Genomic DNA, 72,089 nt, shown 5'->3' on the forward strand with positions numbered 1-72,089 from the left:
GGTATTGTTTACTCAATTATTTTATTTATTAATTAATTAGCATCATGTTACTAAGATACCCTTTGACCTTTCCGGATTGACTTTGACTTTTGGTCAATGGGCTTTCTGCTGGACTTCCTGTCTTCCTTGGAGGGCCCATGGGCTTTTTACCTTCAGAATACTTGACTTCCCTGTCATCTATCTTCTTTGGCCATCCTCCTTTTAAGGAGAATAACTGCCCACCACCTTCCACTCTTCAATCATGCTTGGCTCTCCTTGTTTCAAGGTGAATAACTGTCCATTCTTCCCATGACCAGTCCACCTCCCATTACTCCCACTACTCCCATGATCTTCCACCTTTCCTCTCTGAAGTAACTTCCTCCTTCAACATTATAAATAGGGACAACCATCAGAGAGGAGAGGACATCTAAAAAATAACCCTCTTAAGCATCCTTGCTCATACTCCACTTCATTAGCATACCAACACTCCAATAATATCACCCACTGCATCTTTTTGTATTCATTCTGTAATCACTTACTCCATATTCTCATATCCACATTCTAACTTGAGCGTCGGAGGGGTTTTCCGGGAGATCACCCCCCGGACAAGGCTAACGTGTTGTGTTGCAGGAATTCAGGTCGCTTCCTCTCATAAGTCGCTTCTCTTGATCACACTTCTACTTATCTCTAGGTATTTCAAGTGTATCCCACTTCCTCGTTTCATTACTGAAACATATATATATATATGATATTAAAGCATAGGTAGCTGGTTAGGTTTTTAAAAGTTGGGCCTTTAGTTTGGCCTGTTTAGCTTTTTTTTTAATATCAAATAATATGGGTCGACCTGACCTGATTGACTCTGTAACAGGAGCGGCAATCTCAATACATAATTAACATTAAATAATAATGTTTAATACAAAAAATATTGCGGAAGTCTCAAAATGCCGAACTGTTAAAAACTTTAAATCATAAAAACTGAAACTGTTTAAAACAAAAGTAAAATATTACATCTGATAAGAAATATTGTTTGCTCAAAAAGAAAAAAAATACATCATCAAGTCATCAATAAAGATACAAAAAGCAACTAAGTTCTCGATAAATAGTAATTGTTGCGGTCTGGATCGGAACCTGAACTAAATCCTGCAAAATGTTGTCATCCATGATACGGATGACAGCCGATTGAATCGATCAGCGCTTAACGCCGAGCATAACTTCCTATCCAGCTCAAAATACGGAAATATAAGCTACATTTACAAAATAATAATTTAAGTATGAACTTATACTTAATTGACACCACCGTATACTTTTACCATATTTTTTTCTGTTACATACTTTTAAGTCATTAAAATACCATTCTCAATCCTGACAGAAGTATGTTACTGCCATTTATACAATTCGTTAATCGTAAAACTTAAGTAAGTTCATTTGGTTAATACTCATAACCGTACCATGCATCATAGCATCAACACTAATCAAGTTTATCACTAATCAACAAGCATATCAATATGATACTTGATATATATGTAAGGGTCTGGTTAGGTGAGGACCGTAGTCCTAAACCCTAATTGTGGTGGGAGTCGTCACCCCTCCAATATAATATTTATGCTCGAGCTCTACAGGATAGGTAGCGAACCCCCTGTCTTACACTGCATTTTACGTGCCGGCCAACACGAAAGCCGGAATTTTACACGCCGGTCCATGGTTCGACATTACCTTATTATCAAGGTCTTTCAATCAATACTCATTCACACAAGTACATCACATTTTTATTACTACAAGTTGACTTTGAATTTGACTTTGACCAACCTAGGTGGTAACTTCATTTATTTAATATAATTTTTAATCATAACGTTTAATTTACTTTTACGTCTTTATATGTTCATTACTGAAAAACACATTAAATTTTATTTATAACTTTATTTTAATAGCTCACTAAATTCACACTAATAACTTAATATTCTATTAATAGTCTCTAAATTAGTATTTTTTACAAGTAGCTACTAAAATCTATTTCTCTTGAAATAAGTTCCCAAAATCAAAATTTTCAACTTTAAAATAAATAAAACTTTATTCTCTTTACAAAATCAAACATTCTAATTAAAATTCAAGTTAAAAAGTTTCCAAAAATCAACAAGTTCACCAAAAATAATTAATTCAAGTTTGGAAAAACAAGTAAACTTATTAGATTCGCTCAACATTCTAGTTATAAAACAAATAAAACTTATAATTTTACAAAAATCAATATTTCACACATAGTTTAAGAGCAAGTTTACTAAAAATACTTTTACATCTTTTTATATAAATTTTGGTCAAATAGTTAGCAAATAAAATATTTTGTACTAAATAGTAATTAAATGTCACAAAAGTTATTTTTTTAATTATGAAATCTCATATATTCAAGAAAATCACTTCAATATTTAATAACTTATAAAACTTTCTCAAAAATAACTTTTAAGATTGTATTTTAATATTATCACAAAATAGCTTATAATAATATAAAAAAGTAAATCAAACTCTTTTTCTTTTTAATATGATAATGGTCGAATGACTTATGAGTATTTTAGGGCCTTTTTCACTAAAAAAAACTTCATTTAATTTATTATAGTAAATCCTAAATTTAATAATTAACATAGCCACTAAAAAAAATACAAAACTTTACGCAATAACTTAGAAATTTATTATAACTTTAAGGATAAACTTAAATCTCAGAAGAAAGTATAATAACAACATTCTTAATATAATCATACTTAGTAAAATACGTTCATAAAATAACTTACTACCTTATAAACTAGTTTGAAGGCTAACATAAACATATTAATAAAAATTCTAACATAAAAAAAATTCTTAAATATAATAACATTTCTAATGTTAACACATAACTCATAAACATACTAGCACTAGTTTATAACATAAATCATACTTAATATCACTAGAATATAATTTTGCATCCAACTTCCTAAACTTGTTCAAAGATTATTAAATTAACATACTAAAAATACTTTTAGCATACACATACTTAATATAATCTAGATCATAATTTCATTAAACTAACTTCCACTAAAACATATCAACATATTTCATACTTTGCATATTATAAAGTAAATATAATGTAAAATTCCACAAAAAGAGTAGGGTAAGAAGTTATACCATACTAACACTAAGGATTAGTACTAAGTACTAATTAGGAAAATAATAAGAAATAAGACCCTCCAAGATAGATAATAATGCTCCAAAAATAATTAATCCAAACTTCCAAAATAATGATGATGATTTAAGCTAAATAAAGAGTGTTATAAGCTCCATGTTCTTGAATTTCTTCAATTAATAATAAAGGTATTAATATAGTAAGATTTTAATGAAGTGAAAATATAAGAAAGAATGTTAGAATGATTTGATGATGGTGGTGTAAGTGATCTCATGGCTAAGGGGTATTTATGATGAGTTTGGGCAACTTTGTAGTTCATTAGATTGTATGAAAAAGAGTGTTAGGAGTACATAAGAAGGTTAACTTGTATAAGTGATTTAGAGTGTGTAAGTGAATGTGTAAGAGTTGGAGTGTGTAAGTGAATGTGTAAGAGTTTGGAGTATAGAAGAAGGTTAGCTTGTGTATTGAAATGGTGATAGCTTGTGTAAGTGATGAACATCATGGGTTACTATAAAAAGGATTTTGGTTCATCAAATATTTGTTCTAATATGTACAAGTGAATATACTTTAAAATAATGGGTAAATTTGATCATGAATATATATGTAGTTTATTTAGAAAATTTTGCTTAAACTATACTTAAAGTTAATAATAAAAATACGACTTATTTTATGTATAAAATAATTAAATCAAAATTATAGGGTTAAAATAACAAGTAGTAATGTTAGTTTAAGGAAGAAAGTTAAAACGTAACGTTTTACAAAACCGTGAATATAATAATAAAATTTTACTTTTCGTACTATAAAATAATAAAATAATATTTTAGTGCTTATAAAAAGATTTAAACAAAATACTATTTTAAAGTTTAATATTTGAAAGGAATTACAAAATCGGAAAAGATTTAAGATGGTTTGAAATGGATAATCAAAGGATTAGAGATTTGAATTGAAAATTCGGAATAATTAATCGGAAGATTAAAATTAAGAATTTTGAGTCTGTTACAGACTCATTTAATACATGGGTTAAACAGGTTTTTTTCGAGTTTAAATATTCAACCTGAACCTAACCCATTTAATAAACATATCAGGTCGGGTTGACCCATTTAATTAATTGGGTCAAAAATCTAAACCCAAACCCGCTAATTTGAGGTTGGTTTTATATCAAGTTAGCAGGTCAGGTTAGCTTTTGTCAACCCTACTTTGTGGCCCGTTAGGTCAATTCAACTATTAATATAACAATATTATATAAAAATATAAAAAAGCATTTTTTACAACCAATTTCTATAATTGTTCGGCCCGGCCCAACCCAACCCTTTACACAAAAGCCCGTTAATGACCCGACCTGCTAATAACCTATTAAAATGTGATCTAACCCTTAACTTGTTGAGTCGACCAGCTCCGTTGAACAACTCAAATGCCACTGCCACACAAAAGTAGGGGTTTCAACTTGTTGGTTATATGATCACATAAAGAGGGTAGCAAACGAAAAAACAATTTAAACATATCAACAATGGCAAATTAAGTAAAATTAATGGCAAAGGCACGACACCAGTGGTAATTAAGGAAATAATTACGAGCCAAATGAAAAGTTAGAAGAAACTCAAGATACGACCTTTATTAAAATATCAAAATCTAAAGAGGGAAAACCCAAGTACTTCACAAAACAACTTCAAATTCGACCTCCATCAAAAAAGTAAATTCAGGAAATTCAAAAAGGATAGAAAAAATCCAAAAAAACCTTACAAAAGATAGATTTTTAACTGTAAGACTGCAGACACTATGCATGTCCTATGATCCCAAAGATTTTCTTAACTCCACAAAATCACAAAAAGTTCCATTAAAATGGCTAATGGAGAACATATGGTAGTCGAGGGAGCATATACTATTAAAATTGCTTTACAACTCCACAAACTCTTATAAGCCAACTTACGAAAAAACTAATTTGAACTATCCTAATAAATTATAATGGTTGTATTATTTAGGATGTTTGAACGAGACAATCATTGGTCGTGATACTAAAAAAGATGGATTGTACTTTGTTGACGAGATGCTTCAACAATTTATTGATGTTGCTTGCAATTTAAGTAATTGAAGAACCCATAATCCAACTTGAGGTAGGGTCGGTCCTGGGGTTACGCGAGGAGTGCTGCCACCCAGGACCCCAACATCCGAGGGGCCCAATTTTTAAGTTCACCATGAATTTGCAAACCAGTAAGCTTAACAGTAGCTGGAAGCCCTTTTTGGTTAGAGAAAGAAGATGAAGCTCTCTTTTGAGTTTGGGATTTGAGAATACTTTTAAAATTGAATTTACCAAAATGACCATGTAAATTATTGATGATTGAAGCTAAAAGGTAGGGGTATAAATGGAAAAAGTGGATGGAGTATTATTTGGTGGCTTCTAGACTTATAGTATACTAACTAGAGTCGAACTAAGCCTACATTTTCGTACATTGTTTCTTGTATTCATTTTTTTTATTGGTTTCATACTCTATCTTATTTCAATTGGTAATATTTCTAATTATACACCTTTATTTCTTTATTAATGTTTCATTTTTATTTTGGACAATTTCACTATAAATATCTTATTTTTCTATTTATAAAGTTATTTTTGGCTTATTTAATTGTAGCCCACTAAACTAACCAACTTTAATTTTTTGCTCATAAGCTTATATTTTTCAAATTAGTGCAAAACCAAAGGGGACATTGCCATGAAACGAAAAAAGTAAACATTATCAAATATATTAATAATTAATAACTTTTCTATTTGACAAATCAAATAAGATCACACTTATTTTTTATCTAGTTGATTTGATGATCATGTCATATACTCTGTATGTCTTTGTATTTTAGTTATTTTGACATGAAAAAAAAAAGACAAATTGCATCAAAAATGTTCATTTTATTAGTAAAATATTTATTTTTTAAATAATTGCATATTTTAATCAATTAATTTCGTAAAATATAAATTTTTAGGGGCCCTAATTTAGGATTTTGCCTAGGACTCACTAAAGTTCAGGACCGAGCCTGACTTACGGAGAAGTATTAGAAAAAAATATAAATAAAATTATTAAAATTCCCGATTCTTATTTGTCGCCACCCTTTTTATTTTATCGCCACCCCCCTCCTAATGAAATTACGAATTTGCCCCTGATCTTTAAAAATTTACAAATTTGCCATTGAGTTAATAACTTTTCATTTTCAATTTTTTTTAATTTTTTTTAATTATTTTTATTTATATTATTATTGTTATTATTATTATTATCAAAGTTATTATTATTATTATTATTATTATTATTATTACGGTTATTATTATTATTATAACGGTTATTATTATTACGGTTATTAATAATAATAATAATAATAATAATAATAATAATAATAAAATTAATAATAAAAATAATAATAATAAAAAAAATTTAAAAAAAAAATACCAGTCGCACAAAACGTGCGACTGACAGTCGCACAAAGCAGTCGCACGTTTTGTGCGACTGGTATTTTTTTTTTTTAAATTTTTTTTTATTATTATTATTAATTTTATTATTATTATTATTATTATTATTATTATTATTATTACGGTTATTATTATTACGGTTATTATTATTATTATTACGGTTATTATTATTATTATTATAACGGTTATTATTATTACGGTTAATAATAATAGTAATAATAATAATAATAATAATAATAATAATAATAATAATAATAAATAAAAAAAAAATACTAGTCGCACAAAACGTGCGAGTGATAGTCGCACAAACCAGTCGCACAAAATAGTCGCAAGTTTTGTGCGACTTGCATTTTAAAAAAATTTTTTTTTTTTTATTATTATTAATTTTATTATTATTATTATAATTAATATTGTGGTTGTTATTATTATTATTCTTAAATTATTATTTTTGTATTAATTATTATTGTTATAACTGATGTAAGAAAGAAAGCGTTAAATTTTATTACTAGAGGAAACCCAGAATACAAATATTAGCTAGATTATAGAAATTAGGAGTTTATAAATTACTCCAATACAGAAAACCTTAGCCAAAACAAGTTTTTTTTGGGATGATGCAAAACTAATGCCCAAGACTCCTTTTATAAGGAGAAGAATAACAAGCCTTTGTTATTCTTCCGATGTGGGATAATGAAAAACATTAATCTTCCAATGTGGGATAATGAAAAACATTAATCTTTCAATGTGGAATAATGACAAACATCAATCTTCCAATGTGGGATTCAAGACATAACCTTACATTGGAAGATTGATGTTTGTCATTATCCCACATTGGAAGATTAATGTTTTTCATTATCCCACATTGGAAGATTAATGTTTATCATTATCCCACATCGGAAGAATAACAAAGGCTTGTTATTCTTCTCCTTATAAAAGGAGTCTTGGGCATTAGTTTTGCATCATCTCAGAAAAATATGTTTTGGCTAAGATTTTATGTATTGGAGTAATTTATAAACTCTTTTCTATAATCTAGCCAATATTTGTATTTTGGGTTTCCTCTAGTAATAAAATTTTTCTCTCTTTTGCCTGTGGACTTAGTCGTCACATTATCGGTGAACCATGTAAATTCTGTGTGTTTTGTGTTTGTCAATTTTTTTGCTTTCTTTCTTACATCAGTTATAACAATAATAATTAAAACAAAAATAATAATTTAATAATAATAATAATAATAACAACAATAATAATAATAATAATAATAATAAAATTAATAATAATAACCGTAATAATAATAATAATAATAATAATAAAATTAATAATAATAAAAAAATAAAAAATACCAGTTGCACAAAACGTGCGACTGCTTTGTGCGACTGGTATTTTTTTTTTAATTTTTTTTTATTATTATTTTTATTATTAATTTTATTATTATTATTATTATTATTATTATTATTATTAGTATTATTATTATTATTATTATTATTATTAATAACCGTAATAATAATAACCGTTATAATAATAATAATAACCGTAATAATAATAATAATAATAATAATAATAATAACTATGATAATAATAATAACAATAATAATATAAATAAAAATAATTAAAAAAAATGAAAATGAAAAGTTATTAACTCAATGGCAAATTTGTAAATTTTTAAAGATCAGTGGCAAATTCGTAATTTCATTAGGAGGTGGGTGGCGATAAAATGAAAAGGGTGGCGACAAATAATAATGCCCTTAAAATTAGTTATTCTCCAAAATCGTATACGATATCTTTTTTGATATCTTTTAGTTATTTTAGAATTATATATTTTCTTATTTATTGGAATATCTATCTAAAGTTAATCAAGAATCTCTATTATAAATAGAAGTCATCGAATATATTGATCAAAAAACATAAATAATAAATAAAATCTATTTTTGTCTTCATGGCTTATCAAATGGTAATTTTTTGCAACAAAATTTTTTTAGAGTGTATGACATATTCTAGAGTTTTAAACATCAATTTGAATATTTAATTGAGTTCAATCTTTGATATGGTATCAGAAGCCAACGTGACAAAAGATTACGAGTCACGAGTTCAAATCTCAACTATAGCTTAAATTTTTGGTTCAGTTGGTTCGTAAACAAAAGTCTCTTAAGGTAGTTTTTCATAAAAATTCTTTCAAATGGTAACTTTTACAAGTTTTCTATTTTAAACATCATCATCATTATCATACTTAATATATCGCGCCCATAAAATTTCTATTTTAAACATTGTTTCCTTTTAAATATAAAAATATAAGATGCACAACTCATGATGATGAAGGTTATAGAGGCTGGAGAGCATGATAACTATAAAAGGCAAGACAAGTTCTCTCCTACCCTGTCTTGGTCCCTAAGGCTTCCTCTCTATACTTTATGTTTGTTTAAGATTTTATACTAAAATGAATGTTGGTGACCCTTTACTGTCCAATTCTGAGGCAATCTTCCACATGAAGTACCCCTCTTCCAAGAAAACACAAAGATTTACCATTACTCTTTCTCATGCTTCGCTCAATTTTTTTAGAATACTACAAAAAAAGAATAGGCATGTCAAAAGATACACCGTGAGATTGTCTTATTTGAAAATTTGTAATGAAGATTTGATAAGGACTAAATATTATGTTCATTTTCCAAGGATAATTAGATTTACCATATTTTGAAAATTTATATAAGTAATTATGTAAATAGTACGCCATTTTTTTTTGTTCTTATTTACTTTCGTGCAATTTCAAAGCAAATTTTACGCTTCAATATCTCTAAATACATATCATAAAAAAATATATAAAATATGTGATAATAAAGTTTATATTAAGACGAATCTAATGAGAATCATATGAATATGTTTTATTTTTTATATATATCTCAAAGACCCTTAATTAAAATTTTCGCTTCTTAAAGTGAAATATTTTAAACGGAAAAAATATTAGAAAATAAAAGAGTATATTCGACAAAAAACATTTTCTTGTACCTTTTAACTTAGCTCAGTAACATTTTACATAAATTAGCAATACTATTTTTGCTTTGTAAATTCTTCCAAAATTTTCATTTGAAAATACATTTATTTTATAATTCTAACTGCCCGTTTAGTAGGTGGTATCAACTGGTGATAATGGCCTAATGGTAATGAAAACTAGTGTAATTTTGGTTGAAAAATCTTTTGGCTATCTTGATGACCATGCTTTTCCAACTACAATCATCTCATTTTCTTCATAAAATTCATTCCAATGCCTTATCATTGAGAAATGTGGTATTAGGTGGTAATGAAAATTTGTACACAAAAAAGTTTTTTTATGATCTAAGTTTCATCATGGGAATGACATTGAACTTTTAATGAAATTCTATACTATAAATCATTACCATTATCACCATTTATTATCACTAACTAAACGGATAGTAATAACTAGTTTATGTTAACTCATACAATGATAAAGCTATTATTATCTTACAAACAGGGTTAGCCTTGATCATTTTGGGATCCTGGGCGAAATTTTGATTTGGGGCATTCTAAAAATAATTATATTTCTACAAGTGGATTGCTGATCTTTTCTTTTTGTTTCACAACTCCCAATTTTTCAAATATGAATCGATACAAAGAATTTCCGGCAACAACCTCAAAAATTAAGCTACCATTTAAAATTACACATTTTCATAACTTTTTTTCAATTTTCTTTCACACATCTAAAACTAATGTTTAGAAAAGTCTTTTATATAATTCTCAAGGGGCTCCTTTTCTTACTATAATTATATTTCTAATTTTAAAATCATAAACGGTCACCGTTCTCGCCCATCCGGCCAACCCTACTTAAAAATCCTTGATGTTGCAAAATTCGCAACAATATTTAAATTTAGCTACATAATCAAAATTTGACATAAATGATAAATTATTGTGAAAAATTGTCTTAGAAATATATGTTGTATCATATTTGAAAGACCAGAATATATATGTACACTTTAAACAAGAAAAACAATTGAAACAATTAGAAGATAAAATATATATGAAAAAAAAAATATACTGAAACAAAATTTCTGTTAGAGATAAATGCTGATAAAAAATAATGTGAGGAATTAGCAGTTAGATGAATTTGCCAATTTACCAACTTAAGAAAATAGCATTCTTACCAAAGAAAGGTCCATCCTAATAATATACCATCCATTATTATAACCTAATTCCAAAGCCTAAATTTGAGTAAGATAATGGTTGATAACTTTTAACACATTTATTCATTTCTAAACAATCCAAGGATGATCATCTTTTCTCAAAGAAGAACACAAAAGAAAAGCATTAGGTCCTTCTGTTTACAAACTGCCTGCAGCCTGTAGAAATAAAGTGTATGTATGTAGGACACCCACAATTTCTTACTTTTATCACTTTTTTCTTTTTTTTTTTTAATTTTTTTTACTACTATATATATTTTTATAAGTCCTAAAGGTGGACATATCAGTCATTTTTAGGCCAAGTCACTTGGGTCCACTTTTAAGCATTTAGATATTTTTCAACAATTCAAAGTTAAAAAGATTTTATATTTGAAAAATTCTGGTTATTGAAGTAGACACTTAAAAACTTTACATAAAATGATTAATTTTTATCACTTAAGAAGTAGATAACATGTTTATATTTATATAGATAATTGTAATACTTCATATAGGATCCGTCTTTGTTATTAAGCCAAACACCCGTAAAAGTTTAAAACCGACCTTTTATAGAATAAAGAAGGCTCATTTCTTTCAGTTTGCCTAGGATTCATAAAACACTAGAAACGACACTGATTCAACCCTTATGATTATATAGTTAGTATTGACCTTTTTTAACTTTTATTTTCTGGCTTGGTTCTAAATCCAAATAATATTCTACATTAAACTTTACTCTATGCAATACTTTTAAAAATGAATAAATGTAGTACTTCATATAGTATAGTTTAGTCGATTTCATGACTTGATTTCATTGCCTTAAAAGCCATATTGTGTAACAGGTAAAGAAAGTAGCTGAGCTAATATTCATTAATTGTGGAGCTGTTTTGTTAGTCTGTAAAGATAAAAAAGAGTATATATATATATATATATATATAGACGAGGTAATTAGGTATATTATTAGTAGCATTAATATAATGACAACACCAAAACAAATTTGGGAGCAACAACAAGCTGCACAAGTCATGAAGATGAAGAATTCAGGAGCAATGAGCTTCATTGGAAGCCCAACCATGGACGACAAAGATGAAGAAATGTCTAAGTCTGTCTTATCCGCCTTTCAAGCTAAGGAAGAGGAGATCGAGAAAAAGAAGATGGAGGTTAAACAACGCGTTCAACTTCACCTAGGCCGTGTTGAAGAGGAGACTAAACGCCTTGCTGAAATTCGCGAGGTAAAATATTTATAGTTCTTTAGTTTTAAATTATAATAATAAAGATAATTTACGAACTATAATCTGCGTTTTTGCGAATTACAGCTTTAATGTTTATTTTTTTCAAATTACAGTCACCAAAGTATCAAAATTTGCAGGTACAAGCCAAAATACAAAATTCTGACCATTTTGGTGGTCGAAATTTTAGGTTAAAAGGTTGAAAATCTGTATTTTTGGCCTGAACCTGTAAACATTAATACTTTAGTGGTTGTAATTCGCAAAAAATAAATATTAAGGCTGTACTTTGAAAAAATAATGCTAAACTTTAAGACTGTAATTTGCAAATTATTCTAATAATAATAATAATAATAGTACTCTTACATATTAAAAGTGAATTGATTCGGGTACTTATTTTTGTTGAGATGTAGAAGAAGGTGTTTGTTATCGATAATCAATGTTTTTTTTAGTTTTTATAAGGATTATAAGGTAGTTGTACCTATGTATTACATTACATTATCCTAATTGAGATTTTGGGTTAGATGTACATAATTGTACCCTTGTTAGTGGTGACACTAATAAAGAGGTTATTTTCAATTAAACCTTAGTAGCAATTGGCAAACATCATGTGCAATTTCACATAGATAAGAACAACACATGATTTAATGAGTCATTTTGACATAATTCATTATAATCCAAAACCAAAAAATCATCAATCATTGACTCCAACGAAATAAGGAACATAGTTGTATATATTCAATATATACTGTTGAATTTCGCCTAGATGAGAGCTATTCATTTTACAACCAGTCTTTTGAGAGACCATCTCTCTGAGAGACGTCACTCAAATTCAGCCCATTAAAGCTTAATGTTTACTCTTACTCTATATTTTCTTTATGGACTAACTCAATTAAAGATAATTTCTGAAAGAGACAGTCACAAGAATTTGTGTTCATTTTATGACATATTGTGGTAATAACATATTTGATAATGTTAGGAACTTGAGGCTTTAGAAGACCCAAAGAGGAAGGAAGTAGCATTTGTTCGGAAGAGGATTGATACTATCAACAAAGAGCTCAGGCCACTTGGAATTACATGCCAGAAGAAGGTAAATTCATTCTTCTCATTTACTTTAGATTTAGTGATCACAGATTTGAGTTGTTTTAAGGATTTATTTTTAAGGATTTATTTTCTTAGTGTGAAGAAGTATGATCAAATATCATCTATTATCTATACATGTTTATGCATGGTTAAGTTTTGGTTATAAGAAAATGTAGTTTTGTGGTTAACAACATAAATTTAATTAAAAGCTCGAGAGTTTGGAATTTTAGCCTCCTGTTATTTATTTGAGAATCTAAGTTAGACCAGTAGTTAAAGCTAAGATTTTTCCTATCATCCTTATAATAAGAATTTGATTCTCACTACATATACAAAAAATTATTTTTTTTCCCGTGCAGTAAGGATTCTCTAACTTATTCCCGAATAAAAAAAATGTCTTAGGTTAGTTATCACTAACTTTAATTTTTGGGTGTATAATTGAGGCTCAAATTTGACAAATAAATTGCTATTATATTGAGAATAATAGCCCACTTGTTTGTTTATAAGATAATTTGATGTTTAACAGGAACGCGAGTACAAAGAGGCCCTTGATGCTTTTAATGACAAAAACAAGGAAAAAGCTCAACTTGTAGCCAAATTAATGAAGGTAAACAAACTCTACAACCTAGCATTTCTAAATTCTATGTGGTGACATATATATATATATATATATATATATATATATATATATATATATATATATATATATATATATATATATATATATATATATATAAATAAAAGTATATTTTTTAAATTTATTTTCAATATTTATATTTGTTAGAAATATTAAATATAGTTACTTGTATACAAATGGCAGCTGGTGAGTGAAAGTGAGCAGTTGAGGTTGAAGAGGCTAGAGGAGCTCAGCAAGCACATTGAATCTCTTAAATGATTTATAAACAAAATTCTAATTCAATATCATTAACTAATTGATTGAAGAGAGGGGGAGGGATTTAATTTTTTTTCCTTTTTTTTTTAATGTTTTTCTTGTGTTCCACTAAGACTAATTCTTTAATTTTTATGTACTTTTTGTGGTGTGATTTTTTTTTAACTTAGTATTAATTTGTATTTGCTTGAGGCTTGAGGATTGTGAAGGTTGTAAATTTGTAATTGATATAACATATTACAAAACTATGTTCTAATTACAGGTACGGTGTGTTCAAGTGTGAATAATATGTTACATGTACATTATTGTTCTATGTTGAATTTTCATTTTATAAAGTTACAATATTTTACTACCATAGTTGAAAAAGTTGATAGCTGAGTATATTTATATACTCATATTTTTTTAAGTATAAATCATTAAGTTACAATATATATATATATATATATATATATATATATATATATATATATATATATATATATATATATATATATATATATATATATATATATATATATATATATATATATATATATATATATATATATATATATATATATATATTATATCTTGCATTTTCAAATAAATGTTCTTGGGCTAGAAGCCTAAGAGTAATGCAACTTAAGCCTTTTGTGTAGTTGACTTTCATATTCCATTTGAAATAAGAGGTGTATGTCAGTATGTGTTATGTTGAGCTGGACTTTCAATGTCAGCATATAATCGTGGGACGCACACATTTTATAAGATAAAAAGATACCATCCCAAAATCATATGGCTATGGGAGGAAGGGTTCTACAGATTTATAAAGTGTGCACATCATCTTTATTTGCAAGTGGGAGTAATCAATTAGGATAGAAACACCACTCTTTTTACATCTATCATTTTGGGGGTGTTTAGTTGTTGGCGGTTTTAGTTGGATTGTTTGACTAGTTGGAAATGTTTACTGTTTTTGTTGGTTTTTAATCTAGCTGAAAAGCCAGCTGTTTATAGAGATGTTTGATAAATTTAGGTTTTGGCTTTGGCTGTTTATTAGAGGTCAAGTGGGTCAATAAGCTAAAAGCCAACAAAAAAAGCTAACTGGAGTAGTTTTTTTATTTTGGCTTAAAAGCCATTTACCAAATACTCACTAGTAGAAAAAACTTAAATGTTGCGGTTTTTTGGCCACCATATGCTACGGTTTTGACCCCAAACATTAGTGATAGCAGTAAATGGCTTACTTTAAATGTTGCGGTTTCCGCAGCACAAAAATACATATATGTTGCGGTTCTAGGGGAATCGCAGCATATAGTGTGTTTTTTTTAAAATCAAAAAACACACTATATGCTGTGGTTCCATAATGATTATTTTTTTTTGGTTTTTTTCGTTTTATTAATAATCCAATGCATATTCATTTCTAATGTACACAATTGCAATAAGCAAATAATCACCATAAATTCGTCACTAATATACACTCGATCATTGTAATAAACAAATATAATATATATATATATATATATATATATATATATATATATATATATATATATATATATATATATATATATATATATATATATATATATATATATATATATATATATATATATATATATATATATATATACATATATATATGTATGTATATATATGTATATATATATATATATATGTATATATATATATATATATATATATATATATATATATATATATATATATATATATATATATATATATATATATATATATATATATATATATATATATATATATATATATATATATATATATATATGTATATATAAATTAGAAAGATACACGGCCACCTTGTCTTTTAATTCACGCATTTTCCTTCTGTCAAAGTGCGTGTTTCCTTTGGAGTGTTGTATAAAACCTAAATATTATATGAAATAATTAAAAAAAGTTTATACAATACATATACATTAGATTTTACCAATATTAAATATATAACATTCTTTTTCTTTTCGTCATTGTCAATGTGAAAAAGATTCTACAAAAAAAGAAAAATTATATTTATTAGTGTCAATTATTAATTTTAAAATGAAACTAAATGAATAAAAATAGTAAAGTTGCTTACCACAATATCATCCTATAGAGAGTTCTTCAAACCCTCTGGAACCTCTTTCCATGCATACAATAAGAAAATCTTATGGATACATATGCCGATTTGTTTTCCATATTTCCACAGGGTTGACCCAATGCATTGTATTCCAAGTGCATGGGTTCTGTGACTTTAAGGCTTTTCGTAGGACCTCGTCCTTTTCTCTTCTTAGAACGAACGCTAGTAGTAGTGGAAACATCCGTTGGTACTATTTCTATCTCCGAGGGATATAGTGGGGCTTCTTCAGCCATACTCTCGTGTCTAATATATGGGTCGTCATCCTCTTTGTCACCCCTCTCTTCGGAGCCATGATCATCATCAATTATGTCCTTCTCCATCTGGGGATCATAGTCCTTATCCGATTCACTATGATGCTCATTATCAGAAGTCTTAATCTCGGGTACAATTTTATCTCTGAAAAGGTGTATTGTAGATGAGTACCTGAATGAATACGAATAGAAATATATTAGAACAACATAGGAACTTAATTTCAATTCTAACCATTTCAACACAATAATATATACCAAATAGTGTTGTGTGCAAAGTTTCATGCCAAACAAACCAAGTTTGAACTACTTTATGCGAGAAAGTGCCAAAAAAGTTTTTAAAACCTTAAAAAAACAACTTAGCATGTAATTTCAAGCATATGACTCTTGTTTTCAATTCTAACCATTTCAACACAATAATATATACCAAATAGTGTTGTGCGCAAAGTTTCATGCCAAACAAACCAAGTTTGAACTACTTTATGCGAGAAAGCGCCAAAAAAGTTTTAAAAACCTTAAAAAAGCAACTTAGCACGTGATTTCAAGCATATGACTCTTGTTTTCAATTCTAATCATTTCAACACAATAATATATACCAAATAGTGTTGTGTGCCAAGTTTCATGCAAAATAAACCAAATTTGAACTACTTTATGCGAGAAAGTGCCAAAAAAGCTTAAAAAAAGCTTAAAAACGTAACTTAGCACGTAATTTCAAACATATGACTATTGTTTTCAATTCTAACCATTTCAACACAATAATATATACCAAATAGTGTTGTGTGCCAACTTTCATGCAAAACAAACCAAGTTTGAACTACTTTATGCGAGAAAGTGCCAAAAAAGCTTTAAAAACTTTAAAAACGCAACTTAGCATGTAATTTCAAGCATATGACTATTGTTTTCAATTCTAACAAACTACATACATAAGTAAATTATTGTGATTATTCATACATAAGTAAACTACATACATAATTAAACTACATACATAATTAATCAAACAACATACAAACATAAATACATAATTAATAACAAACTACATATAATATAAGTAAACAAAATACACATATCAAAATAATTAACAAACTAATTATAACAACAATTTGAAAAGAATGTAAAACTTAAAAATTAAACAACTTAAAGAACTTAAATTAAGAACTTGAAGAACTTTAAGAAAATGTAAAACTTAAAAAATAATCAACAAACTAATTATAACATCAACCCATAAAAATATCAAAAACAAAACTTCATAGTTGAATACAAATTTACCTTGGTATTTAGATACGATAATGGTGTGCTCTATAATTGGATATAGTAACCTAAAATGAAAAACAAAAACAAAATTAGTATAATTTGAAGAACTAAGCCTAAAATACTATAAAACTTGAAGAACTTTGTAACGGCCCGGTTAAAGTGACCCGGAAAATCATGTGAAAACATGAATCCGGTTCACTTACGGACACAAATAAACACATCCTTACTCGGATCGTCAACGTTCCAACGGTAAAGGAATATGGTCAACAAAGAAAACAGCGCCAAACAAAACAAAACCAAACAAAACAGCGGAAGTCTTTACATACAACTCGAGAGCCCACCGGCCTCTTAGACTAGCTAAAAGTTGTACGAAATAAAAAGAAAACATCATAAACTTTGTTTACATAAACTGAGATATTTAGACTCATTACAAAGTAAGTCTAGACTTGATAGTTAAGGGTTCTAAGCTGAATCCTCACTCCAGCCCCCTCCTGCAGTTAACCTGCTGCACGTCATATGATAACACGTAGCAGGTTCCAAAGAACAACCAATACACGTCAGAGACTTCATACATATACAAAACAGGTTGAATACAAGCATTGTGTTTACCCTAGCATGCAAAGGCTCTATTATGTAATCTTTATTCATTATTTCCAAACCTTGTAACGTTGCCCGTCCTGTTCGGGTCGTACAAGTCATATTCCAAATTTGTTTTGGTGGAATACACTTGGGAGAGCAAATCCCAAGGCAACCACCTACCTAAGACGTTGCCCGTCCTGTTCGGGTCGCCAAAGGCTAAGTATGCATACCCCCATGGTGACCATAAAGATCCCTGAATGCCATGGGAAAAATAGTTGATAGTTTTCCAATTTATTTGTTAACCCTTTTGGGTAACATATCCATAAATTCTCAATTTCCACATAATCATTTCATATTATTTGAGGTGTCTAATCCTTATGTGATTACAATGCCTTGATTAGGAATAAAACAACATTACTTGCACAACCATATAAACAGTATGGTCTAAGCGTGTACCTTTAAACACTGCAAATCCAAACGACGTTTAAGCACGACAGGAATTTCACCCTCTTATGAATCGAGGTCCTAATTAACAAACACACAGAACGGCCACGTTTAATAACGGTTTACACACACAATCCACTCCATACTACTAAAATATCACAAAAACTTGATAATTTCAAATGTTTTCATCCAACTCATGATTGCTCCAAAATTCCCATTCTGACCAGAAACTTTTATGGCCAAATCGGACAGTTTAGAAAATTCAAATTAAAAATCCGACTTCACCGCTGCGTCCGGAACGCATCAATTACCTTGGGTACCAATTTTCATAATTTCTAGCATCCGATTACTATTTTTAATTATTTTAAGCGTTTTAACGAGTTTTAAAGCGCATCGATTAGATAAAACAACAACGAAACACACCCAACACTCGGATCGGGGCGCCACTACCGAGGCAGCAGCTGCTGTCCGAAACTCCTTCTACTTAAATTATTTTTATTTTATATATATATATTTTTTTCTATTTAAATTATTTAATCCTTTTTAAATCTCCATACCAAAATACACCTAACCAAAAATCGAATTTACATTTTACTAAGATAAAACAAATAAAACCAAATCTCCTATCACACAATCCACTTGATATTTCCACACATCTAACAATACATCGAATCCCATCAACGATCTAAACCATCATCAAAACATAAACTAACAACTTTAGTCATACTCATCCTCAAGATCTTCAAGAACATTTAAAATTTCATAACCATGATAAGTAAATTAAATATTTGATCCTCTTATCAAATTTAAATTTTGTAGAGAATCATAAACCAACATTTTTTTTTTATTTTAAACCGAACATATATATATATAAGGACAATCCTTTAAACAAATCAAATTTTGTTAAAGGATTTGTAAACTCATGGATACTTCCATCACTTAATCCACACACTTAAAATTTCATCTAACAAACTAAGATCTTGTTAGAGAAATATAAATCGTAAAATAAATTCAATTTAACATTTGAATAGACTTTATTCTTATAACAAATTTAAACTTTGTTAAAGAATGTAAATCAAGGAAAATTTTGCATAACAGAACTATGATTTAACCCTTTTAACAAATCAATTTTATCAAAGGATTATTAAAGAAAACTTATATAAAATACTCAATCCTCCTAATAAGTCATATGATATCATCATATTGAAAGAAATATTATATAATCTCATACTAGAATTTCTTATAAATAAAATTTATAAATAACAACTCAACTTACTTACCCTTTGATTTGAAGATTGGATTGAACAAAGTTTTTTTTTTTTTTCTTGAATACCGAAACAAGAGCAAGAAAAGAGGAAATTTTTCTGAATTTTGTTCACTTTGAAAGCTTAGGAAAAGTGAGGAAACTCAAATGATGCTTAAGGATTAATAGGCACTTAAGAGGTGAGCTTAATGTGCCATAATACTCACTTATGAGAGGAGTTACAAACTCCTCCCATTCCTCCTCACCACAACCGGCCACCCCTTCACTCCCCTCTCAATTTTTATTTTTTTTTTAATTTAATTAATTAATTAAGTCATTATTATATTATTGTTAAAATAGAAAGAACCGTTACGCGATAGCCTCGTACGCGATAAAACTCGTTACCGTTAAAATTTAACTCACTTTATTTTCTTAAAATTATCTATGTGGAATAATATAGTTTAATAATACGTATTTATTTTATTTTATTATATTATTTCTTAAACCCGATAAATTACGAGGTGTTACAGACTACCCCCCTTAAAAGAAGTTACGTCCTCGTAACTTATGTGACAACGGAAAACATAGAACACACATGCTATCACAATTAACTCCACATCATAACTCATGAGTAAAACACGACTACCAAAACAAAGATTTAACATTCCTCGCGCGAAATTCCTATCGCCCTCTACCCCCCTTAAAAAGTTACGTCCCCGTAACGCTACTAACCTGAAAAAGGTGTGGGTACTTTTCTCGCATAGCGTCTTCTGTTTCCCAAGTAGCCGCTTCACGCTCGTGATTTGACCACAGGACTTTTACCATAATTATATCCTTCCGTCGAGTGCTACGGACCTTTTTATCCAAGATTCGAACCGGTTGTTCAGGGTACGACAAAGATGCATCCAAATCTAAAGGTTCAGGGTCTAATACATGAGTGGCTGCGGCATGATACCGCTTTAACTGAGACACATGAAATACATCATGTACCTTTTCTAAAGAGTTTGGAAGAGCTAACCGATAAGCCACTTTACCCACACGTTCCAAACCTTCATATGGCCCAATGAACCGAGGGCTCAACTTTCCCCGAGCACCAAAACGTACTACTCCGCGCATGGGTGATACGCGAAGTAATACCTGTTCTCCCACGTTGAACTCCTCTGGCCGTCGTTTCAAATCAGCATACGACTTTTGGCGATCCTGTGCCGCTTTCAAACGATCCCTTATCAATCGTACCTTCTCACTCATCTGAAACAACAATTCAGGTCCTAAGGTCACCGCTTCAGTAAAATCGTCCCAATAAACCGGACTACGACAACGACGCCCATACAAAGCCTCGAATGGAGCCATCTGTATAGAAGCTTGATAACTGTTGTTATAAGAAAACTCAACTAGATCCAAATGTTCATCCCATGACCCTTGCCACTCCATGGCAATAGCACGTAACATATCCTCCAATACCTGATTCGTTCGTTCTGTCTGTCCATCCGTCTGCGGATGAAACGACGTACTATAGAGCAACGTTGTACCCATGGCCTGTTGCAAGGTTTGCCAAAACTGTGACAGATATCGTGTGTCTCTATCTGACACAATAGTACGGGGTACACCGTGGAAACGTACAACATACTTAATGTAGGTTCGTGCCAATTGTTCCATCTCCCAGCGACAATTCATAGGGATGAAACGTGCCGATTTAGTCAAACGATCAACTATAACCCATAGTGCATCGTTACCTGCTTTCGTTCGAGGTAAACCCACAACGAAATCCATAGAGATATCATCCCACTTCCACACTGGTATCTCTAACGGTTGCAATAACCCTCCTGGTCTCTTGTGCTCGCTTTTAACCTTCTGACATGTCAGACAGCGTGAGACATATTCTGCAATATCCCTCTTCATCCCAGACCACCAAAACATTAACTTGAGGTCTTGGTACATCTTGTCACCACCCGGATGGACTGAAAACTTCGTACAATGAGCTTCATCCAGGATACGTTCCTTCAAAGATTCCTCCCCTGTCGGTAAACACCAACGACCCTTGAACCTCAAGCTTCCATCTTCATGGACAAGGAATCCCTCTGATGTTCCTTCCCGTGCTTGGTCCTTTAATTTCAAGAGTTTCGGGTCTTTATCCTGAGAATTCAAAATTTCCTCAAAGAACGAAGGTCGTATAGCCAAGGCATTCAAACATCCCTGTAATTCGCCTTTACGTACTACTTCCAAGTTCAGCCTAGCAAACTCCCGATGCAACTCTTCTACTCCGTCCAAGGCAGACAGCGAGTGACTAGACTTCCTACTTAAAGCATCGGCCACCAAATTCGCCCGCCCCTCATGATATACGAACTCCAGATCATAATCTGTCATCAACTCTAACCACCGACGTTGTCGCATGTTTAAGTCAGGTTGTGTATAGAGATATTTCAGACTCTGATGATCAGTGTAAATCCTACACTTAACGCCATACAAGTAATGCCGCCATATCTTGAGAGCGAAAACTATAGCGGCTAATTCCAGATCATGGGTCGGATAATTAACTTCATGTACCTTCAGTTGTCGTGATGCATAAGCAATCACCTTACGGTCCTGCATCAGAACACAACCCAACCCTTTCTTTGATGCGTCACTGTAAACAGTATAATCCAACTTAGGGTCAGGTAGAGTAAGAACAGGGGCCGTAGTTAACCTTTCCTTCAAAGTCATGAAGGCCTGTTCACATTCATCCGTCCATTCGAACTTCTTCTCTTTCTTCATTAACGAGGTCATGGGCCGAGCAATACGCGAGAAATCCTTAACAAAACGACGGTAATACCCGGCCAAACCTAGGAAACTTCGTACCTCGGTGACGTTCTTAGGTGACGGCCAACTTCGAACTGCCTCCACCTTTACCGGATCCACCGAAATACCTTCCTTAGAGACAAAATGACCCAAAAACGATACCTTATCCAACCAAAATTCACACTTTGACAACTTCGCGTACAACTTATTTTCTCGCAGGGTTTGCAGGACAAATCGTAGATGTTCCTGATGTTCTTCTCGGTCTTTCGAATAGACCAATATATCATCGATAAAGATAACGACGAATTTATCCAAGTATGCACTAAACACTTGGTTCATTAAGCACATGAACGCGGCTGGAGCATTTGTCAACCCAAACGGCATCACTGTGAACTCATAATGCCCATATCGTGTTCTGAAAGCGGTTTTATGTATATCCCCTTCAGCTATTCTTAGCTGGTGATAACTTGATCTTAAGTCAATCTTCGAAAAGATCCCGGCTCCTCTCAATTGATCAAACAAGTCATCTATCCGGGGCAACGGGTATTTATTCTTAACTGTTACCTTATTTAACTCTCTGTAATCAATGCATAACCTTAAACTACCATCTTTCTTTCTCACAAACAGAACTGGAGCGCCCCAAGGTGAAACACTAGGTCGAATATAACCTTTATCCAACAATTCTTCAAGTTGAGACTTCAATTCCTCCATCTCCTTTGGAGCCATACGATAAGGGGCCTTAGAAACCGGTCCAGTCCCCGGTATCAAGTCGATCGTGAAATCAATTTCCCGTTGTGGTGGCATTCCGGGAATCTCGTCAGGAAAAACATCCAAAAATTCATTCACCACAGCAATATCCTGGGGATTCCCCTCTTTCTTATCCCCCTGGCTGATATGACATAAATACAAAGGGTGTCCTTGCCTCACAAGCCTTTGCAACTCTAAGGTCGACACCAAATTCGTCCTGGGTCCCTTGGGAAACTTCCTGTATCTAACGCTTTCACCTCTTGGTCCTTCCAACAAAACTCTCTGCTCTCTGCATTCAATAGTGGCCTTATACCTTCCCAGCCAATCCATCCCCAAAATTACTTCTAAACCTTCCATATCTAACACATACAAGTCGCTAGGAAAGACAACCTTTCCTATCCTTAAGGTTACATCCCTATACAGTTTTTCACAACTGTACAATTTTCCCGATGGTACAGCCACCGTATAAGAAACTTTTTCAAAGGTCTCCAAATTCAACTCGTTCACCTTACTCTTTGCAAGAAATGAGCATGTAGCTCCCGAATCAAACAATACATTCACAGCTATAGAATGAATGGCGAACGTACCTGTAACCACATCTGTTGCCTGGTCAGCTTCTCTTGCACTGACCGCAGATACCCTTCCGCTCGCCGGCTGTACATTATTTCCTCCCACGTGATTTCCCCCGCGCTGCATTCCTGACCCTTCTACTCGATTTCCATCTACCCGGCCTTGCCCGCCATAAAAAGGTCGCTGGAATCTCTGATCAGCATTACCACGATTTCCATTCCCGTGCTGTTGACTGGCTTGACTACCAGCGTTGTTTAAATTTTGTTGCCGGTTTTGACCACTCGGATGTTGACTTCTCCCCCCTTTCTTTATGTAGCATTCAAACTCTCTATGCCCTCTTTTGTGGCAAAAGTTACATTCGATCAGATTTCCTTCACAATCCTTTGCCGGATGATTTTTCTTGCACCTCTTACAGAAATACTTCCTCTCATTGCCATCTCTGTCCAATAATGGCTTAGTAAGCTTCACGTTGTTCCTAATTCCTGAATTCGAACTAGACCCGCCTCCCTGAAAATTTCCAAAATTCCTTGCTTTCTTCTGATAGAAGCCCGACACATTCTCCAAAGCCTGGCCAGAAACTTCTTTCCTTTTCTCAGGGACATTACCCTTCTCTTTTTCCTTTTCTTTCCTCAAAATATTCCCTATTTGTGACGCTCGCTTATACATCTGCTCCAGTGTGTTATATCGGTCACTCTCAATATGCTTTTGAATATCGAAAGATAAACCTAGCTCAAAACGTTGCATCTTTTTCTCCTCAGTGGGTACATCATCAGGACAAAACTTGAGGTACTCCATAAATTTGTGATAATATTCGTCTACCGTCATACTACCCATTTCCAATCGCGCAAACTCGTTCGATTTATCCTTTCTAACATGCAGCGGATAAAATTTCTCTCGCATAGCTCTTTTGAACAAATCCCAATCAAAGTCTCCCTCAGCTTGCTCTAATAATCCCGATCTACTGTTTGCCCACCAGTAGTCGGCTTCCCCCACCAAATAAAAGGCAGCTTGATTGACTTTTAATTCTTCTGGGCACTCAACGACATCGAAAAGTTTGTCAAATTCTCTTAACCAAAGTTCCAGTTCTGACGGTTCCCCCTTTCCATCAAAGGTCGAGGGTTTGCTCTGACTAATCCTTTTGCTCATTTCAGAGGCTAACTCCGACAAAGACTTCTCTCGGGGTGCATTTACATTTGTTAACGCTTTCACCAGATTTCTTATCGTACGGTTAGCATCACTTCGAGACAGTCTCTTCCTAGAAATTGGAGGCATCTTCTGCAAGCGAAAGAAAGGTACAAATCAAAAGAAAGTCCTAAGATTCTTGACCTTTGGAGAAAGAACAAGGTTTGCTGGGTAAACCTAACAGTCACTTACTTGTTTGTTTATCCCTAAATATATATACATATATATATAGGTATTGTTATTTTCATTATTCGTTATTTTTACTGTTATTGTTATTAATATTATTATTATTATTATTATTATTATTTTTTTTTTTTTTTTTTTTGAGTTGAATTGCTTACAAAAGAAGAATTACATGTATAATACACGAACTTACAACACCAAAAGAAACAGCAACACACCTCAATATTTTATAGATATCTGTTGATACATCAAAAGTTGTCTCATACAAGAGTTTACATTATTTCCTTATCGTTTATTTGATTAAAAAGATACAACTAAAAAGAAAAATAGCTCAAGGAAAGATGCGAAAACAAAACAAAAGGAATAGAACATCTAGCGCCAAGCATCCCAAGTGTCAGCACCCTCATCGTAACTTGCTATATCGAAGTCCTCATCTTCCCCGTCTTCTCCAGAATCAGAGCTGGAATCCGAATACGATTCTTCTGATTCACTACCACTATCTCTAGGGCTGCTTAATTGTAAATCTTCTACCTCTTCCTCAGGATCTTCCTCATCAGACCACCCCCTATCAAACCCAACCTCAAAGCCATATAAGTCGTAATGCGATCCCCAGTTCTCTCTCTCATCATCATCGCTGGAAATTTCTATATAAATAGGCGGTTCACGACTAGGCTCCCACATCTCAATATCACTCTCTGTCTGAGCCTCGGTTTCCACCAGTGGGGAATCCGGAAGGACCCGCTCTCTTAGTGGTTCCATGGTCCCATCGGTGCCGCCCGATATTGGAGGCTCGCCCTTCCTCTCAGGGGTTACACTCTTCCTAGGTTCAGACAAACGGTGTAACCTATTTAGGTCCAACTCTAAGTCGTAACATACTCTATCGGCTTTTTCTTTAACCATAAGCATCCTTTCCCTATAATCTTGGATACTTTCACCACTCCTTATTTTCCATATGTCAGCGTTGGAAACTTCCCTCCAGACAGATTCAGGGTCAAACCTCGGTACCTCTCTTGATTCACTGGGGGTGCGTGGGTCCATAGGTGTCTTTTCCGTATACATAATCCTGAACACATACACATAACGAAAAGGAATCAAGTAAGAAAATTGTTAACTAAGGACACCTAGACACTTTATAACCCTAATGGTCCAAAGCCAGCTACATCACAACAAACGCATACAATGTTTTTTTTTTTTTTTTTTTTTTTTTTTTTTTTTTTATCACATTCGACCATTCCCCGTATCTCATTCCTAAGGTCTGATATTCCTTTATCTCCTAGGGAACGTTGGCTCTGATACCAATTGTAACGGCCCGGTTAAAGTGACCCGGAAAATCATGTGAAAACATGAATCCGGTTCACTTACGGACACAAATAAACACATCCTTACTCGGATCGTCAACGTTCCAACGGTAAAGGAATATGGTCAACAAAGAAAACAGCGCCAAACAAAACAAAACCAAACAAAACAGCGGAAGTCTTTACATACAACTCGAGAGCCCACCGGCCTCTTAGACTAGCTAAAAGTTGTACGAAATAAAAAGAAAACATCATAAACTTTGTTTACATAAACTGAGATATTTAGACTCATTACAAAGTAAGTCTAGACTTGATAGTTAAGGGTTCTAAGCTGAATCCTCACTCCAGCCCCCTCCTGCAGTTAACCTGCTGCACGTCATATGATAACACGTAGCAGGTTCCAAAGAACAACCAATACACGTCAGAGACTTCATACATATACAAAACAGGGTAAACACAATGCTTGTATTCAACCTGTTTTGTATATGTATGAAGTCTCTGACGTGTATTGGTTGTTCTTTGGAACCTGCTACGTGTTATCATATGACGTGCAGCAGGTTAACTGCAGGAGGGGGCTGGAGTGAGGATTCAGCTTAGAACCCTTAACTATCAAGTCTAGACTTACTTTGTAATGAGTCTAAATATCTCAGTTTATGTAAACAAAGTTTATGATGTTTTCTTTTTATTTCGTACAACTTTTAGCTAGTCTAAGAGGCCGGTGGGCTCTCGAGTTGTATGTAAAGACTTCCGCTGTTTTGTTTGGTTTTGTTTTGTTTGGCGCTGTTTTCTTTGTTGACCATATTCCTTTACCGTTGGAACGTTGACGATCCGAGTAAGGATGTGTTTATTTGTGTCCGTAAGTGAACCAGATTCATGTTTTCACATGATTTTCCGGGTCACTTTAACCGGGCCGTTACAATTTTTTTTTTCTATTTAAATTATTTAATCCTTTTTAAATCTCCATACCAAAATACACCTAACCAAAAATCGAATTTACATTTTACTAAGATAAAACAAATAAAACCAAATCTCCTATCACACAATCCACTTGATATTTCCACACATCTAACAATACATCGAATCCCATCAACGATCTAAACCATCATCAAAACATAAACTAACAACTTTAGTCATACTCATCCTCAAGATCTTCAAGAACATTTAAAATTTCATAACCATGATAAGTAAATTAAATATTTGATCCTCTTATCAAATTTAAATTTTGTAGAGAATCATAAACCAACATTTTTTTTTTATTTTAAACCGAACATATATATATATAAGGACAATCCTTTAAACAAATCAAATTTTGTTAAAGGATTTGTAAACTCATGGATACTTCCATCACTTAATCCACACACTTAAAATTTCATCTAACAAACTAAGATCTTGTTAGAGAAATATAAATCGTAAAATAAATTCAATTTAACATTTGAATAGACTTTATTCTTATAACAAATTTAAACTTTGTTAAAGAATGTAAATCAAGGAAAATTTTGCATAACAGAACTATGATTTAACCCTTTTAACAAATCAATTTTATCAAAGGATTATTAAAGAAAACTTATATAAAATACTCAATCCTCCTAATAAGTCATAGGATATCATCATATTGAAAGAAATATTATATAATCTCATACTAGAATTTCTTATAAATAAAATTTATAAATAACAACTCAACTTACTTACCCTTTGATTTGAAGATTGGATTGAACAAAGTTTTTTTTTTTTTCTTGAATACCGAAACAAGAGCAAGAAAAGAGGAAATTTTTCTGAATTTTGTTCACTTTGAAAGCTTAGGAAAAGTGAGGAAACTCAAATGATGCTTAAGGATTAATAGGCACTTAAGAGGTGAGCTTAATGTGCCATAATACTCACTTATTAGAGGAGTTACAAACTCCTCCCATTCCTCCTCACCACAACCGGCCACCCCTTCACTCCCCTCTCAATTTTTATTTTTTTTTTTAATTTAATTAATTAATTAAGTCATTATTATATTATTGTTAAAATAGAAAGAACCGTTACGCGATAGCCTCGTACGCGATAAAACTCGTTACCGTTAAAATTTAACTCACTTTATTTTCTTAAAATTATCTATGTGGAATAATATAGTTTAATAATACGTATTTATTTTATTTTATTATATTATTTCTTAAACCCGATAAATTACGGGGTGTTACAAACTTAAAGGTTGAAACAAAAGAGAGAAATTATACCTTAAAGAACTTAAAGGTTGAAAAAAACTGCAAATGTCGTGCGTGGGTTTATGAAGCAACAACAGCAAGCTATGTCGTGCGTGGGTTTATGAAGACACGGAAATTGCAAATGTCGTGGGTTTGAAGAAAAATGAAGCTTGAAGAAGAAGATGAAGGATTAATTTCGTGCGTTTATGAAGAAATTTTGTAGGTTTGAAGAAAAATTGAAGCTTGAAGAAGAAGATGATGAAAAAATAGTACTATTCGTGCATAGGTTTATGAATACGGTAGGTTTATGAAATGGAACGTTAAAAGGCAGGTCTTTAAAGGGGACTTATTTACTGCGGGCTTATTGGAACCGGAGCATATAATAGGTTAGTTGCTGCGTTCTTATGGAACCACAGTATATACTTATTTTTTCGAATTTTGCAATTTTTTTGAAACGCTTATTTGCTGCGATTTTTTAAGAACCGCAGCATTTGCTCTTTATTTTTTTTGCCTAATTCTTTTATGCTATTTAATGTTGCGTTTTTTTTAAAAAACCGCAGCAAATGTCACGCAACAGATACGATTTTTTCCACTAGTGGCTTTCTTGGGTTGTTTGACCAACCGAAAAGCCAAAAGCCAACGAAAAAGTTAAGCAAAAAGCCATGAACCAAACACTCCTTTTAATTTTTGATCGAACCATCTGCTCTAATACCATAAACTTATTATCGATGCCAACATATAATCGGGGAAACATGTGGTGCACATACTTCATAAGATAAATAGATACCATCTCAAAACCATATGGCTGTGAGAGGAAGGGCTCCAAACATATAAAGTGTGCACAACATCTTTAAATAATCGATGTGGGAAAAACCATCCCAACAATATGAGATTTGATCTCGTGACATTTCGTCATATTGAGATTAACAATTGTTAAACCACATGTCTAAGATATCAACTTAAACTAAATCTTAAGTTAATAGTTGTAATCCAAAATATACTATACTAGTACATAAACTCGTGCAATGCATGAAATTTATCAGTATAGAAATTACATATAAATATAAATTTTAAACAAATATGTAATTACATTTTATCGTTATTATCAAATTATAATATTTTCAAAAAATGTAATAATCGATATAAAATGTTTGTAATAATATAATGACTGCATGATTGTGTAAATAATTATTGACTTGAACAACCAATAGATATGTAATAAATTAATTGTCTAGATATCCTTTATTGAATTTAAAATAAAAACTAAATTAATTGTCTAAAACCTTTGCACTAAATTCTTAAATCAGAAAAATCATTATCATTCTTATATAAATATAAACCAAAACATACGATGATACAATTAGAAAAAGCCAATAAAATCACTTTTAACACTTTTAGTTACACAAAAAAAAAACTACGACTAATTTTCCTCTGTGAAATCACAAAAATTTTTCAATATAACATGTCACACTTAGTCGTAAGTATTATGGAACGTAGGAAGTATTTGAGTTAAAAAGCCAGTGATAAAATTTTTTAATTTATGAGTTTTTAGTTTACAAGTCGTCTTGCCATGAGACGATCTCATTTAAGACGGTTTGTTGATAGCCTCAATATTGGAAGGGACTAGGGATATTGGATGGGATTAAGGAGGCCTTAATTACGATTGATGTCTTACCCGGTTACCCCAACAGCCTAGCCTGAATTCAACACTTGTACCCTGCCCATGAGTGATGAGAATGAGATTGAGACCATGATTAATCCCCATTATCCTTCAAATGGCAGTAATTTGGTTGATGACAAAGAAGAAATGGAAGATGGTGCAGTAGCTATTTCCCTTACCAAAAAGCTCCAAAACCCTAACAATGGTGAAGAAGAAATTAAACCCAAAATAGTAGTGATAATGGGGCCAACTGGGTCTGGAAAATCAAAATTAGCAATTGATTTAGCAACCCAATTTCCAATTGAAATTATCAATGCTGATTCAATGCAAGTCTACCATGGCTTGGATGTTCTCACTAATAAAGTTACAATCTTCGAGCAAAAAGGTAATTCCTTTCCTTCTATTACTCTATAATTTTAATTTTTATTTCTCTTTTCATAAATGGGATTTTACTATTTGTTGCAGGAGTTCCACACCATCTTCTGGGAACAATCAGCCCTAATGTTGAATTCACTTCTAAAGATTTCCGTGATGCTGCTATACCTGTATATTTTACTGTCTTTCTCTTATTTTATTATATTTTTTTCTTTCTATGATCTTATCAAAGCTAACCTAATTTATGCTATGAAGTTCTTTATTATAGTTAATTATTGATATTGAACAATATTTGGAGTTTTTGTTAATGTGTAATTGTGTATGCACTGACATTCCATTACCCAATGACATGAATGACTCCCATCTAAGTGGGTTTGAGGTTTGGATTTATGCTACTCTACCATTGTTAGTGATAACTATATGCAAATCACATACAAAAGAAGTGCGTATGATTTCATTAGTTATTTCTACATAGTCCGTTATAATCTAAGACCAAAGAATTGTAAATCTTTGCCTCATCGAACGACAATATTTTGGCCAACCTGTGGCTTGTAATTTGGATTTTGGACATTGATTCTTTTGGGTATTCTTGGAAATGTGCAAGTGGTTGTTTAATCAAATGAGAGAATCAAAAGTTGGGAGATGTTCTTGTTTTATCCATTAGGTATCCGCTTTGTAATTAGTTTTATTTTCAATCTAGTGGTACTTATGGCTTAGTGTTCTTTGCCTCTTTGAGGTTTTAATTAATTCTTGCTTTCAGGGATTGGAATTATTCTGATTATTAGCTCAATTGAGTACTTTTATTGTGTACTATTTATGTTCATTGTTCATTTGTGACTGCTTATTTTTGACATCAAAAAGAAAATACATAAAATCTCAAGTTTTCTCATTCTAAGGAAGAGGGTGGTGGAAATTCGGGTGGGGTTTGATCCCCTTGTGGGCGTGAGTGGGTATTGGTCATCAATCATCATGTAACGTCTGTCCTGGCAAGCCAACTAGAGTTCTTCTGGCAATTGCGCTTTTGTCCACACCTTAAGAAACCTTTATATGTAGTGTCATGACATGACTGTTCCTCCCAAGCACAGTTTTATGTGGAAAATTATAGCTTATGTACTCTTGAGGAGGGAAGCACATCTATAGAATGTAACCGTCTATCCCAACACTTAGTGAAATTTTTCTTGGTTACAATGTCTAACGAACTTACATAACATTTGAACCCAGAAAGAGAAAGCTTTGTTGCTTTGGTCGGAGGGTTCAATGCTTCGATCTCTTATAAAGTTATGATATCTCTCTTAAATCTTAATCTACCAATGACAATTTTGGAGGGGGAGGCAATGAAATTTGACAATTCTTTTATCCCTCTCTATATTTGATTGTGCATTGGAAATATTTGTCATGTGTCGGTCATATTAGGCAAATACAATTCGTGGCAGTTTGTGATTAAGTTTTTGTCATTGGCAATATCCTTATTTGAAAAAGCCTTGTATAAATCCTTATAGGCTGTATATTTCCTCGTCTCAGGATTTTGATAGTTTGAGTTTTCTATTTATTTTTCTCTAGATTTTATTTTTTGCATTGGTTTTTAGTTCAGGAGAATGTATATTGCCATCTGCTGTAGTAACATAACCATTTTGATATTTCAGCTCATCAAAGACATAATATCTCGAAATCATTTACCCGTAATAGTTGGCGGAAGTAATTTCTATTTACAGGTATGATGCTGCTTCTTTTGCTCTAAGTTCTGGCTATGCTAATGTATTTATATTGGTAATATTCCTGCTTTATTATACGTCCTGGAATCATAGTTGACTATCATTTAAGTGGAATAATGGCTGGGTGCTGTAAAGTGCTTTAAAACAATTACATTTGCCTTTAATTTTGTCTCATGAGCTCATACAAATCTGATTTCTTATTGCATGTAGGCTCTTGTCAGTCCTTTTCTGTTTGATGATTCTGTTGAAGAGCTGGATGAATTTTGTTTAACAGAGAATTCAGGTGATTGGCTAACGCATTTATTTAGAAATACTCCAATAACGCATTTATTTAGTTTGTTTGAAAGATGATATCTTCATATTGCATATTCACATTCCACAACCGAAATGAATAAAGTTAGTTCTTATTTATTTATTTTTTTTGTCAGTAGATGTTGCTAATTGGAAAGAACGTCAACAATACGAGCGAGGGAGTAGTGATTATAGTCATGACCATCTTAGAGCTGTGGATCCAGTGGCAGCAAACAGAATACATCCAAATGACCATAGGAAAGTAAGCTCTTCACTTTCACATCCTTTTTTCTACATTTCAATTTACTTTAGGTTCAACTTGACTGCATATCATATTGTGCTTCTTATTTTTCTTTAATAATTTTTTTCAGTTTGATTTTTTAAGAGGGGGTACTGTTGGGGATGTAATTGGACATAATTATTATCTGAATATGAAAATACACCCATTTTAATAATGTTTTGTAAGAAATAAGAATCGGACTAGTGCAATGTTCTTTCTAAGGGGGAAGGGCAGTATTGAAGCAGAAAGCTTGCTCATTATTGCCGAATTCACAATCTAATCTGCTTTTTGAATATGCAAGTTGCAAAAAAGTTGGCTAAATATAACCGTAAACTGACTATAATTTGGTGTATTCCCTATTTGCAAGGGGAACAGTAACACCAAGCTAGCTCTCTTAATCTTGTTCATGATTGGACTGAACAAGGATAAGAATGTGGTATTATTTCTCATAAAGGAAACCTAAACGGAACGAATGATGAAAAAACACCATAAAATTAACCCAAGAATGGGGTCCAAATCAATAACGCACTAGGATATTTAAACAATGTACGTAATGATAATAAGGCTCTTAAGATCTCATTTGAACTCACAAGAGGCCAACTCCAAGTTTCTCAGACTTCCCATTTTCTTTTTTAAATTGAAAACACACAACTTCATATTCGTTCTGGTTACTTTTTAAATTTATATAGGCATATAGCATCCCTTTTGTAAGACAAGTGACCTAGATCCGTGAAAAGATAAACTGATAGAGCATCTCATTGGAAATCCTCGAGTTTCTGGGAAGAACAGGTAGCAACTCTCACCTTGAAGCACATGGTTGTGTGCCTTGGCCATACTGCCATTTGCTGCTTGATGATCCCTGTTGCTACTATGTTTCTTCACATGGAATATGGATGTGGATATGAACTGTACTTGTGCTCCAAAGAATACCATTTCCATTTGCATTGCAACAGTTACTTCATCCATTGGTAAAATGAATATCTGCTTGATATTGTGATACATCAAAAGTCAAAACTTAGGGTTTTCTGGTTTGCTGTACCTCTGTCCAATTGCTACTGTTCTGTGACCACTACTGCAGTGCCCTCTTACTTCATCAATATTCTGTGATAACCAGCTTGAACCTAGAATTCTGCTTTGTTGGTGCCTAGTAAAGTGAGTTTGTGCAATCAGTAGGTCTTTGGCTGTGAATTGTTTCACATATTTGGAATAACTTCATTATCACCACAAAAGAACGAAATGTTTGAACCTTGAAACTGTATCTGCTACCTTCCAATACCTATCTCTTGCTGCCATAAAGCATTGATATGAGATCAGTTTTAGGTTTTACTTTGGCATCAGGAAAGAACTCCATACATGTCTACTTGAGCTGTAGATTGATTAACCATAACGGTAATATCACAAACTTGCAGTAATTCATAGTGCAAAAACAAGGCTGTGTCTAAACTATGGACCAAGTGTAAAATTGTTGCATTTAAGGTCAGTTTAAGAGAGATTTGAATATCTCATGGTTTTGGTCGATATTCGACAGTATAACAACCACATCACTCCCCTTACCGCTTACCGCGTCACCGTAATTCACGATATTTCACTGAATTACATCCAAGAAAGCAATAAAACTAATCTAGAAAGCAATAAAATTATTTATTTATTTATTTATTTATTAAACTAGGAAGGCATAAAAATATGTTACATATAACACTGGTAAAAACTCCCCCATGCTTAGTTGAAGCATTGTCCTCAATGCTTTAATGCAAGGGACTCATGAAAATTGAAAAGTGCCTAAGCTTACAGATATGGGAAGTTTAATGGCCCTGAGTGACTACTAGAAGAGTCGCGACAGAAAAAGGAGCAAGATCTCCTTCTAGACCGCTGCGCCTCGATGTGTGCAACTTTCTTCCTCTCCCCTTGAGCCTTCGTCTCAGCAATGTTGGCTCCAGGGTCCTGAAAGGGTGCACCCATGAAATATTCAATTTGGGCATTCTAGGCAAGGAGCATTGCATTCAAATGTGTAAAATGTCATGTATGTTTGATTCATAAAAGTTGTGGAGGGTGTAAGGTGTCTTGGAGGGTCTATAAGCTACCATCTAAAAGCCCAATGTGTTCCTCCGTATAATCAAAGCGGTATAGCATGGTCTGATGCCAAGCTTGGTCAATCTCATGAGAGTCTGCCCTTGCCCAGACACTGCCTCCTCACCACCCTTGTTGCTCCCCCACCTCAACATCAACATCGGGACATATAATTGAACTGCATGATGCAGCGAGTACTAGAAGATCCTCATAATCAACGCTTGAACATCTTCATCTCGATGAATATCGAATAATGTGTTGAGCTGTGGGGGTTGGGCAATTAAGGGCGTTGGGGCAGTCAAGGATAGGTTTTAGAGAGTTCCCCTTGAAGTAGAAGAATTCGGACCGCCGAAGGGTGAAATAGTTGTAGCAAAATAATGGCAGTGGTGTCTAGAGCGGCGTGATCCTTGGGTATCTCTAGCCCTAGATACCATGCACGGTGATCATGCCACCAATGGATTTCTTTTCCACCAACTAGTTTTTCAAAATGAGCACAAATCACTAACAACGACCATCATAAAGGAGTATAAATCATATGAATAAGTGCAAATACTTACACTTATCACACCATCGTTAAATTATTTTTGCACTATGCACTAAATGGACTAACTAGTAACGTTTTCAAAAATTTTAGCACTTGCCTGACTCTGTAAGCATAAACCTTTTTGTCATCACTTAGCATTTACTTGTGCTGGATTCTAATTTTGCAGATAAGACATTACTTAGAGAAGTTCTCCCTTTCTGGTGTCCTCCCTAGCCAACTATTTCAGGGAAAAGTGACAGAGGTTTGTTTTCTCCACATATGAAGACTCTGCATGTAGGATTAGTTTTTGTTGCATACGAATACACAATTTTAATTTCTCATTCTTGTATGTTGCTGGCAACTTTTTCTAGGTGCATGCCAGTAATTTAATGAGCAAATATGGTCTTCAATGAAAGCTGTTAATGAGTTGTTAATATGTTATGTTGAAAGTCGGTTTCCGGGCTTTATCTTTTGCATGCTTTATTGCTATCTAATTTTCTTCCACTTTTTTGTGGCAGACAGAAATGGGGTCGGCTTGGTGGTGATTCAAGATACAACTGCTGTTTTGCCTGTGTTGATGCTGCTCTTCCTGTACTAGACCAATTTGTAGATCAGAGAGTAGAGAGGATGATGGAGGGCGGTTTGCTTGATGAAGTCTATGACATTTACAGACTGAATGCAGATTATACACGTGGTCTGCGACAGGCTATTGGAGTAAGGGAGTTTGAAGACTTCCTTAATGCTTTCATTTCTGAAGTGAATAATTCTTCCCAGGAACCTGCTTCATTGACGAATGTTGATTTTACTATCAAACAAAATTTGAAGGAAGTTTTGAGTTCCTCAAATACGCCAACTAGGCGTCTTCTGGATGAAGCCATTTCCAAACTAAAAATGAACACCCGAAGACTCGTACGTCGGCAGGTAAGCGTTCAGTTTTCTTGTAGGAAACTAGATATAGCAAAGGTATAATGGATGATGCATTGTAACTAAAATTTTTCTTGTAGAAATAGAGTAGTTGTGGAGAGTGACTTGTAGAAGAGGAGAATTAGTTAGAAAAAAGAGAAAGCGGGATGAAATATCTTTTAAAACTGAAGAGCTAGAGAGAGGAGATCATCTGATGAGTTGACAAGTTTAATTTCTTTGTCTAGCTTGATTCTATCTTTTATGGAGAGTCCGAGCCTCTTGAAAACTTGGTTGTACCTTGTTTCCAAACAGAGCTCCATTTTTATCTGTATCACTTGACTTCTTCACTTCATCTGAACACTGAATTTCTAGTTTGTACATGTTTCTCCGTCTCCCTTTCCTTTTGCTGTTCTTTATCTATCGGATAAGGGAATTCATAATTATGACCATCGACTTCAAAAAATTTCTGGTTTTTGTCATTGTTATAGGGAGGGATGGTTTTATGACCTTCAAAAAATTAATAATACAAAAATCTTTAATTTCATGCACCACAGTTTCACAGCCTTGGTTGTTGCCTTATAATTTTATTTTTATCTGGCTAATGGTACTCCATTTCCTTGTGTTGGTATTTATGTTTAACACATAAGCGGATTGTTTAGAAGGGGCAGCCTTGGCCCACCGGTTCAAGTGTCTATGTGACTGAAAGAGTTTGAGTCCTGGAAGCAGTCTCTTGAGAGATGCATGATAAGGTTTGCTTACATTACTCCTATGTGGTGGGACCCTTTTGCGGACCCTCATTTTGCACAGATGCTTTGTGCACCAAGCTGCTCTTTGCTCTTTTTTGACTTTAGCGAATAGTTTGACTAATTGTCACCTAATTACTGTCACATATGATCTATCATAATTTCAAAAAAGAAAATATTATACATCTCATTTTAGTGAAATAGTGATTGATTCTATCTTGATAATGTCTAAGTGGGTTTGATCAGATTGTTTAATTGTCTATAGGAAATCCTATTGAGATTTACTATTTTCATTCCATTTGTCCCAAGAAAATGTTTTTCTCTGCCTTTTGGGGCCTAATAGAACTGTAGAAGCGATAATGTTACTGATTCACTTCTTTCTTTCTTTACATGTTCGCCACTAACAATGGTTATTACTTCAAACGACCAATCAATTAAGAGAATGTTTGAGAATAGGTTTTTCCCAATTAGTCTGTTACTCTGCTCCCTTGGAACTTCATTCTGGGATGGCGTAATAATTGTGTAACTCATTCCGTTTCTGTCACAAAGCGTCACACTCACTGATGGAGCTAATTCCTGTTCATTTTTTGATATTATCCAGAAGAGGAGGATTAATCAACTGCAGACTTTATTTGGATGGAACATACATTTTGTGGATTCTACCGAGTCTTTACTTGGTAACACTTTTGCATTTAGACATTTTTTTGATGTAGTAGTATTCCATCTGTGGTTTTGGTTCGGACGTATATCCACACTTAAATCTTTTGTTATAAAAAAGTAAACCTTGATTTTCAGGAAGTTCAGAGGATACATGGATTGCCCAAGTGGTTGAGCCAGTTGCAAAAGCAATAAGTTCTTTCCTTGACTGTGATGTGACCTCAGTTTCAGATGACGCTGACAACGCTGTTGTACAAAAACTCGATGAGAGAGATCTATGGACTCAGTTCAAATGCGAGGTCAATATACTTTCATTGAATTTCTTTCACTTCTATGATAAATGAAGCTCCGAAATTCTTGAGTCACGTTTCTTTTTTTTTTTTTTTGAAGCTGGGAAACCTAAAACCAGTATATGATAGATCTTTTTTAGATGCACCAAGTATTTTTGTTTGAGAAAAATTGGAGGGAATAGAGGAGGGAAGATGGGCATATAGTTTGCATTTACTGGATATGTAATGGGGAATAGAAGGGAAAATTTTTTGCAAAATCAGTTTTCTTTCCTGTGTAGATAAACAAATCCTTTTACAGTTTTTGCAAATCCTTCCCGCCATTGTTAAGATGTTGAATGAAACTGGAAATGCACTCCTCTCCTTCCATCACCTTCTTTCCCGCTCCTGCCTTTTTAGGAGTGTTTATTGCCGGTTTGTGTTTTTCTATTCTGCATTTCCAAATCAGAATTCAGTTTGCTTTATGGGTTGCTAGTGTCAAAAATTTTGTTTTTTCTCATTGTTTATACCTCCATTCAGGCTTGTAGCAAGGTTCTTCGCGGTGCACATGAGTGGGAACAGCATATACAAGGGCGCGCACATAGGAAAAGAATCGGGAAACTAAAGAAGCGTCAAAGTTCTTTCTTAACTAATGTTTTAAAGCTCCCAGAACGTGATCACTTAGATTCAGATGTATGACAAACCCTAGACATTCCATAGAATAATCTTAGCGATGATCTTTTCGTAGGTGTGAAGTTGCTGGAAATTTTGATTATGATATAGTTTATGTGAAAAGAATGTTAACAATTTCGAATCCCTTGTGCTCTTTGTGCAACAACTCCATGTTCATGCTCTTTAAGACGGAACATCAACCACAATTTACTCATAGAAGTATTAGCGTATCTTTCAAAAGATGAATCTTCTATTGAATTTCTTTTGAAGACGAAAAAAATCTTCTAATTGAATTAGTTTCGAAGATAAATCGGTCCATACTGATTTTTGTGATATGAATTACTTATATGATCTATGAAATTATACTAGTAAAAGTTAAATATTAGTGTGATGAAAAGGTCCTAGTTTATAAAAATGTTGGTTAGGGTGGCCGTTTTGTGAATTGAAACACTTTTCGTTTTAGTTGATTTCTTTTACTTTGTCGCATTTCTTTTTATGGAAATGTCTTCCATACCTTTTATTTATTCAGCAGCATATTTTTCTCGTTTAATAATATCTACATAATCTAAATGTCTCTACTAGAGGTGTTCAAAAGCTCGAGGTTGGGCCAGGCCGAATACAGGCTTTAAAATGGTAATGCGGGTTGAAACATAGATACAAAGTGGTGTTGAGTAATTAATCTTGTAATTCTTGAACATCGATGAGTTATACTCCATGTCATTTTCTTTGTGTGCTAACTATCATAACAATTAACTCATGAACACTGATTATATCTCCAATTTAATCTATATAATCCAGATAAGTTGTTACTGATCTATTCAACAATGATGCAAGTAAGACAAAAATTGCAGCTATCCCTTGGATATGCTTTGGTGTTCAGTGGAGTCTGATGCTTATCATTACTGGATATGGGTAATATCTTTAATACCATTCAACAACTGTATTGCGCTTATATGCACTTTTCAATCATGAATTCTTGTGAAAGACGGTCTTTTTGAGAGACCATTATTAAATGGGCTTGTTCGTTATATATTTTTTTAAATATAGTAAGTAGGCATTATAAATAATGTAAGTAGACAATTACGATATTAAAAGTAGGCATTAAGCATACGGTAAGTATGTATTAAGGATAATGTAAGTAGGCATTAAGAATATGGTAAGTAGGCATTAATCTTTAATGGGCTGAGCTTGAGATATGTCTCTCAAAGAGACGGTTTCTCAAGAGACTAGCTGCTTTTGAATAAGGACATACGCTGTGATCAAGAGTTTGCAACGCATTATTGTACAGCTTGATGGGGACAATTAAACTGTGTGGATAAGCTTAAACTGTGTAGATAAGCTTAAAAGTAAGAGAAAATATATGGATTAATTTAAAGAAAATAATAAAGAGTAGACAAGCAAAGAAAAATATTATAAAGTAAAAAGAGACGAACCAATATATATATATATATATATATATATATATATATATATAAAGTGAGAACCATCCTTATATGAGAACCGTGAAAATCAATTAGCCTGACAAAAAAGTGTTACTTTTTTTTATAATACTATTGGGCAAAAAAGTGTTATTTTAAGAAAAATATTCTGAAAAAAACTAAGAAAAAGGTGTTACTTTTTACATCAAGTAGTCATTAAGGATATTGTAAGAAGACATTAAGGATACAGTAAGTAGGTATTAAGGATATTATACGTAGACATTAAGGATGATGTAAGTAGGCATTAAGGATACTACAAGTAGGCATTTAAGGATGCTATAAGTAGGCATTAAGGATATTGTAAGTTGGCATTAAGGATGTTGCAAATAAGCATTAAAGATACAGTAAGTAGACATTAAGTTATAATGAGTTGGGCCTAAGAGACATCTCTTAAAAAGACGTTTTCTCAAAAGACCGACTGTTAAAAGGCTATGTTTAGAACATTTTTCCTTTTGTTTTTTATTTTATATTTTGTAGTGAGAACGCGAGGCAACAAAAGTAATAAACTCGTAAAATGGGATTGGAATGCATTTTCATAGGTTATGCTTACCGAAGTCTAAATTTTAGATTATATGAAATTGAACAGAAAACCGATTCATATCATATAAGAATTAAGGGATAAAATGTTGAAAACAATTTTAAACTATTAGTTGGCGAAAGGTGTTTATCTAGATGAAGAGAGGCTGTAAGATACTCATAAATATGTCATAGAACCTAGTCACATCCAAGATGAGGATGATAATGTCAAGAAACCAACCATTAGTTAGTTTTGGTTGAGTTGGTTCCTTAACATGGTAATAGAAGCCAACGTGAAGAGAGGTTACAGCTTCGAATCTCAACCACCCTTTATTTAAAGTGGAATATTTAGCGTTATTTATGAAGAGGGTATGTGCTGCTTTCACATTTTAGTCCAAAAGGGCTCTTGTGTGAGGGGGAGTTAGAGTATATAATATATTTTTAACCTTTAATCATCAGCTTAAGTTTTTGATTTAATTAGTTCCTTGAAAGATAATTCTACTCTCCATTAGGATTCAAACCAATATGTTGCAAGTATATTTTCAAGAAGAAAATTAGTCCTTATAGGATAATTGATAACCAAAAATAAGGCATTGATTATTTCAATACATACATATTAGTTTCCTACTTAAGGCGGAGTCAGTTAATGACATTAAGATAATATAATATTGTTGTTCTTATTGTACATATACCAAGAATTATCCGAAAGATTGAGAGTGAGAGTGTGAAGATCTCCATTTATAATGTCGATTGGGCTTGAATGGTTTGTTGTATTGTATTCAATATATAAAGAAGTATACAATCCTAGTTCATGAAAACTAGGATATTTTACGTAATAATTGTATTTCTAAACTATAAAAAAATATGAAAATGAATAATATTCTAACAAGACAATACAAATTAATTATGGTAAACTTACTGAATCTTCTGACAATGATTACTCGGTCAAGAATTTTCCACCACTTTGTGTTAATTGTAATTTACGACTAAAATCATGTTAGTCGGAAATTTTGACTACTTATCCTCCTGCACAATTAAATATTCAGATATTTTTTTCGACTAAAATTTCGACTAACACAATGGTAGTCGCAATTTTTGGAAAATTAAAAATGGAGAGTAGAGGTGTTCAATCGGGTAGTCGGGTCAGTTTCGAACGGTTATTAATCAGATGCGTATTACGGCGGGTCACATTTGAGTCGGGTCGGTTGGTCACGGTTCAGTTGAAGATCAGTTATTTGAGCTATCGGGTTTGCATCATTTCAGTGTCGATTGAAATTCGAGTCAAGCGTCAATTGGTTTCGGGTTGTTATCGGTTAACAATTGGTTCGGTTTTATCGGGTACAGATCGGATCCGGGTTTTTTTTCAAGTAGAATTCGGCTACGAGTTACTAATTACTATCGATTGAGTCAATGTCACATTAAGTTGCTAGTCATTTTTTAATTCATGACAATATTCTCTTTACTTACGGGAAATAGTTAAAATGCAAATCAATTAGTAATTATTACTTTGTTACTTTTACTTGTTTGATTGTAAATTAAAATTAAAGTTTTATCATTTTTCATCCAATTTGATTAAAAATAGTTTATTAGACATTAATCATTGATTATTAACTCTAAATATATAAAACCATGTATTTTTAAAATTTAATTTATGAAAATATCTATCGCTTTATTAGATTAACTAATAAGATGATTGAATATGAGTTGATCATACTTCTATGTTAGAAATTGGTTCAGGTTTATGGCAGTTCGATTAAAAATTGGTTCGGGTTAAATTGGTTATAGCCGGGTAGAGTTCGATTTCGAGTATGATACGGGTCGTATATGACTCGGTTCGGTCACTATTAGGTTTGGGTAATCTCGGTTAACGGTTACATGTCGGTTATAAAAATCGGTCACAGTTCGGGTTTAGTTTCCCATTTTCGGTTGTCAATCGGTTCAGGTGCGAATTCGATTCGGGTAATGTCGGTTCGATAAATCTAAAAAAGATACGCATTTTCAGGTTGGATAACTTTCGATTTTGGGTCGGATCACATTTGAACAGCTCTAATGGAGAGTAAGGGAAACTACCTCCTTCATTTTCGACTATTTAACTACTAACTATCAACCAAAACTTGCTTAAAAATTAAATAATTTTGACTTTTTTCCGATTGATTTCCAATTATTTTTTGGTCTAAAAATTTTTCCATCAAAAATTAGAAGTAATAAAAGTTTATTATTTAATTTTCAATCATTCAAATAAGCTAGATGAATTTAAAATTTTTATTTCATTTTAATAAGCTTGATAAATTTTATGCGACTAAGACTCTACTAATACGACTAAAATTAAAATAATACAATTAATAGTATACTAATACAACAATTACTATACAATATTATTACGACTAATAATATACTAATACTAAACTGATAACCCTAATAATATACTAATATGACAAATATTATAAATACTATTACGACTAATAATATGCTAATGCTTTAGTAATATGATACTAATACGTCTAGTATAACACTAATAGTTCAACTCTAATACGACAAGATTGTACAAATAATATATTAATAATACACTATACGGCTATATCATACTCATACTAAACTAGTAAGACTAATAATAGTAACCTAATACTACACTAATACGACTAATAAACACTAACACATCTAATAATGTATTAACAATATACTAATATTATACTAATACAACTAATAATATACAAATATTATACTAATACGACTAATACTTTATTAATACGACTTGCAATATACTAATACAACTAATAAACTAATTAATAGGACCATCAACAAACTAATACTCCTATTACACTAGTATGACTAATATTGCAATAATACTAAACTAATACGACTAATAATAAACTAATACTACACAAATATGATTAATAAACGCTAATATTACATGAATACGACTAATAATATACTAATATTACACTAATACGACTAATAATATCCAAAAGTTACACTAATATGACTAATACTAAACTAATACGACTAATAGTATACTAATATTACACTAATACGACTAATACTAAACTTATAACTAATAATAAAAAAATACTATATTAATACGACTAATAATGGACTACTATGACTAATAAAACACTAAACATTACTATTTACTACGACTAATAATGTACCAATAATTTACTAATATTACACCAATTCGACTAATAATGTACTATTATTACACTAATATACCAATAATTTACTATTATTATAAAAATACTGACTAATGCTAAACTAAGGAACTAATAATGAACTAATGCTACACTAATACGATTAATATTGTACTAATACTAAACTAATAATAATACGTTTATTAATATACTAATATTTTACTAATACGAGTAGTACGATACTAATACGGCTATAATAATATATTAGTACAACTAATACTATACTAATACAACTAATAAACTACTAATTCTACACTAATACAATAAATATTTGCCAATACAACACTAATATACGACTAATAGTACACTAATACTACAGTAATACGATTAATAATATACTAATATAATAATACAAATGTTATACTAATATGACTAATATTATATTAATATGACTAATATTTTAATAATACAATGCTAATACGACTTCTATTTTACTTAACATGTGTGTTGGTGGTTGAAATATTGTTTGATTCTCTTGTTGTAAAACCTTAAAACTTAGTTAATATCATCTATAAGATGAATTTTATTCGGATTAGAGTTTCAAAAACAGGTTTATGGAGCTTTTTTTTACCAACATTTTAGTCGAAAATTGATAGGAAAAAATAGTCGCATTTTAAAAAAAAAAGGAGTTTTGGCATTTTGCGACCAAATTCATAAAAAAAGGCATTCCGACTAATTTCCAACTAATAAATATTCGGAAACTTTCTAATGATTTATGACCAACTTGTTAGTCGAAAATTTCAACTAATATCCGACGGTTAGATGTTAGTCGAAAATTCTAACTGATTTCCTGCTAAAATGACATACCAACTACATTTACTTCAACAATTTAAAATTATCGAAAATTAGTCGGTATAAGCTTGATTTACGACTATTTTAGGTAGTCGATAGAGGGATTTCTTAGTGTAGTGAGATCTTATTATATTCTAACAATAACTATAATATTAATTTTCACCAAGTGACTATCTCTCTTTTTATACCATGTGTTAGCAACTAACAAATGGTAATAGACTCTTCTTTTACATTCTTAGTTCTATAATCAAAAATTCCATAAACTCTTTCGTAGCAAGTAAGATAATTGGGGTGTTTGACAAACGGTTGATAATTAATAGCTGGTAGTTGATTGAAGTGACAACCTTAACCAAGTGATTTTAATTTCTGATTTTGCACCGCTGCTATAAACAATTTGTTCAAAAATAGTTTTAAAAAGTTGTTTCAATTAGCTAATTTACCAAACACTAGAGTTTGATATTTGGATAACCCAACCCTCTATTGGGCCAAAATTATCCAATAAACTATTTTGTCAAACATTTCCAATAACACTTGTGAGGATTTCATTACAAAACATTAAAATTTGTAACCATTTGTAATTAAAATAAAAAAAATTAAATATCCCCACTCCTAAACATAATCTCATAGGTGTACTTCACTAGCGTCCATAGTTAGTTAGAGCATCAGTAATGGTGATCTAATTGTAGATCACATGACCAAAGTAGAATAAATTTACTCTTATTGGTGATCTTATTTGAGGTGGGTTGGGAAAAAGAGTCATCATGTGACCCGTTTGATTTCAACATTTCTGCCACATGTCATGCATTCGTTGGCCCACAAAATCAGCAAAAACAACAAACAGACAGCCCCTGCATCCCCTTTCCAAGTGGCGCTATTTCATTGGATGAAAAAAATAGTCTTTTATTTATTTAAACGGCTATTTTGTAATTAATTAAATTTTGTTTTAAAAAAATAATTATACCAAGGATTATATTTTTTCGAGATTTATAAAATGAGACCAACTTTGATTTTTTTGACATAATTTCATATTTACTTATTTCTTTCCTATTTTCCTACATTTTTTTTTGTTAAAAAACACCAAAAAATCATCCCAAAATGTAATGAAGTTCTATTAATTAGTATTTATTTCCAGAACATTTAATAAAATTATCCAAATGTAATGATTCAACTAATGTACCATTTAAAATTTTATTAGTTTTTTAATTTGCGTATTTATTTTCTCTGTGCGCATTGTAATTTTTATTTGATTTTAATGAATTTTGTTAATTATTATTGATGCCTACAAATTTATATTTATCAAAAAATTATTAGCTTTATTAAAAGATTACAGATTTTTAATTAATAAAAAATTAAATTTATTTTAATAAAATAAAAAATTATATTAAATTTATACATGAGAATGTTAGGAGTATTATGAAAAAATAAAGATAAATATTAGATGAATTAAGGAAGAGAAAGTATAGTGTGGTAGATAAAAAGTAAGAGAGAGAAGTTTATGATCTTTTAAAAGAGGTCATTGTCAATGAAATTGGATTGAAAGATTAAATTTTAGAAAAGATAAAAATTGTAAAATAGCATAATAATTTTTTTTGGGTCACCATTAAGAATGCTCTAGTAAAGGCTAAAAGTATAACCATTTCTAAAATATTTTATAAAATAAAATAAACAAAATTTTAAATTAATAATTCAATTTATGAGACGTTGTTGTTTTTGGTGGGACATGGTGTCGAACAACGGCGTTAAGGAACTATTTTTGCTTGGCGAAAAATACATGAAAAACTTGCAACAGAACAAGTAAAAATCTTAGTCTAAACCATCCTTAAAATACCGCAGTTATCAAGTCTAGAATGTGACGTTCACATTTGTTTGTGTCCCACAATCACATCTTTTTCACGTGTTGATTAACACTATCAATTTCCTAACGTGACAAGCCATTTGCGGCCGAACTTTCTTACATATATTATATTCCTCCTCATAGACACTTATACTCAATTTTCCTCATAATGAACACACAATTCAATTCCCAACAATCAGTTTACTCGCTTCGTTCAAGTGATTGTGAGTCTGAAGATAATATATCATCTTTAGAATCACCCAATAAACCTTTAGCTTCACCACTAAATAATAATAAAGTTATAACTGCAAGTCTTCCGCAAAAGCGAAGGGCAGGACGAAAAAAGTTCAAAGAAACACGACACCCTGTTTTTCGAGGGGTTCGTGAGAGGGATAGTGGAAAATGGGTGTGCGAAGTACGTGAACCTAACAAGAAGAGTCGAATATGGCTAGGGACTTACCCTACTGCGGAATTAGCAGCTAGGGCACACGACGTTGCAGCTCTAGCTCTAAGGGGAGACACCGCGACTCTCAACTTCCCTGATTCGGCATGGCTTTTCCCCCGTGCCAAGTCTACCTCAGCTCAAGACATTAGGCTCGCAGCTCTGCAAGCCACTAGGTCTGATCTTCAGTCTTTCTCGCCTTCTAAAAGTGATATTAAGAGCGTAGAGAAGGGAGAAAGTTCCCCATGCTTTAATGAAGTGAACAATTTGGAGAATTGTTTAGAAAAAGATTCTAAAGAGTTACTATTTTTTGATGAAGAAGCCATATTTAACATGCCTACGTTCATTGATAGTATGGCTGCGGGTATGCTTCTTACACCACCTTCCTTAAAAAGAGGGCATAATTGGAATCATGAAATGGATAATGAGAATGGAGATAATTGTTACATTGATTTGGATTTGTGGTAATAATATTGTTTGATCATATCAAGCAATACAATAATGGGGTTATTAATATGTATCTTCTAAGTTGGTCACAAAAAATCAAAGTAATCATCATATGATATTTTATTATCGTAATTGGATATATAGTTTTGGTATAGTAATTATATTAATCCTTTCTTTCTTCATTGATGAACCCATAAGAAATATGTTTAATATTTTAAGGAGAGAGAACTTGTATATGATTTTTCATTAGTATTTACAAGTTTAAAAATATATACCAAAATGAAATCTTGTTAGATGTGTCTGAACAAATAGAATTTTATTAAATTTTTTTATAATTTTTTTTATGAAATGTGTAAGAGATTTAAATATTGTGCAAAAAGAAACGAAAATGGAGAAAGACACACTATGCCTGTAGAGTCATATAGAATTGAATGCGTAAAAATTAGAATCATCACGTAGATTAAGACACACTATGCCTACCATATAAAATAATCGATTTTCGTTTTAATATTAGCGTTCACGTGATTTGTATGAACATACATATGGTAGACCAAATTAAAAATTCGTGGTCCTTCATCATGCATGTCTAAACATCGAACTGACCTCCCACCACCTTAAAATACCTTGAGCTAGCTAGCCTATACGTGATACACGAGGTATTCTAGATAAAGTTCATGATAGCCATGGCCCATGGGTGGGTAATAAAGGGTTTCTAGGACACACATACATAAAATGTTTATTATCATGTTTTTGTGTTAGACTTCATAATAATAATTCATATGTCCAGTTTATGTAAACTGTAATTATAATTTTCTATTATCGGGATACAATGAGTATGATGATGATGTCCAATTTATGTACATGATTGGTACAAAAACGATCACTAATAGTGCATTAAATTTCTCTAACACATAGTGTTTGGCAAATGTGGATTCATTCCTAAATTCATATTTCAAGTACAAAAATTGAAATTTAGATTTTAGATTCAAATTCTCTGTGTCATCACTCTAGCTTCTGATACTATGTTAAGAAACCGACTTAATCAAAAGTTTAAACTTAATAATTGAAGTCATAAAATATGTTATATACTTTTACATCTAGTTTGGCAACAATAAAGAATTCTAAATTCATAATTCCAATTTTTATGAAGTACAATCATAGGAAAAGAATATATAATATGATGATAAAATTGAGGTGGCGGTGTAAAAATGAGGAATTGTTCAAAGGAATTGGATCAAATCTAAATCTGAATTATTTGTAATACCAAATATGAAATTTAATTCAATTTTAGAATTCTAAATGAATTCTTTATCAGAGCTGTTCCTGAGATTAGTTTTGAGGTGTAACTATCTAGGACCCAACTCATAAAGAGACCCAAATTAAGTTAATTCTTATAATTAATAATTAGTATTTGCAAAGTAGCTTGTAGCATGAATCAAACTCGCAGCATTAGGTTTCACTGTTAAGCGCATGACTATTGAACTACATAATTGAACAAAAAATAATCAAAACTTTACTTATATAAGGGCCTTTCTTATTTTTCGCCTAGGGCCCAACTTTTTTGAGACTTACAAGGGAATTAAAGATGGAAAATTGGTAAAAAAAATTCCTTTACAAAATGGTTGAAATAATTGTTTGACATTATATTAAAAAGTTGTAAAATAATTAGTGTTTGAAACTCATTTACTTTCCATTTTAAATTAAATATTTAACATTAAATTTAACGATGACTTGTAATGCCTATACTCCTTCAACCAAAAATGCTAAAATGTTGAAAGATGAGTTAGAATATGCATATAATAACAAAATTTGAAATTCCAACTAATTACTTAAAGTTTTGATTCCTTAACATGTTTATAGTCATTAATCAATATAGTATTGTATTTTCTCTTAAAAAAAAGCAGCACATATGCGTTAAACTTGTTAAAAGGAATCTATATAAATATTTTTTACAACTTGTTTAGTTCGGTCATGGTCATGATCATGGTTATCGGTCCAGCATTTGGCACAAAGACAGAGTTAAAGGAGAGGTAGCGGACAGATTATATACTCGTATCCTTTAAGGTAAAAGATAGAAGGAAACAGCGTAGACAATTAAACTCCCAAGTAAAGAGTGCATAGAGATGAGTCACAAAAAGTTCATGAGAGAGGCTACCTGCAAACACAAAACTAATTGGACTAGGATTGAGAGCCGTTAGAAAAAAAAAGGTAAAGTAAATAGTTAACAAAAATAAAAAAAGAGTATAAGATCATGGCAATGTAAATGAAAATATAATATAGTTTAGTTAGATAATTATTTAATAAGGTTTATAACCATTTTGGTTCCACTTAATTAATCTTTTGAGTTCTTGTTTTATCTATTAAAATTGTAGTGAAATTAACTTCTATGATTTTTGTTGAAAACTACCTTAAATCATAATTTTTTATCGTTATACATTACTATTTTCTTACTTTAGAAGATTTGACTTAGTTTACAAGACTTGGGCCAATATTTTTAACAACAAAATTATGTATTTCTTTTTTTCAATTTCTCACAACTTAATTTTATGTATTTTTTAAACAAAAAATTATTAAAGGTAGTATATACTATATGGCGAATATGTAGGATCCTTAAGGTAATTTCAAACATAAATTATGGAGTAAAAAGTAATTTTTCTTCACAAAGTTAGATAAGTTTTCTTCACAATACTAATTTCCATATGTGATAATGGTAAATTATGCTAGAAAACTTAGATTGTTTAATGAGTAATATTTATCAAGTTAATTTGATCGTGTAGATTGAAGTTGTATTCAATCTATTTTTTCTATTCTCATTTTCAGCCTATCAGGCTATTAATATGCAACTACTAAGCTGAGGGAAAAAATCGTTAAGTAAAATTAAACTTACGAATATAAATAAAAAAAGTCAAATTTATTCTCTAATTAAGACAAAATTCAATTTTCAATTCACAATTGTACTTTAATTTCAATCTCGAGTCGGGAACTCTTTGATCGCGTTCTCCTTTATAGGTATAGTGTTGAATCAAGCACCAAATCTCACCTTGATGGAGGTGAGTTCGATCACCTCGTAGCGTACTCCTTGGCTTGCAAGTTTGAGAGCGAAGTGGTGAGTGCAAGGACGTATGAGAGCTTATGCTTTATGAAGTGATTGATGAGGGTGGATTACAGTGCCTAAATGATGAGAAGGAACGAAGATTGGAGGGTCTTGAAGATGGCTCGACTGGCCAAGCGTATAGGGCTCGATCGAGCCAACAAGCAGCAAGCATCCAGTGAGTTCTGGTCAATGGCTCGACCAGGCGAGCAACGGTGCTCGACTCGAGTGACCAACAGGTCCCTCATTCGACAGTTTCTGTTTCGTATGCGATTTTTTGTGGGCTTTAGCCTTTTGTTCTAGGTTATTCTAATATGTTTTAGGGCTATATATGAAGTCTTAGAACATCATTAGGGTATTAGAAAGAAACATGTACAAGATTGAAAAATTAGGGTTCACACCATAAGAGCTCTTCATCCTTGTTTATGCATATTGTGTGAGATTGAGTTAAAGGTTCAATCTTTGCTTTGAGAGGGTGTTCTTGAACTTTGTAAGGTGAGTTATTAATGTATTCTTACTTATATTAATGATAAAATACTTATTTTGAGGAGGAGGTATCATTAGATACCTTATATTTTTTGTGTGTTTGCCATAGTTGTTGCTTGCTCTGTTTTTGTTGTTTACTTTGCATTTGTTTGTTGATTGTTTCTTCACCATTGCATTAGCCCATTCACAACATATAAGTTGTCGTATTTCTTCTCTCCCCAGATCTTTACTATAGTTTTTATGAACAGAATACACTAATATGATAATAACAACTTTAAAAATAACTTAAATGAATAACACAAACGACAGTGATTTCTTGCGATAGTATACCTACCAACTAATGATTTTCTTGTAGAATCCAAATCTTTAGACTGTTGTAGGTGTACGTAATTAAGACTTAGAGACGAAATCGTGGCAAATTTGCATTGCCTCTAAGTCGCTTTACCCTTATCACATCTGGTTTCAGTAATATATAGGATAACGTTGAATAAGTGTAAGATACACTTAATTTATATAAAAATACTGTACAGATTTTTAATACTCCTATATCATTTTATACTATTTAAATTACTTGATTATATAGTTATACTATTAAAACTAAAAAATATTTTAGTATAAAGTAGGTTTGTATACAAGAGTTATACAGTACCTTTAACTACTCATCCTCTCAAAAATTCCAATTTGACCCTCTATATATATATATATATATATATATATATATATATATATATATATATATATATATATATATATGTACATATACATATATACATATATACATATATATATATATATATATATATATATATATATATATATATATATATATATATATATATATATACATATATATATATATACATATATATATATATATATATATATATATATATATATATATATACATATATATATATATATATAGATATATATATATATATATATATATACATATTGCTAAATTAGACTGGATTTATTTTGAATGTCAATATATTAACGGAGAGATAGGAGGTGCACACAACTTTTAAACCAAAGAGATATATGCTCTCTCAAAACCATATAGAATGGGAAGAAAGACTCTAATAACTTATAAAGTATGCACACCATTTTTAAATTATTGATATGAAATGTTTTAAGGTTTGAAAAAATCAATAAAATGATCGATAGGGAGAGTTTGAGGCTTCACTAAATGTATGAAACCATGCCTTAAACGAGTCAATTAGGCATGGGATGAGGTTGCTCGAACAACGAAAGGGAAAAACGAAGACAGTAGCATGCAGTTAAGACATAGACAAACAGAAGACAATAGGTCAGGGGGAGTTCAACAGTCAGAATTTGTACTATTTTGTTGGCATTGAAAGTGTGTGTTAGTTCATGTTCAATTGTTGTATTATTGCTATGTTTATTGTCATATTTAATTAGTATGTTAATTCTGGATGTTAATGTGTGTTAATGGTGAATTAAGAGGGGGATTTTAAAATATTGTATGAGCTACTATATAAAGCATACACCATTCATAGAATCATACACCATAACACGCAAATACATATTGTTGAGAGGGCAACTTCATTTGCAAGAATTTGAGAGTAATCTTCCTTTGAATTAGTATTGTGATCTTGAGAAATTGTTCTCAAGATAGGAAGGGTTATTTACACATTTTTATTGTTCAATTAATTATAAATAAACTTTTATTAAGGAGGTGGTATTCAAGATACCTCATAAAACAGTTTGTCCATTCTACTATAATTTTTATTTGATATTCTCACCTTATTTTTTATTAGTACAACCTCTTAAAGCTTTCATTTCAGACAACAACTTACAACTCAGACACTAAGTCACAATTTTATTAACAAATTAAAACCAACTTACCAATTTACAATTTTGACGTCATAAAATAGAACACCCAGCTCAAAAACCAATCACAAAAAGGATTAAAATTTGTAAAACTACTCAAACAAGTGTAACAAACTAACTAAAATGGACAACTATAACAAATATATTAAATTTAGAGGGATGGAAGGAGTACATCTCAAGCACACATTAAGCCTATCCTGAGTTTTTATAATCAATACATACCAACAAAACCATACCATCATATACAATTTCTGCTTTGTGGCCGATAGGGTCCGAGGGGAAGCAACAACAACCATACATATATATATATACCCTCTTCAAAGAGATGGTAGCAGGAAAGTTATAACATAATATAGTTGGGGTTATAATCATAATATATTTGGAGTTATAACATAATATAATTGGGGAACAAAATATATAATTGCGGTTATAACGTAATAGATTTGAGTTTATAACAGTATTTATTTGTGATATAATATTACAAAATTGATATTATAATAATACAAGCAAATATATTATGTTACAAAACCTCAAATATATTAAGTTTTAATTTCAAATATATTGAGTTATAAACTCAAATATATTATGTTATAACCACAAATATATTCTGTTATAACCTCAAATATATTATGTTATAACCCAAATATATTATTTTAACTCCAAATCATAAAAATTAGCCATAATTATCATCTTCAACATTACTATTTTCTACTATTGATGAACCTTAATTTAAAAAAAAAAGAAAAAATTTGATTTATTACTAAATGATGTTTTATTTTCCTTGAGAATAGGCAGTTAATCGAAAAATTTTCATCTTAAAAAAAAGCAGTTTTCTATAGTTTTTTTTAAAACAACAATTTTTTTAATTAAGACATTTATTAAAAAAGGAAAATGGACTAAGCTCTTAAAAAACGTCTTTAAAAAATACGGTCTCTCAAGAGATAGCTCGTTAAAATTAAAATATCTTTGTTTGACGAAGTAGCGCTAAAGAAAGAAATTCAACACATTATTTTTCTAAACATTGTGAATGTTTTGTTAAACAAATTGATTCACTAATAAATACATTTTTCATTTTGACCCATGTTTGAAATTGTAAATTAATTAGTTTGTATTTTTTTGTTGTATAGAAGAAAGCTCTCGGATAATAAAACCTCACCTTGTGATAAATATAATAATCACATGTTTATATTATTTATTTATTTAATGTACTTTTCAATTAATTTTTGTTGCATCTTTAAGCTTATGTAGTAAAATCATAGTTATATTTCTCTTTCCTTTTTTTTTTCTCTCAAAAAAACTCTAGCCTCCATCCATTGTTAACATTGGGGACCAGAGGCTACTATTAACCTTATGTTGATGGTAAGCTTCTAATCCTTTTGTTTTTTCTTTTTTCAATTTTAGTTATACATAAAATTTATTTTCTCTATGTTATAGAGTTATTCTATCCATTTGTTGGATTTGATCTATCCATATATTGGGTTAAAGTCTCTCATGGTGAGAGTTTAGAGTCTCGTTATCAATTTGATGGTAAAAAAAAGGTATATGACGTCATCACAAGTGTCAGTTTTGTTAATACAGTCAATAATATCAAACTTATATATATTTCAAAGCCACACCAGGTCTTAAGAACCCTTGAAGGCGGCTGTATCAAACAGCGATGTGATAGAGGGAAGTAGAGATGGCAATGGTTATTGGACCCGAGCCGGATCCGTTTTCACGGATCTGGAGTCCTAAAATATTAGACCCATCGAATCCGAATCCGTTTAAATTTTACGGGTCCAAATCTGAATCTCAGAAAAATTTCCAGACCCGGATCCGGAGATCGAAAGGACTCGCTTTTAATTTTATATACATTAAATACATTGGGCTTAAAACCCAACTAATTTTATATACCTTACTCCTCCCTGTAATGTGAATATGTTTTAATGTGATACAGAATTAAATCCCTTACTCTCTTTCCAAATGTCGGTCAAACCCTTCTCCTCAAGAGTCCTGACCCCAAATTCCAAAATCCCCCTCCAGATCAATTGATTTTTGGGTTATCGGTTGTGAAATTCTGTATATTATTATCATTAGTCAATGAATATAGTTTTATTGTAATTTTAAGACGATTAAAAAAAACAAAAAATAAGTTAGACCCGTTTTGGACCCGGATTCAGTACTGGATCCGCAGTATCCATGGATCCGGATATGGGTCTTGAAAAATTAGAACTGCGGATTCGGGTTTGGATCTGGGTTCTATTCTTGAAACGGATCTTGATCCAGGTCCACCTGGATCCGATCCTTATCCAACCTGTTGCCATCCCTAGAGGGAAGACTTTAATGTTACATATACTTTATAATGATCGTGACTTTTTCTATATAGAAATTAGTTTAATTAAAAATTTTAACATACTGGTTGGATTGTTGCTATGTTGTAGATGTTGGGTGATATTCTTATCAATGAATTATTAGGTTCTTTTAAAAAAAAGAGTTGTATAGAAGAAAATTAGTTTCAATTATCTATAAAGTACTCATTCCGTTTCCATTTGTTTTTAATACAGTTTTCAAGGCATGTGTTCGAAGTTTAATATCTATTAATTAATGCATTTAATAAAAATATAAAAAGAATATAATAAAAATCATTACGTCGAGAGTAATCTAACAAGCTTTCACATTAATATAATATCAATGAAAAAACATGTATAAGTTTCATGTAAATAAATAAATTTGCGAAGATCGATACGACTCTAAGAACTTCGATAACAATAACAACGAACTAAACAAATGTTTGATAAAGTAAAACTAGTAAAAGGGACACAAAGATTTTTAAGGAGGTTCACTCAATGATGGCTACGTCCTCCGTGTGTGTAGTTTCTTGTTTATATTATATCAAAGGTGTATAAAACACTCTTACAAACGAAGTATTACAATTGAGTAAGAGATAAAATCAAAAGGCTGTGTGTTTGGCTTAGAGGTTGTGTTTTATGATGATCTTTTATGTGTATGTATGAAAGCTCTCTATTTATAGGAGAGACCACACTAAGTAACATCAAGTACATTAAAGCTATGAATAAATGATAATGAAACAGCCCCAAATACTTAAAGAGTCAAAAACAGCATTCTAGGAGCATCAGAGAATTCGCTCGACCGAAATAGGGGCTCGCTCGATCGAGCGATTTGGTTGAGCGGGCTACAGGAAGTCTCTGGTTGCATTCTGTCTGCTCGCTCGACCCACCCTGGAGCTCGCTCGGTCGAGCGTTACATCCGAGGGCTTCTGACAGCATTGCTCGACTTGCATAGTACAGCTTCTTGAATTAAACCTTTGCACTTCTTCATTAAGTCCCATAACTCCAATGAATAACGCGTACTTCATTACCTCATTTAATCCATATCCTTAATCACCATCATAAACCAGAATCATCAAGACTCAACTTAATACACCTACATTAACACACTCACTGGATTCCAAACCCAAGAGTCACACATGAATACACACATCAATTGTGCACTCAAGTCACACCATTTATAATACCATTCATAACATTTCACTCTTTAAATAAAACATTCCTTCTGGGAACATAATTAAGAAAGGAAAGAAGTATTAATTTAAGATCTCAACTATATATCATATTATATATAATAGTGGTGTGAATGGGCGAGTTTGGACGGGTAGCGGACTGAACATTCTTATAAAAATTTGCTCGAGGGTTCGATTTTTTAAAAGCTCGCCCGTCATTACGGACCTTTTTTTGCCTCTACCAGCCCTATTTCTTAGTGTGCGGGAACTGCAAATAAATGTACGATCAATTTTTTAAAATAATACAACTTACTGTCTAAAATACTCCAAACACAGAAATATTCACATAAAGGAACGTGACATTGCAAAAGAAATACATAAACTAGTGAAGTTAAAATCCAAAATGTTCACATTATTGGACTATTAATTCTAGATTTTTAAATGAAATTATCATTTTCAAACATAACATTGGAAATATTTCTATATTGAGATATGATAGTCAAAAATAAATAAATCATCATTCTATTGATAAGATTAAAAATAATAATTAACCCTTATACAAAAACATAAATAAGCAAACGTCACGCTTATACCACCACGTTAGAAACACACGAAAGGTGCATTTTTATTTTGATTAAATAAATTTTTATAATATTCTATCGAATAAAAATTGATATGCTTTGATATCAATAATATTATTAATTGAAAGGACATTTCATGGTTAATTAAAGCAATACACTCTAAATCACATGCGATACCGTCCATTATATAACCCCACCTTTTACCTTTCTCGCAAAGTCTTATATTCCGCACGTTGGTCTTTTGTTATGGTTTCCCACGTGCTACCTACTAACAAGTACCCTATGTGTTCCTAATAATTTGCATAATTGTTTTTTGATAATATTTATCTATTAGTCTTAATTTGCATCACTTTTTTTTTATAATTTATTTTATTAATTTTGCACTTTTTTTTAATGATTTGTCTAACTTTCTTTTAATCTAATTTACAAATTTATTCTCTCTATCTTAACTACTTAATTTTATCATTCATTTGTTTTTTTTGTTTGACGAATTTGGTATTGGATTTATACACAACAAGACCCGCATAAGAGGAGAGTTGACTACTTACAAACCCGATGAGATTTCATTATAAAACAATTGGTAATAAGAGAAGTAGCCACGCATGCATCAAGCTTGTATGCTAGTTAGCTGCCTCTCTCTAATTCTTCGATTTGGTGTTACATATGGGTTGTTTTTCCAACTATTCTCCAACTCAATTTTCCTTTCTACTGAATTTCACTCATATTGCTTTAGGAGCAATGTGAAAAAGATGGAGGAGGGAGTATAAATCTATAAGTTAACACATAATTAGGTGAGATCTTGTTTAATTTGTCTCAATGCAAAGATCATTAATATTGATTTTTTATAATTTTAACTCCATCCGTTCTAGTGACTTAGTCTCATTTGATTTGGACACGTTTGTCAAGGCAATTACTGAAGCCTTAATATCTCTAATGATTGTGCATAACTAAAATTATAAAAAGCTGATATTAATAATCCTTGCGTTGAAAAGAATTAAACAAAATTCTATTTGACAATATTTTAACTTATAAATTAAGAATAAAGTAAAATTAAAAGTAAATTTCAAATAGTGTCAAAAAATCAAATGAAACAAAATCACTAAAAAAAAATTATTTATAATTGTTATTAACGATTGAGTTTATGTATTTGATGATTTGAAAAAATAATAACAATCTAATATCACGTGCCCAATTCATTTCTGTATATGGTAGTATAGTAATCCAAGTTCTTCATAGACCTATATTACCCTTACCCTGTCTTATATACATGCATGAAATTAATATCCTCAATATTATTGTTGCCACATTAAGTTCAATATATATATATATATATATATATATATATATATATATATATATATATATATATATATATGATGCCCAATATGAACATACTTGCTGTCTCATTCCATCTACCATGTCCATACTCACCTCCACTAATCCAAGGCGAGTCCAAGGATACAACCGTATCTTCGAACTCACCCAACAATAATAACTTTTTTACCGAAAAATCGTCCTATCTTTCGCAGAAGCGAAAGACAGGTCGAAAAAAGTTTAAAGAAACACGCCATCCTATTTTTCATGGAGTTCGTGAAAGAGACCGTGGAAAATGGGTGTTTGAAGTAAGTGAACCGAACAAGAAGAGTAGAATATGGCTTGGGACATACCCTAATGCAGAGCTTGCGGCTAGGGCACATGATGTAGCGGCTCTTGCTCTTAGGGCTGATGGCGCGGCTCTCAACTTCCCTGACTCGGCTAAGCTCGTTCCTCGAGCCAAGTCTAGCTCGGCTGAGGATATTAGGCTTGCTGCTTTGCAAGCCATAAGGTGTGATGTTGTCAAGAGAGAAGTGAAAGAAGAAAATTCTAGAAAATTTGATGTTGAGCAATTTAAGAATGGTGATGAGGAAGAAGCTTTTAAGGAGTTGTTTATGGATGAAGAAGCTATATTTAATATTGTCAAGGAACCAACTCAACCAAAAGCTTAAGCTGATGGTTGAGGCCCCAAGATATGTTATATACTCTAACAAATATGCCTAGTTATTTTGATTGTATGGCTGTGGGAATGCTTCTTACACCTCCATCTTTAAAGAGAGGGAAGTTGATGATTATGATAATACATCTTTAAATTTGGGGTAACATATATATATATATATATATATATATATATATATATATATATATATATATATATATATATATATATATATATATATATATATATATATATATATTGCTAGAAAAAAAAGAAGTATTATAAATTTATATGTTATATTTATATCTTTATATTATTTGAATTCAAAATGTTATTTGGTTAAAGCAGTATTTGTTTTAATTGAAATAAAACCTAATTTTCATAAATTTTCTAAATTAGTGTTACATATGTGAAAGTTAATTCTTTTATTTTGTTATAATTTAATATGTAGATTAAGTGTGTAAGAAGTTAATTAAATTAAGAAAACTTGTAATATTTACAAATTGCAATAATATGTAAGTGTGGATTATGAGTTCTTATTGGAATTTATATAATAAGCTAAAAGTATGGAGAATTGAGTTTGTTGAGTTAAAGAACCAAATAATTCATTCATTAAAAAGGTAACATTTGATCTTAAGTGAGAGATTGTTGAGTGAAAAATCAAACTATTTATGAACGAGGATGAGTTTTAACATCAAATCAAAGAGTAAGCCTAAAAATTCATCGTCAAATCATCGCTATTGCTTTTCAGCAACAACTTAAATTAGCGATGATCTAGCAACGTATTTTGCTATCGCCAATTTAACACTGGTTTTTTTTAGTTTCCTTAAGTTTATTTATAACTTTATTTATATTTTTAAATTTATTTTTAGAATATGTTTCATACTAGATTTTCATAAATTTTAAAGTTTAATTTTATAAATGTATTTGTAAAGAAATATATTTCAACATTAGAAAATAACTCACAAGTGGTTTCATTTTGAAATATTAGAGAAGTTGAGTAACATATAAGTTTGATGGACTCTTTCTCCTATGAACAAATAATTTTAGGAGGGTACCTCATTGAGTTTGTGTGCAACGACGAAGCTTTGATGCAAGTTTTATTGTGTACAAGTTCAATAACAAATTTATCATTATATTAGAGGCGGCGACTTCACATCAACCGGGAACAAAAAATCTCAGTGTTTCATAAAAACAAATTAGGGTTCAAAAAGAATGACGTTTTTGTTTAATTTAAAAATGGGATTACATATGAGGGGGTTGTTTACATATAAGCTTGATGAACTATTTTTCATATTACCAACTGGTTTAAAGATGAAATCTCAGTTTGTGTGTAGTTAACTCTCTTCTTTTGCGACTCTTGTTTTCAAAATCAATATCAAATTTATCAGGGTATCAGAACTGATGACGGTTTCCAATCAACTGGAAACAAGAAAAAAAAAATCGATCTTCCGCAAAAAACAACTCGTGAGTTTAAACGGAATGACATGCCCAATGAATTAAAAATGGGCTTGCATGTAAGGAAGAGTGTTAAAAAATAACTCACATGTGATTCCCAAAAAAAAAATTAGAGATAGATTAACTAAGATATGAAATTAATGGGTTTCTCCTCCTATTACCAATTGATTTTAAAATGAAACATCGTAGCATTGATGTGCAGTCAACTCCCTTGTTATACGAATCTTATTATGAATAAGCCTAATAATAAATTTATCATTCAATACTTAGCTTGTTTTAGAATACAATCTACAATAAAAGAGAAAAGCATTAATAAAAGGAAGTATACAATTTAGCAAGAAAAATAGAAGTATAACTTAAAAAGAGTCCCACCAATAATTAAAATGTTATGACATTTGTGTGTATAGATTGACTAATTTCATATGCAACTCTAAAATTGAAAAATGCGCGTGTGAAAAGAAGTATTATTTTGTTAATTAAAATAATTTTTTGTTCATCCGTTGTAAATAATTTAACTTTTTGATTATTTTTTGATAATTTAATATTTGCCCTTAGTTCATTGTGAATAATTCAATATTTTTTTAGTTTACTAACAATATACTCTGTTATTACCTATTATTAGTACTACGATATGTTATAGGCAAATTTGTCACAAAGATTGAATTTTTGCTAGTTTATGCTATAATATCTTGTCTTGGCCCTTCTATAGTCCATAGAGTCCATAAAGTTAGCAAAGAACAGTCTTTTTAAGTAGTATTATTTTGGTTAAATAAAAAGGTCAATGAAACAACCACGGTCTTTAATTAAGTCGTATAAAAGAACCACTTATTAGTGCACGTGCCTAGTGGCCAAATTGTTGACCTTACTTAGTTCTTCAACATTGGTCCCAAATATGTTACATTGCACATTTCCCACATTCAGATTTTAGCGCCGTCCCCACATTTACCTTAACGGCCCGTTTGGTACATGGTATTAGAGGGCGGTAATGGTAATAAAATTAAGTAATAAAAAATTTGGTTGTTTGGATGCCTTTAATGGTAATTGATGGTAATAAATAAGGTAATGAAATTACCAAAAAGGACCATTTTTATTACCATCAAACAACCTGATATTAAGCTGTAATGGTAATGAAGTATTACTGTGGTAATAAAATAAGGTAATGTTATTTCGAGCTGAAGAAAAAAAATAATGAAAAAAAAAGTAATGTATGTAATTATACAAAAAAATATTATTATTAAAAAAAGAATAATTAGATAGAATAATTTAGATACAATAATACTTTTAGATACAAATATACAATAATGAAACTAAGAGTCATTACCATTTTTTATTACTAACAACCAAATGCAATCAATGGTATATTATCTTCCATTACCATTCTTTAGTCATGCACACCAAACAAAAGAATCTTCATTACCAATTTTCATATCCATTCCTTCATTACTATTGTCATTACAACATTTAATTCCCATTACTTCATTACCATCAACCAAACGGACCGTAAATGTCCAAATGTCAGCAATTAATTTCAAGAAATCAGGATTTTTAACGTCCAAGGAAAATTGTTGATGATAAATCTCTTTGTTATTATAAGTTATCAATGCTCACAATTCCGGATGGCCACGGAGCGGGTTACTCGGAATCGAACCGGTCCCGACCCACTTGAAACCGTTCCGGAACCGGAACCGTTCACGACAGGTTTCAAACCGGCCCGAACCGCCGGAACCGTGAAACCGCTTGAACCGGACCTAAGAACCGCGGGCCGGTTCACCCGGACCATCGGTTCCTTGGAACTGGAACCGGAACCGGCGGTTCTTTGGAACCGTCCAAAAAGTAGCCGTTGTGATTTTTACTATAAATACACATCACTTTCAATCATTTTCATTCACAACTCATCTCTTCTCCTACTCTCTCTACTTAATTACTTAATTACGCAATTATTCTCTTAATTACATAATTAGTCTTTTAATTATTTCTTAATTTAGTTAATTATATAATTAGTCTTTTAATTATTTATTTATTTATTTCTTAATTCCATTATTATTTCAATATTATCATGTCTTTATTTTTGAAAAAAGCCTGTAAAAAGTTACTAAAGTGACAAAATCATTGGGAGGTGCTAGCTCCAAAAGAAAGGTCACTTCAACTCCGTCGGTATCAACAACACCTTCGATTAGTAATTATAATTATGAACCAAATTATCCAGAAGGGTACGACCAAGAATTACACGATTATGCAGAAGAAGTGGAAAGAGAAATACAAATTGAAGAAGAACAAGAAAAAGAAGAGGAACCAACGACCCCTATTGGGATACATATATCTCGACAGTCATCAACGAGATCACATGAAGAACAACTACAACAACAACAACAAAGACAAGCTCATGGTAAACGAGTCAATTTCCAAACTATCGGTTTGTTTTATAATTTTATTCTTCAAATTAATTAAATTTTAAATTATTATTTATTTATATATTGTGGTATTTGAGTATGTCTTTATATTTAAATTTAGATGAAAATGAACCAGTAAGACAACCGTTTTCGGCAATGCCACCTCCTAGTGGTAGAGCTGTTTCACATGTGTGGTCGTATTTTACAAAAGAACCAACCGAAAATCCAGATGTTTTCTTATGCACTTGTAACACCCTCAAATATTTCGAACTTTTGAAAACACCTTTAATGAAAAACATGAACCAAAACCTATTTATGGGAGTGTTACCGCCACATCTATTTCTAATAAAATAAATGTAAGGCTTAACACTAAGAAATAACTTAATAACTTTAAATGCAACAAAGGGTCTTACAACATAAGAGGAGACTGAAACGCAATCTATGTCTATATAAAATTTAAACAACAAAAAAAAAATTAAACTGAAATACGACTCTAATAAAAGCTATATTTCTAGGTGATCCTCACTCCACGATTTCCACGCAATCAATAACCTGCAACATAAGAATGCAAGAAAAACAAGGGAAAACTCTCAAAATCAGAAAATTGAGTAATTACAACTCCATCCCGTAATATGATTAAGTTTGAAAATGATTTAAGAAAATAAAACATAATTTGAGTTGAAAATAATTAAAAAAAATATATACATATAGCTGAGTTTAAAAGAAAAACAATTTAAGAAAACAATATATATAATATCACATAAACCAATTTATTAATTTGATATTTAATAATGACAAACACATAATGGATTTTTTTTAATTTAAGGGAACGAGAATGCCAGTAGGGCGAGGCTTTACCCCTATACCTACTTCATCAAGAGGTCGTCACCCCAGATAATTCAAGGCCAGCAGAGTAGTCTCAGGGAACCCTAGTGTACACACCCCTTCTACTTGGATCACAACAAATAAAAGGAAGACCAAACATCATATCAAGTATCAAAAATAATAATACCTGTCGGTAGCTATACAAACCAAACAGGACAACTTGTTCATCACCCTTATACTTGGATCACAACAAATATAAGAGCTTTATTTCCCTCGTGTTACACTTTACATGATTTAATATATTTTAATAATTAGTCGCGTGCACACAAACATATAATCAAACATACATTATATATTTTATTTTATGATCATAAATTTTCCCAATAAATATATCTCAATAATATTCAATTGCAATATTAATATCATAATATTTTCCTCCCAAATTCAATCGCATTTAAAAATCATTATTAAAATAAAAATATAACTTTCATCAAAATAATAATATTATAAGTATTTCTCTTTCAAATTAAACTGTATCTAATTTCGTTATCTAAATAATAATATAAATTCTATCGAAACAGTAATTATAAATTCAAGTTTGACAAAAATAATAGTAGATATAATTTGAGAATATATAAAACATAATATCATACAAAATAATGTCATATCAAATCATGCACCCATTTAAACACATTAATTATCACTTAGCACATAATACTAACGGGATAGTCCTAATTAGATGGACATTGAGAATTACATTGTCATGCGATCCTAGACAACGTACCCTCTTAATAATCTTTGTCTACGAATTTGCTGTCTTTAATATCGAAATCTTGTCTTTTCTTGATTAAATTTTAAGTAATTGGAGGATGGAGGAAGTAGTTTGTAGGAGAAAAAGAAAGTGTGAGTAATAATGTGAATGAATTAAGGGTGAATGGTTTAATTTATAGTGGGTAAGTGAGGTTAGTTATAAGATTTAGAAGAACTGGAAAGTTATTTGTTAATGGGGATTTTTTTTTTAATTTCTAAAATTTATCTATTAATTATTATTATTATTATTATTATTATTATTATTTAAAAAAAACGGATGTTACAGCACTTGACAAATTTGTGAAAGTCAAGGAGTAAATCCCTTAGTTTCATACAATTTCACCAGAGGTAAATACTTTTTAAGTTTTTATACATACATGATATTTATATTTTATAAATCAAGAATGTATTCAAAATTCATTTTTTGTGTTTTGTGAATACGTGTTATGTGGTGGTACGAGATCTTTTAACAAACATTTGGCAAAGAAGTATGGAATTCACAAAAGAAACTCATGCAGCAAGCGGCAGCAGGACCACAAGTGGAAGCCGACGGTGGGACATTCCCAGCGGGGGTATGCCTTTTAAATATAATCGTAATGATATGATTGATGAATTTTTCAAATATGTAATTTGTGATGAATTGCCATTTAACCATGGTGAAAGTAGGGCATACGAGCATTACACTAGAAAAACTTTGCAACCACAATTTAGAGTAATCCCTAGGAACACTCTTAAACGACGCACAATTAAATTATATGAATCAATGCGCTATGAATTAGTAGAAATGTTTAATTCTTTTAATGGTAGGGTTAGCATAACAACTGATATTTGGTTTGCTCCCCCACATTTAGAAGCTTAAATGTGTGTAACAGCACATTGGATAGATCAAAATTGGATTATTCAAAAAAGAATAATTGCTTTTGAGGTAATGCTCGAAAGACATACGGGTGAAAACCTAAAATACAGATTAATAGAGATATGTAAATAATGAAACTTGTTAGATAAGATTTTTGTTGTTCTAGCGATAATGCAACCGCCAACATTAAATGCATCGAACTTTTGTATACGAACCTGCCTTTAGTATTATTCTTGGGGGTAGATTATTACACGTACGTTGTTGTGCTCATATAGTGAAGTGGCTTAGAATTGGACAGGTAAAGAGAAGATATAAGCAATTATGTGACCATCATCAACTAAAAAAGTGTATTGGTCGTTAGATACTCCTACACGTTGGGGCTCCACCCACGATTTATTAAAAAAAGCGATTGCTTATCGTTCAATTATAACACAACTTTATATTGCTTATCGTTCAATTATAACACAACTTTATAATGAGTGTACAGATAGCTATATAAGTGATGACACATGGGAAACTAGTTATAGGTGTACATAAAATATTAGAAGCGTATAACCACACAACTAAGATTTTTTCATATGTTTACGAACCAAACGTCCATTTAGTAATAAGTGAACGTATTACTATTTTTTATCAACTTCTTAAACATTCGCATGATGATACTAACACATATTTAAAGACGATTCTTGCAGATATGATGGACAAATGGAAAACATACTTTACTGATTTTCCTTTTATCTATGGAATTGCGACAATTTTAGACCCATGTTTTAAGACAGAACTCTTTACTAAAGTAATTGGATTTTGACTACCAATTATTAGATTGCCTGCCTAATGATGTACATAATTATGTTGGAACTTGTAAAAAACTTTTAGCAGAACTTTATGATTACTATGCTAGTGTATATAACCCAAGTCACGATACGTCTAGGCGTGCTAGCGTCTCGGCACGTCCTGTTTATTATAATTCCGTAATAGCTAACAAAATAAGCCAAGATGATAGTTTTGTAGGATCATCTTCTTTTTCACCCTCCACTTCATATTTAGAATTAGATAATTATCTTAAACATCACTTTGAAATTGACCAAGGTAGCTATAATATTTTAGAATGGTGGAAAGAAAAATCCATAAAATTTCTCATATTATCGAGAATTGCAAAGGATATCCTTGCAATTCCTGCTTCTACGATTGCGTCGGAGTCTGCTTTTAGTGCAGGTAGAAGAGTTTTAGACAAGAAGCTTGCTCCACATAGTATTCAAATATGTGTTTGTAAGAAAGATTGGGATCAAGCGGAGCTCCGAACACAAGACTAAAGAACGATGATGATCAAGGCGATGATGATGGATACATCTGCATCATCGTCAAGAGGAGAGTCAGCGGAAGCATCTAACCAACCAGATGATGATGATGAAGACGAATAGGATCAATCGGACAACGATTAATCAACATTCAACAACTACAAATAAAAGGTATGATAAAGAACTACGTGGGCTTTGATTCCTTCGGGATACGTAGGCAGCTTAGTATTCCTTCTGTCAAGGAACCAACTCAACCAAAAGCTTAAGTTGATGGTTGAAGCCCCAGGATATGTTATATACTCTAACACGCCCCCTCACACGTGAGCTCTTTGGGCTAGAAGTGTGGATGCAACACATGTTCTCCTCGTACATGGTGCTCAATATTCCACTTTGAATGAGGGGTGGTTGAGATTTGAACCCGTGACCTTTTTGTCACATTGGCTCTGATACCATGTCAAGGAACCAACTCAACCAAAAGCTTAGTGTTGGGATGAGTTATCCCACATCGATAAATTGAAAATGGTGTGCACACTTTATAAGCTATTAGAGACCTTCTTCCCATTGCCATATGGTTTTGGGATGGTATATATCTCCTTGGCTTATGAAGTGTGTGCACCTCGTGTTCCCCCGTTAATATGCTGGCATTTACAATAAGTCCAGCCTAATTTAACATGGTATCAGAGCCAATGGTTCGATCAAACAAATTAAAAATGGTAGGTTCGAAAAGAATGGCGTTCCTACCCACATTGATTACTCCCACATGCAAACTTGACGGGGGTTCGCATGTGAGGGGGGTGTTGGGATGAGTTATCCCACATCGATAAATTGAAAATGGTGTGCACACTTTATAAGCTATTAGAGACCTTCTTCCGATTGCCATATGGTTTTGGGATGGTATATATCTCCTTGGCTTATGAAGTGTGTGCACCTCGTGTTCCCCGTTAATATGCTGGCATTTACAATAAGTCCAGCCTAATTTAACACCTTCGAATACTAGGTTCAAGTCCATTCTCTCCCTCTTTTTTATTAATCATCTTTGTCGTTTCTTATTAATTTATTTTTTCATTCTTTTTAGTAAATATTTTAATAACGATGACAACTTGACAAGCAATGAATTTCGCTAATAATCAAGTAATCATCAAAGGTACGTCCGCATTATTATAGTATTTTTATATTATATTTAAAGGAAAAATAAGAATGAAACCGATGGTCCGACCCGGGAGTTGGAACCGCCGGAACGGAACTGCCAAGGAACCGTTTGGAACCGCCCGGAACCGGAACCGGAACCGAAACGTTCGAATCAGGTTCCAAATGGAACCAGAACCGGGTGAAACCGGAACGGAACCGGCCCAACCCAGACCGTGGCCATCACTACTCACAACGAATTAACCTCTTTTTTCTATTTTAATTTGTTGAGTTCTCTATAATTTAAACCTTGAACCAATACTAACAAAAATGAAACTTATATAAGAAAATTTATTAAAAATAAATTTAATTATTACTCATTTGTTCAATAAATCCAACTATTAATTAATTCAAAAAATATATATAATCAACTATATTATACCATTCATTTTCTCAAAATCTAGATAAGAATTTCCAAAGCTATTGATTTTCCCTAAGTTTAACATCGTTTTATTGTTCGTTCTCAAGTTTCTCATATTTTACAACTTGCAATAGTATTTTGTATTTTTGTTTTACTTGGGATAATTATCAAATATTTGGGGCCTATTTTTTAAACTTGAATGATCCGTTGTCTTTCTCTATTTTCTACCACTTAATTCTAAGCCCTAAAAAATTGCACTTTGTGTCTACGCTAAAAATCGACTTTGCACACATTTTAAAGTCATGTTCATAAGGAAGTCATTTAGCCTCCAATAGAACCTCTAAAAATAACTCTTGCTCGAACTGGTTTCAAAAAATGCTAGTCATAACTAAGGATGGCAATGGGTCGGACTCGGCTCGGATTATACATACTCCGACTTTGCTTCGGATTTTAGTCGAACTTTTTTTTTCAGTCCACCTCCACTCGGAGTCGGATTATCCATACTCCAAGTTTGCCCCGACTCGGACTCTCGGACCTCCAATGGAGTCAGATTATTATCAAACTTTATCATTGTGATATTGTACTAATGATTTAAAGCATACGAAGTTAACAAAATATATTTTTCAAATACAATTTAACAAAAAAATATGTACTTTGAATTCAAGTTTAACATGAAAAATATTCTTAATACTACAATTTAACAAAATTTTCTCGCATTTTGATTTGGCGTATTTTATTTCTCTTGATCTGATTTGTCGTATTTTGATTGATTGATCTAAATAAAAATACCAAGTATTTTTTCAAAATCGAAAATTACAATTAGTATGAGAGAGAGTTTGAATTAATCACGTTTAGAGTTTTAAGGGAAACAAAATGTTGGGTTAAAAGTCAAATTCAAAGTCGGATTTCCTTCAGGGTCAAGGTCAGAGTCGGGTTGGAGTGTCGGATTTTTAATAAGGTACAACTCCGGTCTGTCTCTAACTCTGATTCGGATCGTGAAATCGGAGTTGGAGTCGGATAACCTTTTCCTCGAACTCGAATCGGATTATTTTCCTCGGATCGAGTCGGACTTGCACCAAGATTGGGTTCCTCAGACTCACAATCTTGCACTGAATCACTCTCACCTTTGAAGATAGTCTGTAAAATGCGGAAACACACACAATCCTCACCAATATATACCCAAGAAAGCCCTTCTTGATTTTCAGGCCAGCCTCGTGGTCTCCCTCTTCAGGCTTCACTCACCTTTGGGCTGAAATCCACGACCCTTCTCTAAGCTTCACTCACTCTTGTGGAAAGGTTACACACTAGATTGTTCCTCAATCTAGCTTTAGAGATATTCTATCACTCAATTGTGTTGTGGCTGATTTGAAGGAAACACGCAATATACTCAGGGGAAAGGAAGAGAGCAACGAACAATGAAAACGGATTGAAACTATGAAAATCTCAATGAAACTCTTATTACTCAGTTGATTCTTATTACATCAAGCTTAGCTACCTATTTATAGCTTTCTATCATTACAACGGCTAGTTTATAGACGTGCCCAATATTAGGCTTATTTTAAAAACAGAAATCAGACAAAATGACTAAGTACTGGATGGCCTTCTTCGCAGTGGCTAGTGACTGGGACACCTTGTGCTGATTCTCCCGGCTTCTGTGATTATTGTCAGTAGGGTCCGAGGCCCTTGATGGCTAGGTCCATGTGCCAAGATGTTATATCTTCCTTGGTCACCCCTTTGAAGCTCGTGGTTAAGTCTCAGGCAACAGAGTAAGGTGGCCTGGTCGTAAGCAGACTGTTGGCCAGTGTCTTGACTGTTTGAGCATGCTGTGTGGCCTTTGGTTTTCTTGCGTACCTCTTGGGTTGGAGTAGCTGGCTCGTGGTGTGGATTGTTTTTCTCAACATGTTCCAAACTTAGATGCTCAAGATTTGTTTGAGTAGGAGCAGTAGGAACAGTAGGATCAGTGGGAACAGCTTCAGTGGGAACAGGAACAGCTTCAGTGGGAACAGCTTGTAGTTCCCCTGTACTTGGACCATATTCTGAGCAGGGCGAATATGGTTCAGGACTAAGGTCGGATTCGGACTGAATTGCCATTCCTAATCATAACTCATAAGAACACAAATAATTTTTCTTTTCAATACATTCATTTTTTTTATTTTCGATAATGTAAACTAATCATTGCGCTCTTGAAAAATCAAACTAAATCTCATAAACTACCAAGTTTCCCTCAATTGTGCCATATTGATACAGCCATCGGGGAATTTTAGCAAGTCATTGGGTTTCCTAAAATCTCTAATCAAACTTTTACATTTTCACCAAACCAACCACTAGAAACTAGTAATAGTAACAAGCGGTGACATATCCAAATAATAATAATAATAATAATAATAATAATAATAATAATAATAATAATAATAATAATAATAATAATGTTAATAATTTGAAATAAAAAATTAAATAAAATGCTCTGGTTGAGTTTAAAACCCTGCTCACATATGTAAAAGGCAACACACTAAACAACTTATCTAGAATATATTTACATGTAATACTTAATTTTAGTTTGTATGATATATTAGAAACTAGACTCCACCGCGGTCCAATCGCGTGTTTTACGCGATTCTACCGCGGTACCGCGGTCCAGACGCGCGTTTTGTGCGACTGGGTGTACCAAAAATCAATGCAAACTTTAAACAGTCGTTATTTCTTGCTCGATTATCAAAATTGTGCATACAATATATCGTTGAAAAGCTCTTGAAGTCTAGTTTCCGATGCAGCAAACCTTGCATTAATGCAATTTTTGTATCAAAAGTAATGGCTAATAGAGTAAACATGTATAAAATTTCAAAACAAGCAAACTTTAAACGATCGTCATTTCTGACTTAGTTATCGAAATCGGACACATAGTATATCATTGGAAAGTTTTTGAATTCTAGTTTCTAATGCAGAAAACATTTCATTAATGTGATGTTTCTATCAAAAGTTATGTAAATATAGATTCAAGGGCATTTTTGTAATATGTATCAAATTTCAGCACAAAACATGCAATTAGGTTTATTTTCCGATTTTTTTAGTTTTTTTAATTAATTTTTTTCATTTTAATATAATTATTATTAATAATTTTAGTTTAGTAATATTAATATTTGATTTTATAATTAAAAATAGATTTTAGAGCATTTTTGTAATTTTATTAAAAAAAGATGCCGATACAAAAAAAGCTGACAATTTTTAAAGATTGGGAAGAAAAATTAGGCTAATTCTTTTGAAAGGAGAGTATATGTGAATATAGGAGTAATCACATGCATGATCACTTTCAGATGCATCTCAAACGCATATGCAAAACACATTCAAGGTTACTAACCCTATTTTCTCTCTTTGTAATAGCCTCCACATAATTCTAATACTACTTTAAGCTTTATAATACATAGCCCACTGAATCAGTAGGCCGGGAATCCTAGCACAAGGGCAAAACATGTCTTCAACCCACACAATCAAAACTGAAAACTCGACAATACCCTTAGACTGATAAGCGCAAACGAGCAAGAGTGTTGCTCGAACGAGCTGCCACTACTATTGTTGCTGGTGCACTTGAACAAGACAGTCTCAAAGCACCCTACTTCATCTAATGACTCAAACTTCAATTGTTCATATTTCATTGTACACCCATTATAGTGCAACAGGTCACATCACTATATAACGATCGTATTGTAAAGATTTTTGATTTTACCGCGACTCAAAAAATATAGGCCGCTTTGACTACAGAATCATTCGTATTGGTCGTAAATCGCAATTGTTACCACGATCGTAACCAAAACCTTTTTTTTTCACTATAACACCCATCATCAT

General features: G+C 31.7%; 5 protein-coding genes across 10 annotated transcripts; 4 read left to right on the forward strand and 1 right to left on the reverse strand.

Annotated features, from left to right (window-relative positions):
- Positions 1-10,757: 10,757 nt before the first annotated feature.
- Positions 10,758-14,211, forward strand: LOC130812623 (uncharacterized). 2 transcript variants are annotated; one of them, XM_057678152.1, is made up of 5 exons: positions 10,758-10,924; positions 11,566-11,955; positions 12,929-13,039; positions 13,556-13,636; positions 13,850-14,211. In XM_057678152.1, the coding sequence occupies exons 2-5, from the start codon at positions 11,701-11,703 to the stop codon at positions 13,922-13,924; spliced, it is 522 nt and encodes a 173-aa protein (XP_057534135.1). In that variant the 5' UTR covers positions 10,758-10,924; positions 11,566-11,700; the 3' UTR covers positions 13,925-14,211. The 2 variants fall into 2 exon arrangements, with proteins under 2 accessions (XP_057534135.1, XP_057534136.1); XM_057678153.1 differs by having other exon boundaries at positions 10,803-10,928.
- A 6,156-nt stretch (positions 14,212-20,367) lies between these two features.
- On the reverse strand, positions 20,368-25,166 carry LOC130813557 (uncharacterized). Its single transcript, XM_057679392.1, has 9 exons — positions 24,912-25,166; positions 24,251-24,461; positions 23,955-24,196; positions 23,582-23,613; positions 23,257-23,466; positions 22,113-23,028; positions 21,220-21,338; positions 21,039-21,111; positions 20,368-20,400 (listed from the first exon to the last, which is right to left on the reverse strand). Exons 1-9 carry the CDS (start codon positions 25,164-25,166, stop codon positions 20,368-20,370), a joined length of 2,091 nt encoding a protein of 696 aa, XP_057535375.1.
- A 5,197-nt stretch (positions 25,167-30,363) lies between these two features.
- On the forward strand, positions 30,364-39,028 carry LOC130812625 (tRNA dimethylallyltransferase 2). Of its 5 annotated transcripts, none has more exons than XM_057678156.1 (10): positions 30,364-30,782; positions 30,863-30,942; positions 32,416-32,484; positions 32,695-32,767; positions 32,913-33,037; positions 35,833-35,907; positions 36,168-36,566; positions 37,893-37,968; positions 38,087-38,247; positions 38,755-39,028. In XM_057678156.1, the coding sequence occupies exons 1-10, from the start codon at positions 30,461-30,463 to the stop codon at positions 38,911-38,913; spliced, it is 1,539 nt and encodes a 512-aa protein (XP_057534139.1). In that variant the 5' UTR covers positions 30,364-30,460; the 3' UTR covers positions 38,914-39,028. The 5 variants fall into 5 exon arrangements, with proteins under 5 accessions (XP_057534139.1, XP_057534140.1, XP_057534141.1 ...); XM_057678157.1 differs by having other exon boundaries at positions 32,916-33,037; XM_057678158.1 differs by having other exon boundaries at positions 38,087-38,242; positions 38,755-38,894.
- A 7,835-nt stretch (positions 39,029-46,863) lies between these two features.
- LOC130813558 (dehydration-responsive element-binding protein 1B-like) lies at positions 46,864-47,657 on the forward strand. The gene has a single exon (XM_057679393.1). It carries the CDS (start codon positions 46,864-46,866, stop codon positions 47,602-47,604), a length of 741 nt encoding a protein of 246 aa, XP_057535376.1. The 3' UTR covers positions 47,605-47,657.
- Positions 47,658-58,479: 10,822 nt separating this feature from the next.
- On the forward strand, positions 58,480-59,219 carry LOC130813559 (dehydration-responsive element-binding protein 1F-like). The gene is made up of 2 exons (XM_057679394.1): positions 58,480-59,043; positions 59,121-59,219. Exons 1-2 carry the CDS (start codon positions 58,480-58,482, stop codon positions 59,217-59,219), a joined length of 663 nt encoding a protein of 220 aa, XP_057535377.1.
- The last annotated feature ends 12,870 nt before the right edge of the window (positions 59,220-72,089 follow it).

This window comes from Amaranthus tricolor, chromosome 5, assembly GCF_026212465.1.
Source record: "Amaranthus tricolor cultivar Red isolate AtriRed21 chromosome 5, ASM2621246v1, whole genome shotgun sequence".
NCBI lineage: Eukaryota > Viridiplantae > Streptophyta > Magnoliopsida > Caryophyllales > Amaranthaceae > Amaranthus > Amaranthus tricolor.

Bases quoted from the DNA above. Each gene is read 5' to 3' on its own strand.
- LOC130812623 (XM_057678152.1), top strand. From the start codon at position 11,701: ATGACAACACCAAAACAAATTTGGGAGCAACAACAAGCTGCACAAGTC. The intron at 11,956-12,928 runs GTAAAATATTTA...TGATAATGTTAG, and splicing joins GCCTTGCTGAAATTCGCGAG to GAACTTGAGGCTTTAGAAGA. The intron at 13,040-13,555 runs GTAAATTCATTC...GATGTTTAACAG, and splicing joins GAATTACATGCCAGAAGAAG to GAACGCGAGTACAAAGAGGC.
- LOC130813557 (XM_057679392.1), bottom strand. From the start codon at position 25,166: ATGCCTCCAATTTCTAGGAAGAGACTGTCTCGAAGTGATGCTAACCGT. The intron at 23,029-23,256 runs GTTGGATAAAGG...TCACCAGCTAAG, and splicing joins AAGTCTCAACTTGAAGAATT to AATAGCTGAAGGGGATATAC. The intron at 21,339-22,112 runs GCCGATGCTTTA...ACCTTGCAACAG, and splicing joins AGGGGCGGGCGAATTTGGTG to GCCATGGGTACAACGTTGCT.
- LOC130812625 (XM_057678154.1), top strand. From the start codon at position 30,461: ATGAGTGATGAGAATGAGATTGAGACCATGATTAATCCCCATTATCCT. The intron at 30,943-32,415 runs GTATATTTTACT...TTGATATTTCAG, and splicing joins TCCGTGATGCTGCTATACCT to CTCATCAAAGACATAATATC. The intron at 33,038-35,832 runs GTAAGCTCTTCA...CTAATTTTGCAG, and splicing joins ATCCAAATGACCATAGGAAA to ATAAGACATTACTTAGAGAA.
- LOC130813558 (XM_057679393.1), top strand. From the start codon at position 46,864: ATGAACACACAATTCAATTCCCAACAATCAGTTTACTCGCTTCGTTCA.
- LOC130813559 (XM_057679394.1), top strand. From the start codon at position 58,480: ATGAACATACTTGCTGTCTCATTCCATCTACCATGTCCATACTCACCT. The intron at 59,044-59,120 runs AATATTGTCAAG...TATACTCTAACA, and splicing joins TGGATGAAGAAGCTATATTT to AATATGCCTAGTTATTTTGA.